Source organism: Acipenser ruthenus, chromosome 15 (assembly GCF_902713425.1).
Source record: "Acipenser ruthenus chromosome 15, fAciRut3.2 maternal haplotype, whole genome shotgun sequence".
Lineage (NCBI taxonomy): Eukaryota > Metazoa > Chordata > Actinopteri > Acipenseriformes > Acipenseridae > Acipenser > Acipenser ruthenus.
This window is the reverse complement of record NC_081203.1, coordinates 32,935,965-32,988,796: the sequence shown is the minus strand read 5'-3', so window position 1 is coordinate 32,988,796 and position 52,832 is coordinate 32,935,965. Positions and strand designations below refer to the sequence as shown.

General features: G+C 38.6%; 1 protein-coding gene across 2 annotated transcripts; it reads left to right on the top strand.

The window, feature by feature from the left end:
* Positions 1 to 11,343: 11,343 nt before the first annotated feature.
* On the top strand, positions 11,344 to 49,449 carry LOC117422415 (protein jagged-2-like). Of its 2 annotated transcripts, XM_058987999.1 has the most exons (26): positions 11,344 to 11,714; positions 12,249 to 12,569; positions 23,172 to 23,226; positions 28,021 to 28,275; positions 28,572 to 28,632; positions 33,431 to 33,561; positions 34,161 to 34,280; positions 34,434 to 34,547; positions 35,583 to 35,696; positions 36,587 to 36,700; positions 37,112 to 37,158; positions 37,353 to 37,526; positions 39,223 to 39,373; positions 39,720 to 39,884; positions 39,973 to 40,086; positions 40,192 to 40,305; positions 40,460 to 40,573; positions 40,806 to 40,922; positions 42,073 to 42,100; positions 42,611 to 42,696; positions 43,455 to 43,568; positions 44,100 to 44,215; positions 45,220 to 45,471; positions 45,603 to 45,734; positions 46,263 to 46,410; positions 47,502 to 49,449. In XM_058987999.1, the coding sequence occupies exons 1-26, from the start codon at positions 11,646 to 11,648 to the stop codon at positions 47,975 to 47,977; spliced, it is 3,702 nt and encodes a 1,233-aa protein (XP_058843982.1). In that variant the 5' UTR covers positions 11,344 to 11,645; the 3' UTR covers positions 47,978 to 49,449. The 2 variants fall into 2 exon arrangements, with proteins under 2 accessions (XP_058843982.1, XP_058843983.1); XM_058988000.1 differs by lacking the exon at positions 36,587 to 36,700.
* The last annotated feature ends 3,383 nt before the right edge of the window (positions 49,450 to 52,832 follow it).

Here is a 52,832-nt window from a genome sequence, read left to right as displayed (position 1 = left end):
TATTTATCCATCCACATTGAAGATGAAATATTTCTAAAGCTAGATCGAATCAATCGCTGCAGCCTCCAGGTCTTGTTTATTTTGTTGTGGAAATGCATTGCCCCATGCTGATCGCAGTCCATGGGAACATCACTGAAGACAGAGTTGGGCCTCACAGTGGAAGAAATTGGGAACCACTGCGCTATTACATGTCAATGCATACGTTTAATCAACTAAGAATGTATAAAGCTTTTCAGATGACGGAATTACTTCAGTTGTTGCTGCACACAGAATATCTGAATCTTGATGAGACTGGTCATTACCAAGGGATTCTTTATTTATTTGTTTTATAACTGCATGCATTAAAATACAGCACTATAGAAAGAACACATCAGAATGTTAATTAAGTTCTGAAGAACGCATGTGGATTTATCAACTAGAATCATAGCAACACTACCTATACTGTACTGCCATCCCTCTTGGGTGCAATTGATGTTTTAGAAATTTATGTATATTTCTATTCTTCGAGGGTTCCTGAATAATTGTTTGAAAAACTACCATAAATATACCAGCAGCCTACAGACAAAGTAGTGCTGTGCTCAAGGAGGAATATGAAACTCTAAACGTTAAAATCCTAGTTATCATGAATACACCAACATGTAAAAAAAAATTGTAAAAATAAACTCTGTAAAAAAACAAAGTATATAACCTAGCACTGAATTACAATTAAATAAAGCAATTACCACTACAATATACCAAATCAACAGATAAAAATACAGAGCCTCTTGGGTCTCTAAAATGTTGCGTCTGCCAGCTTCTAGTGCTTCCTTAACTACCTGTTGCCAAGAAACGGGGGTGAAAGCAGGTCATGTGATACCAACCCCTCTTGTCTACAGACAATGCCCGTCTACTTTTTTCTTGTATAACTGTCGACACAGATATATAACCTGGATTTCAATCCTGATGGATATGCATAAGTGTTTTGTAGGAGCATTTTCCTGTTTTGTCAAATGATAGTAAATCAAAGTGTCCAGAATTTTTTTTTTTTTAAATCAGAATTTCATTTATTCATAAAAACAAAAGAATCGTTCAGTCCACTGTGGACATTTGGAATCAACATATAGCCAGTTTAGTTTGGTGTGATAGTCTCTGTCTAAGATTAACCATGCTGACATACAATATTATATTATGTTGTACCACAGATTAAACTAAGAAAGCCAGACATACTAGGGGAAGCAGAGCTACTAACAGTCTCTATCTCCCAATAGCAATGAGTGGAGCTCTGATAAATACCATTTAGAGATCTACATTGTACTTTAGCTATGGGATATTTGCCTTATATTCCTCTACACTGTTGTAATCTGACAATATTAAAAGCCATTGTTCCTAGAGAATACAGTAAAGGATTTCAATCCCAAACCATTCAGCATCTCATTCTCAAACCTACAAACTCATGTGACATCTTGGTGAATTATTCAATGGAAATTCCTGCAACTACTGTGCTGTTGTATTAAAAAGGGTTCTCTGTTACTGAAGGAATTTCTCTCGCAAATGATTGAGTTACAATGGACTTAAACACCACAGGAGTCCGGTCCACCTAGTGCCCTGTGTTGAATATAAAGAGTAGTGGAATGCAAGCTGTTTTGATAGCAGTATGACGGGACCAATTGTTTGGCTTCAGACGGTTTACTTCAGCAGTCATTAAAGTGAACCTTTCAGACAACGTAAGCCAGGATATTACCATGTACAGTACTGATTAAAAAGAGGGAGGTTACACTAAATAGTTTCTCCCTGCCATTTAACATGTTTTTAAATGCAAAAACAGTTGAAATAGATGTTTCACGCACTGTTACAAATGCTGTTTTTCAAACTGTGCATTTTTATTTTAATTCTAAACTGTGGCTTGTTATGTCATCTATTGATCTATTAAATAACCCCCACAATTGCCAGTCAGATTGCCCCCCCCCCCCCCCCATACCTTAACTCCTTATGATAATATAAATAAATGGTTTTAATACCAGCACTATGAATTTGAAAAGACAGTGTATTGGAACTTCTACGCCCACACAGTCAGTGTTTTTGTTGAGCTCTGATAGTGATCTGTTGTAGTGTGGGATTGACTTTGTGCCACTGCGTGCCACTCTTGGAATGTCTGAGTGATGTTGCCTGGATCTTTCCTGGCTCCGAAGGATAGCCGAGGCTAGGTTTTGTATCGGGGAGGGATTGGGTGATTTAAGATAGGTTCCTTTGTTGTTATGTGCAGTATACAGTAAAAAACATGTCTCACTCCACTTTCTGGCTCCCTTCATCTCTGTGACTCTTTTATCCCACCACTGGGACAATGGTTACATCTCTATTGTGTTTCTCCTGGAACTCAGTGCCCGCCCCCCACATGTCCCCCCATGTATAATCCAAGCAGGTCTACAGTACCCAAGCATTCAGCCAACCTTTTTATATCATGCCGCGCGCGTGATGAGGTCGTAAAAAGCTTTCATGTGTAATATGACACATTCGATAATAATAGTTCCCAATGTTTCTGTTCAGGATAAGCCATCTGTGGCCGTTTCCCTTTTCTCTAATCTCTCCCCATTGCATTCTCGCTCCCATTTTCACAGGTGTGATAGCCTTTTTATGCATGGCAGAGCTATTCAGATACATTGTGCGCACATCTGGAGGTATGACGCTGGACAATGGAAAAAGTTATTCAATATGAGTCCGCTACATAGCAGCACTCTACTGGCCATCTGTATGCAAAGGAGAACGTACACCGGGTAAAGAAATATTAGAAGGCGCCCTGGAATCTTTCCCAAGATGCTTTTTCATATGCCATGTGTAGCATTCAACATTTCTATACGATTGCATTGCATCTGCTATAGGCAGACAAAAAAAGTGGCCATAGTAAACGTATATACACAAAAATGAGATATTATATAGACACTATTATATTAATTTAATCATCATTATTTTTTCTCAGTGTCTAGGATAATGGTATTGTTTGGTTCATCAAGCATCTAGTGTAAATCCTGCCAAATCAGAAGAGAAAACATACAGAATACCAACAATCAGTGCTAATCTGATCTATGAAACCAGCAGTGTGTGTATTAATAAAACCCCAGGCTGCTCCTGGTTCAAGACACATTGCACAACACCTCTATGATAATTATTCTGACTGAACAGATCATTGTTCTGTATACAGTACATAACGGGTGCGCACAACGCTGTGGAGGATTTAAACTGATATGGTGATTTTTAAGGTGCTTAACTAACTTCAAAATGTATTCCTGATGACAGATTTAACTTTCTGAAGACATTTCGCACAACTGTTGCTGAGGTTTGGAAGTACATCTTTTAGAAAAATCTGATCTCTGTTGACAAAACAAAGTGGAGCCAAGCCTGCTGTGGACATCCATTCTCCAGGGTTCATCCATATTACATGCCATAAATGTGTGTAAAATGAACACACCTACATCCCCATCGCTAAGGTGTCCCGTTGCCTTCTCTTTGACGTTTGCAACATAGAAGAAGGTTTTGTGATGCCACTTAAACTGTATTAAAGTCAGGCTATATATAGCCCACATTAGGTAGCCCTAGCACCATTGTGTTTTGCGTCTTTAGTGACATCAGTGCTTAATATAGGCAACGGCATGAGGTCATGTTGTATTGTTGTATTTACAATGTTGAGAATGTGGACGACAGACTGCGACATTGTGTTTTGTCAATTATTCTGGGCACTTCCAGAATTCTACAACACTGAACCTTTACTGTGCAGGTTATCTGTCCCTGTGGAAGTTGCCTTTCCTGTCTCCCGTCATTAAGCTGAACCTGGTCATGGGGCCAGGCATGGAGCAGAGTGTCATGCAGGATCGTTTTCATTATCTACATGTGTAAGCAGAGCAGAGGAAATCTGCATCAGAGAGCTGTGATGGTCAGTTCTAAAACCCATTGCACAGAGATAATTCCAAGCAAGTCTTCCAAGTAAGTTTTAATGTCAAGAGCTTCCTGTTGGCTCTCTTGTACAAACTTAACAAAGTAACCTTTTTTGGCCAAACACAAATACAGGGGAAATTAAAGACTGCCATGGTCACATTAAAAGCAGCTTTTTAGTCAACATACAAATCTATTATTATTTAAGGTAATTTTTCATGTTCTGTAAGTTTCCTCACTCAGGAACTAACTTCTGTGCAGTCATTCATCTTCCTTATAGCATATACTTAAGTCCAATTCAAAGACTTTTCCCCTCAGGTTATCTTCAAACGGAGCAATGGTGTATACTGCTTACCCCAAATTACCATTGGTTCAGACCCAAGCTTCTACAACAGCCATTTTCTGCCGGTTTAGAAAAAAAAAATGTGGAACTGAAATTCAAACAGAAACTGCAGTGCACAGAAATTGATCGTCAATGAAACGGTATATAAGGAAATAAATTATTGCGGCCAAATTTCTTTACATTTGTTTTCTTTGCATGAAGAGAGCATGTGACTTTGTAATACACAGAGCTTTATGATATTGATACAGAACAGTATCAGAGAAGCAGCTGACCATAAAACACACAAGAACTTGTCATGGAATTCCTTTAGAATTTTTATTGGCTTGGAATAGGTCTCCTTCAAAGAGACAGACTTTGTACTTCCAGATAAGATTGGAGTCTTTTAGATACAACTGTGTCTGATACAATCCTGTATCTATTAGACATATCAAAAAGTATCAATAAGTTCCCCTGAGGGGTTTCTCTAACAGCCTTTTTCTATAATCAAATTTTAAATAAACATATTAAAATTCAGCAGTATACCAAAGAAAAGCATGTTTACTAAAATATATTGTCTTGCTTCTTTCTGGCTTTGAATTGCCTGCGTTTCTTGTATGATGAATGGGCATATAGTAAAAGTCCAAATCGAATCATATATACTTGTTATATTGCCTGCACCTGCTACACAGAAGCAAGATCTGCCGATCTGTGACCAAGGCCGACTTCAAAGTTTCACAATTATTGCCTATTTTGACAATTTTCCAAGAGTTTCAGTTCCAGTAGTTTGAGTTCATATGCACAAAAAAATCTAAACCACTGAAGCAATGGTGTGTTCTAATAAATGTGCAGCACACTACTGTATATATTTATCACAAAATGGGTATATTTTGTTGCTTGGTTACATTCAAATCCACCGTAAAATCTAGGGTGTAACTTGTAGACATGCAGAATGGATTTGTAGAGTTCATGTCTATTTTTCTATCTGCCAATGCTGTGTGATTAGACCAGTTTTTCTCCAAAAGTTTGTGTGTTCCCCTTCAATTGCCATTTCCAATAGTGACATCCCATGCCCGGATAGCTGTGTTATCGTGTGAACTGCAAATTGCACGGCGCTTCAATCAGATAAAAGTAATCTGTAGACACTTCCAAACAAATTATGACACTTCACAAACGGTGAAAGGAAATTAGATGGGCATTTGTGTTGGCAACGGGGGGAACTTCTGAAGCACGGTTCCAGGATTGGTTCAATTAATCAAAGGCTTTTTACAGTAAATCAACCATCCATGTGCAAGCTATTAGTCAGACCAGTCTTCCATGCCCATGGCGGGGGAAAGAGATGAAACAGACTTTCAACTGATCAATTGCAATTCAAGTTCTACAGGTATATATCTTTCAGAAAGTTCATTAAAAAGCAAATGCACACTATATTAGAGAGAGAGAGAGAGAGAGAGAGAGAGAGAGAGAGAGAGAGAGAGAGAGAGAGAGAGAGAGAGAGAGAGAGAGAGAGAGAGAGAGAGAGAGAGAGAGAGAGAGAGAGAGAGAGAGAGAGAGAGAGAGAGAGAGAGAGAGAGATACGAGTGTTTTTTCTACTATAGTTTGAAATGCCCATTTGAATGTCACCCCTGTGCTGCAACCCTAACGGGCTGTCTTCATTCAGGTCAAGACAATGGCCAGTAGATGATGTAGCACAGTGAACTGAATTATCCCCAGACAACTGCCACCCCTAAACCATTGCTCAAGATAGGCAACTTGGTGCAACGTGTTTTTCATATCAGCAATCTCACCATCATGTGAGCCTTCCTGCATCTAAAGCGGTGGTGCGTTTACTCTGTTTATCAATCATTTATAATCTTGTGTTGTCATTCAGACATATATCATTACATCTTTCAGCATCCCAATTTCACTCAATGGAGTATTCATGTATTCAGAATTTCTTTTTTCTTTCTCTCTGTTACAATGTTGTGTTCCCAGCTTCCTCCATAACAAAAGTAAAGAGTTAAAAAAAAAATAGCAAACTGAAATGCAGAGAGACAAAGTTAAGCCAAACCACAACTTAAAGAGATTTTTTTAGACAGATGTCCTCATAGCCAAAAATTCAAAAGGATAATGAAAATGCTTGCATTGTGTCATTATAAATCTGGTTTGAATTATCGACTGCACTCACTTCTTTATGATAGCCAGATAGATCCTTAAGTGCTGGTAAGATACAGGTCAATGAAACAGCTGAGGTTAATCATGTTAAAAGCACCCACTAATCTTCCGCTCAGCTAACCTGAATCCTGGTCATGTGAGAAAAGGACTTTCAAGATGTTACTGCTGCCCCTATCTAAACACAATGCGTTTATCCAGTTAAAGGAGTGCCAACCAAGGTTTGAAAAATCAGTTTTCTTACCTTTTATTAGCAGCAGCAATATTATCAGGAGGCTGTGTGGTCCAGTGGTTAAAGACATGGGCTTATAACCAGGAGGTCCCTGGTTCAAATCCCACCTCAGCCATCGACTCAGTGTGTGTCCCTGAGCAAGTCACTTAACTTCCTTGTGCTGTCTTTCGGGTGAGACGTAGTTGTAAGTGACTCTGCAGCTGATGCATAGTTCACACCCCCTAGTCTCTGTAAGTCGCCTTGGATAAAGGCGTCTGCTAAATACACAAATAATAATAATATCACCCATTACCCCTTTTTGTATCTGTGGATTGTGTTTTGGTACTATGCTGCAATATTATCACCCATTCCTCTTTTGTATCTGTGGATTGTGTTTTGGTACTATGCTTATATTTTATACGTTTGGAATGTGCAGGTATTTCAAAGACAACAATACAGATGAAAAGTTGCTACTGCTTCCTTGCACTGTACCTTATCACATCGTGTCTCATAGTTAATAATGATCGATCTGTAATCAGATGACATAACCTACAGCAGCAGCACCGGGACACAGCAGTTGTAGAAACAAAAAACACTGAGCACTAAGTGGTGTTTACCCATCAAGAGCCATTGTCCTCATTTGAGGACAGGCTACTTTGTAATTTTTCGGAGCATTTTTAACTGGCATCTACCTGATATTTAAATGATTTCTTTAACTATATTATTGTGATAACTCATCTTGTTAACGGAAAAAGTTAATTGTAAATATAGCCCTGCAGATGCGTTTATGACACCTGAATATAAAATAAAAAAAACTGAAGCCTAAAAATGATACATTTCTTGGTATCTTCCAACCCACAGTGATGATAAAGCTCAATTTTCTATGTGTTGAGCTTGATAGCAGGCGTGAAATATCATTGGTACTGCAGACTTGTGAGAAAGTACATATAAAGCAATCCAAAACCTTAATAAAGTGTTACAATTCTACAACTGTTCTCTCCTTAGAGATACTTTGCTTATGATGCTTATCGTTTGGAGCTTATCTGGTAAACATTACAGTAGATATGCTTTGAATGAGAAGGATCATGGTGGAGATTATTTTCATACAAGACACTCTGAGACGTTTGTTGCCTGCAGAGGTGGATATATCAAACCAATACAGAGAAAATCCTGTTTTAATGAAATAACCCATACTAGGGTTGGCACCTCTGATGAATTAGCCTAATAAACTAGGTTTCATATCTATGTTTAACCAATGAGGAGCTTATACAATGTATGCAAATCACATAGTCTTGACGTTTTGAGTTACTCTCAGCAACGTCAATTGGGCATGTGTACACGTTATAAAAAGTGAGTGCTCTTATGCTTTTCGAGAAACTCAAAACGACTGTAGTATTTCATAGTACACTATGCATCGAGCAATCTGTAGCCACTTAACGCGGTGATTACTGTAAATAGACATTGTAAAAAATTCAAAAACTCAATGGTACACAAATAAGAATCGAGCATGTCGCATTACTTGAGTTTAGTCTAATTGCCTCTTGGTGTATAAACAAAGAAAGGAAGCTAGAGGTCTATAGATAAAATACAATTGTTTCAGGCACAAGAATCTATGGAAAGCTTATAGGGGAAACACGGTTCTTTTTTTAAAACACTAGTTAATGATTCCATTGTTTTTCCAAGTCTGGTTCATTCTCCATGTGGCGGTCCCTGATTTTCTTTTTGCTTCGGTCACCATGGAAGCTGGTTGTTGTGCCACACACTCAGGCCCTTTGTTTGAAAAGGGCTCCAGTCCTTTTCGTATACCGGTATTTATTTGTGTAATGTTGTAATGAAAGTAATAAGACAACGACGACATGTACAAAAGGTGTGAGGCATAAGACTTGTTTCCTAAAACAGACACCAATGTCTTGTTTCTGCATTTCAAACACTTTATATACCAGGTATGAAGAAAGAAAAGCATTTTAATACTCATCAAATAGAAGATAGGCATTAAAATCTAAGCTGTCATTACTAACATGAGCACAGAGGCATTTTAAAATGGCATTACATTGTAACCTTTACGAACTGCAATACTGACAATGCACATGCCAATGACACAGAATAATATCAGCAGGTTAATATATATCTCTTTGATCTGAATGTGCATATATAGGCCTAGGTCTGTTCCTCCCCTGTTCCTTTCAGAAACACATAACATTTTTCATAATTGTAATTTCCATTATTCGTTGAGAAGGTCCCCAGTGCCTCAATGCAGCACTGCCATGCAAGCGTGGTTCGAATCCTGTTGCTGATCTTGGCTGGGTGACCACAAGGAGCAATGCATTGGCCTAGCTATTTAAAATCGTCTGAGGATGGGTGACCTCATTGCACACCAGCGACCCCTATTGGTCAAGACCCAGCGAGTCCAGGGGAGACTTCCCTGGCTGATTTCTAATATACCGTATAGAACAAGAGCATTTTTTTCATGAACGGGACCATGCTATGAAGTGTTAAAGCAATGCTATTCACTGGTGCGCTCCTGTGCATGTGTGCTGGGAGTGAGCATTTGTCACGCAAATTAAGGAAACCTATCTTCTGCATCAGATGTTCAATGTGCAGATCAACTGTGTCCTTCTGATATATTGCTTTTCATTTTGCTTTCAACTTCTAAATATTTGCCTAAACCACATAATAGACACGACGCCCACGGAATGTTTTAGGCTATGTGCGAACTTTCAGGAAAATCCTGATATTCCATCGATGAAGGCAGGTACAAATAATTCAAAAAATGAAGATCTGCACATTTTCCCCACATTTTGGGGTTCGAAAGAAACTCACATTTTGTAAAATGTGTGTTTTGATCATAATATTTGGAAGCAAAACAAATAAAAAAAATCCTGGTTATTACATTCACTGATGACTTTCACCAACACAAGAGAAAGGCTACAGCACTGTAAAAAAAAAAAAAAAAAAGATTTTTAAAATGATATCACACTGAAACTTTTACAAATTACAATCAACCTATTAACAATGCACATGTCATTAATATGGAGTGATATCTGCAGGTGTGCCCCTCCCATGCTGGCTGCACTGAGACACACCTCCTACTTGTGGAACAGGTAAAGTTGTCACTTGACATGCCAGTGCAATGTGAGAAGAGGTGAGCACGCACCTGCTGGCATACCACTTTCACATTTTTGATTTGCTTCACTGCAGTAGCCAAAGCTTCCATGTCTCACTTTTCAGGCCAGAAACAAGGTCATTATAAAAGGAAAATCAATCATCAAGGCAAATCTTCACAATTGATAAGGATGCCCTATATTGCAAAAAATGTATAACCAGTAATGCAATACAATCATGTTACTTAACCAATAAACATAAAAACACACTCAGCACGGCGCACATGCATCTCACTTTAGTTTGCATTCTACTATTGACTTCTTACTTTAAAAGTAAAAATTAATAAATGTGCCGTACTAAACCATTGATTGTAATGATTGGCGTTTGGAAAACAGCAACGTGCAGTACTTAACGGCACTGAAGGGGGCGCTGTGACACTGGTGTGGATAAACGCCAAATAAAGCCTTCTCTAGTACTGCATTTATAATCCCAGAAAGAAAAATAAAACATATCTTAAGCACATCAGCTTTCCTCTGATTTAAAAAAGGTTATTTTGTATGATTTTGTTCATTATTTTAGTTGTGAATATGTTGTTTGCAGCTTAACTTTTTTGTTTTGTTTTGTTTTATATATGTATATCCAAATTCATATTGGACATCATTTCTATATCCATTTAAAATGACCGGTACTTAAAATATGAGTATATAGAGAATCTCATTTACCAACACATAAGAAACCCTATCATTTATTTCCAATGGTTATTGCATCTATAGTTAGTTTAGTGTCAGAGTTAGATGAATTTTAGTAGTTTCATCAGTGCTAATCTACAGATATAATTTTGCATTGTAAATGAACCGGGTACTGTATTCCAGGTCTAGTTTATTATGCGGTAATGTAATGTGCTACACAAAATGATCACTGTGCCACACCTGCATTGCATTTCGTGTAAGTTATCACAAAGGGGAGGGGGTGAGCCCAACCCGTACACACCCACGTTTCTGTTGGGGTACACGATTTGGTTCAAATGTTTGACATCTGTTGCGGAATTTAAATGAAAAAGAATATGGTTACGGGAACAGCGATGATATAACAGCTAACAACTCTTATTCACCTTTCCAATATAGCCAGGCTGGACAAACTAAATGCACCAATACTTGTTGGTGGCGTGTAGCGGTGTCAATACAAAATATGCCTGCCTGCATTGTTGTTTTTAAAAGTGCATTTTTTAAAATATTCGATTTTTTACAATTTGTTAAATTGACAATATTTTCACCACCTAATGTTATAAAAGTAGACAAACAAATAATGCTTACCGACAAATGTACCCTTACTTTATAAATCAGATTTCCTTTATGATTGGAAACGGATATAAAACAGTGGCTACCTTCTGTTGGGGTCTAATACAACTTCATGTGGGGTTGCGTGCGTGTGCACATTATTAGTAGTGTGAGAGCAATTCACCGTGTAAAATAAAGCAAACGCACGCAGCCCTGATCTCGTGGAATAATTTAGCCCTTCAATTGAACTGCCTTTAATAAAATAACTCAGGTCTTTAACAAAAGACCCGAGGCCGATGCAAGCAGAAACGCCCACGTGTTTTTTGGTTGGCTTATAGATTCTCCTAATTATGTAGGAATACATTAGCCCGTGAATGGCCAATTCAGCTGCCAATCAGCAGCCCCTACACTTCTCTTACTTCGCTGCAAAAAAAATCAGTTGCTGTGGAGCGATTTGACGGAGGGAGTGTGCGTGTGTTGTTAGTCCAAGTCGGATCATCACTGTTACTCGTGGTTTCTACAATTAACATCAGTGTGCCTCAGCCATTTGGAAAGCTATAGTACTAGGAACAGATCGCGTTTGTGAATCTTGCATGCAAGGAGCGGAGGATAGTATCGCCGGTCAACGGCAGTGCTTTGTCATTTCATTTTTTTCCTCATGATCTATTAATTAAACGGAGGCATGTGGGATTTCCTTAGGATTACTAATTGCCTTATAATACTGTGCCTGGTGTTATCGTTGTGGACCCAGGTAAGGACATGCATTTATTTATTTATTAAACGCATGTTAATTGCGTGCAATGCAAACTTGCTGTAATTCATTAAATTAGTGCAATAAAAGTTTGTGTGTGTCTACTAATCGTACTTATCCTTCATTAAAATAAATGTAATTAGGGGAATTGCATTCTTTATTGAATTGTGTAGACGTCGCCTATTTTAACCATGTGATCTTGTAATGCTATCTATCGATTTTAAACGTTAAAGTCAGACTTCCATTTTTCACGAGGTTTTGCAGCGTAACGCAATGCGAAACCGATTCACACTGATTAATTATTTGTTTCAGTTTTGCATTGCAGTTTGCATTCATTTTTTTAACAGATAGTGGTATTTAATATTAGTTATGCTGTAAAAAAAAAAAAACTATTTTACGCTGTCATGCACACTTTGTGAAAGGACTGTCAATTTTTTTACAGCCAATTTTTAAATGGCATTTGTTTTTTATTTATAAACTGGAGGTTATTCATTTAGTTTTGATCATTTTCCCATATTTTAAATGTTTTTTTAGGTGTGCCAGTCCTCGGGCTATTTCGAGCTTCAGTTGGTTTCCGTGCAGAATGTAAACGGTGAATTGTCCAACGGGGACTGCTGTGACGGCACCAGAAACTCAGACCTGCGCTGCACTCGGGATGAATGTGATACTTACTTTAAAATATGTTTGAAGGAATACCAGGCGAAGGTCGCTACCACGGGCTTGTGTACCTTCGGAGCTGGATCTACGAACGTTCTCGGTGGAAATACTTTTTCTTTTACCAGTACTACTAAGAACCAGCAGAACAGACTCGACGAGGGTGGCAAGATGGTGATACCTTTCCAGTTTTCTTGGCCGGTAGGTTTTGTTTTTATCTCATTTAAGTTGCTGTGCGATGTGTGTGTGTTTTTTTTTTTGGCGATGAAGCATTAGCCACAGTTTTTCTAAAATGCATTTAACACAAGCAGTGTGTGAGCTTAGTAATTTAGCAATATATAATGTAGATATATCCAAGGGGTTGAACACACTTGGCGGGGGACATTACTGACACGCAGGGCACTTGCAAGTGTTAACATTACAGTACTTGCAGAAAAAACAGTTGCTTACACGTCGTGCATTGTGTGTTGTCCGAGATCAATTTCAGATTCCAGTTACATTGGTGTAGCCTAACTCTCTCTTCACTTGTGTTAAACAGTCTGAAAACACTCCCATCTTAATACTGCACTAGAATACACTTTGGGTGGTTTGAGTCCACGATTACACTAATCGTGTATTAACTTAAAGTAACATTAGGCAGCTAGAGTCGTGCTAACAGGGATCAGAGTTTTTAAAGGTTACCTGCATTTTGTGATCCATTCGGGATCAGTGGCATACTCAGTCTTGCTTGCTAGATGTTCGTGTCGAATGCACTGTATACTGGTTATAAAATAATATGAATGTCAAATAGACGGGTGCACTTCTGAGTTAGGTTAGTCAAATTATGATCGGCGAATACAGGTTAAGCAAACTTCAAACGTGCGTGCTATTGTGATGCGCTGCAAAGTGGTAGAACGGCGCGTGAAGAGCGCGCGACTGCCCATCTGGGTGGGAGGGGGGTGCGCGTGCTGATGGTGACTGGAGCGCAGCAGCTTTGCGCTGGTTGTAAGTCATGAGGTCACCGGATTTGTAGTCGGTGAGGACAGTTGTCAGTCGTTTATTGTGCGTGTAATTTATACATTTTATATACCCCCAAATATTCCGTGCCTTTAATTTGGTAAAGAATTCTAATGTTGTTAATACCCCAGTTTGTTTATAACGAAAGAAACTAAAATAATTTTACAATAAATCAACGATAATGTTATAACATATACATCCATTACTAAATATCTGTCATTAGAAAAAAACATTTACTTTTTATGGGGGGGGAGGAGAAGTGGAAGAGGAGCTTTACCTTGCAAAACTAGAACGATCAATACCCTTCCAGTGGCAGGGTTTTTGTATCCTATGTTTCTGTTTGAGAGGAAACTGTATAGCCTTGGCTAATGGAAAAAATCTTCTGACAGGAAGAAAAGCAGAAACGGCGAGATGATTTACTGAAGGCTGCATTTAACTAGACTAGACTTGTTCCCAGAAAGTAATGCGCCTTTCTTCCTTAAACTAAACAACTTGGTTGAAAAAACAATCTGAAGGCCAATGCTTTTTAGTTAGGGGTTGGTGGGTTAATGTCTCAGTTCATCATCTTTTAGGCAGCCCCGTTGTCAAAAAAGAACCTGTGTGGGGTGGGGGGGGGTTGAAAAAAAAGGCTCAAAACTCAACTATTTTCTAAGCAAATTCTTAAGAGCTCACTTTAGATTGCTCGGACTGATTTACCAACATCCATCAACACACTAATCCACCGAAATGAACCAAAAATGGACTGAATGTTCTACAAACTGGCAAACTTAAGGCTTGTCTTATCTAGGAGATACAGGTATGACACGTTTTTGTTGTGTGTTCGCGTTTGATTTTTAAGAACCGACTTGGGATATTGTAATATTGTAAGAGAATATTGGTGATCTCAGACCATTAAGGTGCTTTATTGTTCATGTGGTGCATTTGCCTGTTCAGTATATAGAAGTATTTGTTTACAGATCTGGGTTACAGCCTGAGTAAGCAAAGTAAAGGGATATGGCCCCCATAGTGTTCACTGGCGCTCGTTTGGAATTGGTTATTTGAGAGTCTGTTGACAGTTTGTTAAACAATTCTGTTATTGGTAACAAAGCACCATCTTTGGTTCTTGCCTTTGCAAAAGCTGAGCATTAAGTTAATATATAACCAAAGCAGAATCTGTCATTTAATTTGTAGGCAAATTCAGTTTCTATTCTGATTTTACCTTTTTGTTTTATTTTTTTTTATTTTGATTTGCCTTCAATAAATCAATAATAAAGTGGGCTGAGATGACTGCAAACAGATGGGGAGTTGCAGTGTTTTACATTTATTTGCAGAAAATGATCAGTTTTCTTTTGCGTAACATGAAATTAGATTAATTATGAAACAGCGATCAGCCAGCGTTCTCTTTTTTTTTTTTTTTTTATTTCATGAAAGGCTGTATTAAATATTCACAACGGTATGCTCTGCAGTTCAGGGCTTTGTTCCAGAGTTAATGAAATAGCTGCTGGAAAGTTGCCCTTTACTACAATAAACTTGTGAAGCGTGTTCCTTGTAATTTGAATCTAGAGTTTATTGTAAAGAGATGTTGCACCATACAGAGACTAGGGGCCTGCCACCTGTTAACCCCCAGACTGTGCCCTTAGGTCTGCGGTATATAACACATGGCTTGCTTACCAGTGGACCCTGCCTGCCTGTCTGTCTCAGACATGGGATTCTGTTTTTACCGTAACAGGCAAATGCTTTGGAAGCCATTTAATTGTTATATTTATTTTTTAATTTGAATGCCTTTGTTAATTAACTAACATATTGTAATAAACTTTATAACAATCTGAAGTATACGCTGCATGAATGTAATAGAAATCAATTGCTACTTTGTATATCTTTTAGTTTTAGATCTGGTTAAGAGACAGCATAACCTTGGCACTAATCTCATCCCCTGCAGGGTTTTTAGTGGGGGAAAAGTATTTGCACAGATTTTTTTTTTTTTTAAGAACTTGGTATGGACATTCCTTTGCACAAGTTCTTAAGGTGACTTCTGTCTTTCTATGCATGATCTGTATGAAAGGTTGCATGGACCTTTTTTGTGGCACTGACACTTGTAATGTATGTTGGTTGGGAGCATGTGTGTTTCTGCATTCATTGTTTTCCAAAACAAGGTTCAGGCTGTCCAAATAACCCCCCCCCCCCCCCTATAACCCAATAATATACCTGGAGAGAACCTGTAGTTCCAGCCTTTTGGGATTGCGTTAAGTTTTATTCACAAGTTATGCCTACTACTACTATAATTCACTGAACCAACTGCATTTATTGCATAGCTGAACCCGTTTAATCTTCTAAGTCACTCTGCCAGTGAGTTATGACAGAATAAGCTCATGCTAACTAGAATCTTTTTGTTTTAAACAAGTTAACAATCGTCTGCAATCATGCATATTGTAGTGGTGTTGAACAATAAATATGATGTGTTGGGGACGCACAGGGTAACGCACCAAGAGCACATTTTAAAATGCACATCTCTCTCTGGAAGCTAATGTGATTGCCCCTCTTAAACTAAATGTACTGTAGCTAGTTTAATGCAAATTGGGATAATTCAGCACAGCTTCAGTAACCAAGCTTATGAACCTTTCTGTATTGTCTGAAAATGGAAACAAGGCTAAGCTGAGTGTCATCAGTGAGCACTTTATCTGTGGTGAAATTGCCCTGTTTATGGCGGTAATGGCAGTTCGAACCTTCCATTTAGATGGAGCAGGCACAGTACTTCAAGGCTAAATGACAGCTTCAGTCATACTTGATTGGAGACTTGCAGGGGGTTGCTAGGAGACCACTTAATTGCCCTTTAGTAACTAATTATATGCCCCCCTGGACTGGCATTTCAGAAAAAGGCTACTTATTCAGTTTTCACCTGGGGCAGCGTTTCTGGGTGCAGGGTATAATGATCCAATGTATTGATTTTAATGAGTATTGAGAGGAGGGGGGAGGGGGAAAGACAAGTGTCATTGAATTGAATAGTTTTGGTAGCCTTAACACAGCTTTCTTTTGTACAAATATCATTTGTATACAACTATTGTAAAGGAAAGATGCTTTTTCTCATCTTGGGTTTGTTAGGGCAGGTGGCATTAAGTCCTACAGTTGTATTTTCATGTATACAATATGCAAAGAAACGCCCTTCCCCTTTTCAACTGTAAAATGTATTTAATAAATTCTCTAATTTTGTAATACAAATCCGAGGACTGATATCTAATTTCCTTATTTATTTGCGTGCTTATCAGTTTGGTAACAAAACAAACACCATTTTGCATACAATCTGCATTTTCTTACAGAAGAAAGCATTGTTTCTGAGTTCAATAAACTCTTATTTTCTTGGTTCCTTTTTTTTTTTATTCTCAAGGGTTATTTGGGTTTCTGTAACCTCTTCCCATGGACAATAATGAAAGCTCCACTTTATTTTAAAAGACCGCTTTAGTCAAACACTCTGGAGGCATAGATCATGGGGCAGGTATTTTAGGAAGTGTTCTCTACTTGGAGACCTTTATGCTGTAGTTTGTAAATAAGGGGTTTTGTTTTGGTAAGGTTAAATTCTGAATGTGTACTACATAGTGTATTGCCATTTATTGTTGCAGTGTATGCAAATGTATTTAAAAGCATATACAGAAGTGTTGTATCCAGTGACATTCTAAATACAAAGTCAGTGAATATCAAGTCAAAGTGTGGAAAAGGCTGCGTGTACATTTGTCATTTTAATTATCTGTTTTGTCAACAGACACTTCTGTTGGATTCTTCATGTGTTTATAAAGATACAGTGCACTTCTGTAATGACAGAGCGTCTTGTTTTAACTTGCTCGTATCTTCTATAAATGACGCTCCACTGTGCATTTGCTTGGGATTCAAGTCTGGCTCTATTTTTATATTTGCATTTAATGCTGGCTAAATCTTGCCAATATTTATGGTTTTGAAATGTTTTATACACTCGCCATTACCCGTTTCCCGTATTGTGGTAGCTAGCCTGGTGGCAACGAATAAGCACTGATACTCTAAATTATATTCAGACAAATAAAATCTTCAACATATGTTTTTTTACTGGTTTCCAGGAACAGAGCTCCTATTAGGCTTAACGCATTGGATTGCTGCCCTGCAGCTGCGTGGAGATGAATGCAATTGTATTGACTAATTTATAATTGACCCTTATTCCATCTTATGAGAAGTGGGGTGATTGCAGCTGGGACAAGTGCAGCTTGATGCATTTAATAAGGCATAGAAGAGGGGACCAGAATTAACAGGCAAAATGCAGGTTAGCTTTTTTTTGTGTAAAATGGAACTAATATTTTAAAGTTCATATTTAATACATTTTGTTTTGGTTTTCGATGATTTTAATGTTGCTCGTCTGGGCAGTTCATTCATGTTTTGGTATCTCTCAGATTTCAACCAGGCATGCATGTTTTGTTTTTTTATTTTTCCAAGCAGGAATACAATGAAATGCATGCAGGTGTTCAGCTGTTCAGAGAAGTAATTAAAGTGCATTATTACATTGCTTTTGTTTAATTCCCACTTGACTCTTGAACCTCTCTTGAAATTATAACAGAGCACGGAATTAACCACCCAAAGTACACGGCAATATCTAGGCCCAAAGCCTTGTGACGTTCATGGAGGAGCAATATTTCATTTGTTTATTAGGTCTATCCAGCCTGTCTACCAGTAAGTTTGACAGCAATTTTGGCTCTAGTTTCTTGAAATGAAAGGGTAGCAGTTCGTTACTGTTGTCAAAATAATTCTAAACTGTTTATGTAGTTTATAATAATGTACTGTAGGATCCCCTGATGGCTTTTGTGTAAAGACCTTGGTGAGTGCGAGTCTCTGTGTGGGAAAGTGTTGCTCCTCATTCAGTGGCCAGCTGAAAACTTCTCGTCCTGTTTGACCACATCAATCAATCAGCTTGGGAGCAGTTTGTTTGTGTTATGCTAATTTTATTGTTGTCATAGCAGCAGGGTAAAGCATGCATATGACCAACAGAACAAATAAAATGTGTTAAATGAATTAACTGACTGACTGGAGTGTGTAATACCCACCCTAGAACTTGTCCTTGGGTCATTTTAAATGTGTTATTTATTTTTGGTAATATAATGGATTCCGTTGTGGCAGTTTCAAATGATATGCTGACAGGTCACGTGCTCAATCGGTGTCATCTTGATTTTGCCCTCTAACCTGTTGTATAAAGGGTTTTTAACCTTTGACCCGTCATGTTTCTAAGCTATTACAATCAGCACGCTGGTAATTGTTTACTGCAGTTTTTGCCAGTCAACAAATGTCAGTGATCTGTTCTGGCTCTACCATCAAAAAGCTTTCTCCCTAAATATTAAAATGCTGTTTTTACTTGCCATTCGCACTGTCCTCTACACACCCATGTATTGCCAGATGATTATTCCTACTCGCCTTGGTTGCAAAATGAAATCCCTTGAGGAGATTAGCCATATCTCTTCAGAGCAAGCAGTTTAAATATAGATGTTGCAGAAATATGATCCTGCATTGCATAGTGCTGCTCCTGTAGGTTTTACAGGAGTACATTTGAAAGGTTTCTCTGGTATTCTGAAGCTGCACGATCCTAGGCCGTGTTTGTTGGCCGAACCATTTGGCCTGTGGAGCGTGAAAGCTTGTCAACCCTCCTAACTCCTTTGTCAGGGTGCCTTTCAAAACAATGACTTGCAATGCTATTGTCTGTTTTGCATGGCAAGAAAGAAATGCAATGGAGTTGAACATAAATTTAAAAAAAATAATAATAATTCAGTCATACACTGCATGTCTATGTATGATTGAGAGGAACACACTTATTGTTACATTGATCATCTCTTAAAAACATTTATAGATTTGTGTGAGTGTAAATTCTGTTTCTAGGAAGAACAAAGGTTCTGATCTATCTGAGCCTGCTGAAGGCTAATAAAGTAACAAGGATGTTCTTTGGTAAAAGGAGATCCAGCTAATCCTGACACCACTCATACACTTACCCTTACAGTAAGCACTCCTCTACCACTGTTGTCACATAGATGGAAACACTACATTTGTTAGATTTCCTAGTCAATTTAACATAAAGCTACTGTGTTTGTAGCTTGCCTAGCAGACTCCAAGCCCTTAATGGCTCTAAACCAGGGATTATATACTGTGCAGCATCTTTAGAGTTGGCTTTTGCTTGAAATAAACTCCTTACTCACATAAAAGTACCCTGCATAAATAGTTTTTCAGACTTTGAAGTGTATCTGTTTTGGGAAGAGAAATACAATTTTAAAATTGTGTTGGTTAATACCCTGGTGTTCATACATATAGTTTTGGTAAGGTTTACAGTAGCAGGTGTAATGACTGACAATGGTTTTTTGAGGAAGAAAAAGGAAATCTGGTAGAAGTAATAAAGCTTTTTGATGTCTTACGGCTCCTGTCGAAGCGATTCTTAGGATTAGGTGGGTGTAAAGAGACGCTGCCCGTTCAGCACCCAAGTCAAGGCCTTTAATACAGTGGGTGTAAAACGGCCATCACAGTTGCTTGATTGATCTTTGAGAACCATTCTTCTACCTTTCAAAAGATATGGCCTCTACCCAGGAGGGTCATCTTTCCATATGCTGCATGTCCCGAGACCAAGTCTAGACTTGCCTGTCTTTTTTTTTAAACATGGCTGAGCTGGTTGACTGGCGAGCTGGTATTGGGATTCTCTCTGTTCTTGTGTCTGCTGGGGGGGGGGGGGGGGGCATTAAAATGAGGCTTGTGCAAATTATGCTGTTCCCATGTGGAGAGACGGGAAGGTCAACCTTATCTGCATTTTAAATTTGCCACCCTTTTGTTCATTCTCTTGCAGGCATTCTTGCATATACAGATGCAGAGATATGTTTAAATGTTTTTAAACAAATACAAAAATCCTGCAAGATTTGACGACAGTTCATTGTGGAAAGGATCAGATAATAGAAGACCATTGCATGGGTTTTTTTGTTTTATTTCCCTTTGCTGTGTCAATCTTTACAGCATCTCTCTTTGCTGTGAATCCTATAGTACACAAAGTTTAGATTTTATTTTTATTGAATCAGTTTAAAAAAAAAAAAAAAAGTTCTATGCAACTTGGAAGAATGAGGGGAAACCAGGTATTGCCTAGTGATGGCTGATCATTGCCAGTAGTACTAATGTTTTTGCTGCATCTTTTGTTTTGTCTCACTGGCCAGCCTTTCGTGTATACAAACCCCAGAGAGATCCCACTGCCACTCTGCATAGTGTAATCAAACTGTGTCAGGATGTTTAAAATAAACTGAAAGGCATGCAAGTACAACTGTCTCTCCTACATGCATGGCTGTCTGGAGAGAGCGGAATAGGCAGAATCGTTATTGTGTACAAATGGATGACTAGCAATCCCTGAAAAGCATCCTGTGCCTAATAAGGACGTTTTATTTTAGACCACTTATTTATTTTTTTAGCAACTTCTCTAGATCCGCATGTAGATGCATTGTGTCCTGTTGGAGGAAATGGACAGTATAGTGCAGTCATGGTAACAGTTAACTGAACAGATACATTTAATTAGAAATAAAATGAACCGTTAACTCCTTGAATGGGCAGACATTAGCATAGGCCTAAAGCGTAATAATTTCCATGAGTACTTAGATTTGGAGTTGCACAAATCCTAAGTGTGGATTATTCAACACCATTTTAAGTGACTGTGACCCTGTCTTGAGAGACAGCCCTGTCTCGAGTTGCTGTCTGCTTTACATTCACACTGATAGTAGCAACCCTGCTTTATCGGAAGTGATGGTGAGAAGCTTGTCCTCCTTCTGATAAGTTCAATGACCTCTGGTGATTTCTGATGAATTAGAGCAGTGTGAAGTATTGGGGACCTGACATGAGTTCATCAGCGGGGAGGGGGAGTAAAGAAAAGGCTGTGTGCAACATCTGCAAGACTGCAACATTAAAGCCTCTTTCTGTGGCTTGCAGGGGATAAGTCCTGTTATTTGATACTGGTGGGAGCTAGCCTGCACAGGAGGCTGCATGCTGCCAAAAACGTAGCACAGAAAAATTGAATAAGGGAGAGTAATGATGGTTTAACCTTGGGAAAGGAAGATGACAGGGACTATGGATCATGATGTAATAAGTCACAACAGGGAGATGCATCACCTTTCCTTCCTATGCCGAGATTGTTACCCCTGGCATCATTACAAGCAATGGAAGTGTTTTAAAAATAAGCAAATTAATATTCAACAATTAAACGCTACCATTTCTGAAGGGGGAGGGGGGACTGTCTGTATTGCCATGGCTTGGTCAGTGTTGCTGTGTCCTAGATTAGAAAAGGAACAGTTATAGGTGAGGGTACAGTCTAATGATATCTGTGAGTCTGCATTTTCAACTCGCAGCCTGGTAAGTTTCCCCGGGGGCAGTCTTCAAAGTTTGCAGCGCTGGTTAACAGCCTTACCAAGCTCCAGCTAATGGGTGCACTCAACTTTGTAATCCTTATTAAGTTCACACTGCAGAAAATTGCACTTGTTGCAGGCTGTTTTCCCATGGTACAGTTCAACTGCTTTGCTTGAGTGTTTTTTGGTGGCTTTAAGATATTCTATTACCCTTCCCACCCTCTGGAAGTCATCGGCCATCATTTTATAAACACAGCTTACGTGTTGCTAGGCTATGATTGTGGCATTCGTTTATTTAGTGTTTTGTTGCAGATATTTGGAACACCCTTTGCAGATCTTGCATTTACAGAATTTCCAGTGGAACTTTTTTCTTTCCTTCCAAATTTCTGTGTGGTCTGTGGGTGTTTGGGCAGCTGTCACTTAAATTAATCCAACTAATCAATGCCTGATTGTGTCTGTAGAGACTTAAGGCATGGGAACATCATTGTTATCCAGTCTCCACGGTCACATCAGTCAGGGTGGGTGGGGGGGGTGACAAAGCTGACTCCTTTGGGTGGGTGGTAGGGGCAATATATTACCCATTTATTTATTTTATTTTCACTGTTTTTAGGAGTGTGTTTAACAGCCTAGTTAGAAGTCCCACCTCTACCCAATACAAGTACAGTTACGCACTTTGTATGCACAGTCCATGTCTTCAATGTGATATCTTAATGAATTGCTTTTGTAATTTATTTTTGCTTCCAAATTATTCTGTGCTTTATTGAAATGTGAAAAACTACAGTAGATTTGTTTTTCCAGTGTACTGTATCTGTGGAGTCAGACAGTAAATTGTTGGTTCTAATGACGAGATTTAATTGTCTAAGCATCTGGTTCAGCATCCTAGAAAACAGCAGCAGCTAGTTTGTTCATTTTGTTATGCATCTCAATAAGTAAGACTAAAGTTGTATCAACATTAGCATCAAATTGCTAATATATTGGCCCTTTCCTAGCACCAGAATTCATGACTAAATAGGATGATCAAGCTTGTAGTGTCTGATTTTCTTTGTCATGTTTCAGACAGACAAGGAAAGAGTGGGGTCAGTAAATGTAATCGGAGCTCCAACAGACTTTTTGTCATTGGTTTTATTGGGTATTTCTCACTTTGATACTTTGACTTTGTCACTGGCGAGATTGCTAAAGACCTTTGTTGAAATGCCATGTCAATCGCTCTTACTATAGGGGCGAGGGTGGGGGGTGGGGGGGTACCTACCATTAGGGGTAGAGTGACAAAGATGATGAGCAGTATCCGTTGAATGTTAGGTCAGGGGTACTGTAGGTGTGGTTTCTCACACTTTAAAAATATATTGAGGTCATTGTCTAAATGAAGACCTGCTAGATTCAGGATGAACAAAATGTCTGATTTTGAATACTTCTCTAGTGAAACAAACTTAAGTTAATTCACTTTTTTTTTTTTTTTTCTTTTTTGCAGCGGGCATACACATTGATTGTTGAAGCTTGGGATTGGGACAACACTTCAAGCAGCAGTAAGTAACCATTTTGACCTGTTCATTAATTTAATAGTGTGACTGCTGCATCCGTGCTGCATTTTTACTAAACCTTATTGGGGGAAAATATGCATCATTTAAAAGGCTTAAATATCCTGGAAGTTGAAGGAGCCTCTGCCTGAACAGAGAAGTGATTTTTGAAGAGGTGATAAGTACAAGGAAGACATGCCGGCGTGATCATATTGGACCTGGTTTATTGGCTGAGCTTTTGAAAACAAAGAGAGACAGAGAGGAGTCCAGACTTTGAGTATATAAATTCCATTCAGCCCACAGATAGAGCAGTGAAATATTTAGTCGTACAGTGTTTCGACACAGACCTGCCTAAAGGTGTTTAATGGACTAAAAAAGAGAGCACCCGCTGCCAAAAGTCATAACTACAGATTTAAAAACGAACAGATTACACAGTGTATCTGCAAAGTGTGTGTGTGTTGAGTTAAGTGCATTTAAGATCCTTTCGTTCAGAGGTGTACCACTCTTGAAATCTCATTAGTGACTCAATGAATACCATACCCCTACAGATTCGGGTGCGATTTATGCATGCAGTGATAGGTGTTGTCATTTCTGAGCATATTTACCAAATTATTTCAATTGCAAACATTTGAGTCCGTGCCAAGCCTTCTCTGGGAATGGGCCACTTCAGGCCTATTCAGTTCACTGCCAGAGCGTCTGATCACTTTTGGGCATCAGCGTATCCTTTGGTGTTTAGTGAGCATGTGTTGATATCCCCATGCATGCAGCAAGGCTGTAACCTGATCTTGTCTTGGTGGTGGGATTAGTGTCAGGATCTCTTATTCTCACAGCATGGGGCTGTGTTCCCAAAGAGGGAGGTCTACATTGAGGCACAATTGTCATTGTCTTATCCCCTTTCCTTCCTCGGGTTGCATATAGCCAGGCCAAGTCTTTTAGATGTTGGGTCAATGCTGTTATGATGCCTCCTTTTTTTCTGATAAGATCACCAGTTACTATGCCAAAAAAAGAGGATATTGACAGTGTGCCTATGTCTACAGTATATTAAATATCTATCACTATCTGTATCCTTTCGTCTCCAAATCCAACCCTCTTTTAAAGATCTTGAAAATGACTGTTCTGGTTCAAATGTACAATATTGGATTTTGAGTGTATTATATAAAATTTGAGAAAAAAAACTAACCGAAAAAACATCTAATGCTATTTGGAATATCATGTTGCAGCACTTCTGCTAATGTGGAGATGCCAGTCAGAAAATCTCATACATGCTTGTATGGTAAGAACTTAAGAAAGAATGAACTAGAATTGGCTTCTTAGGCCATGTAAAAAAAACTAATGCAGGAAGCAAGAGCCCTTAAAAACATGCAGCATAACTATAGATTGTGCTGTGGGAGAAACAAAGGGATTGAGGATTAGAGTAGAGGTTTAGCATGCAAGCCTAAAATAGCCTCGAAGCAGGTATCTTCAAATGAAATTACCAAGGTGTTTTCTAAGCGGCAACTGGTCAGTAATCGAGTAGTTCTTCTGAAAGGTCACAGCAATTCTGATCAATGCCTCTCTGTCCTGTTTCTAGTGATCTCTTTAAACTCTGTAGTAAAAGTTGTGATTTTAGTGCTCAAGTTTAGCCCAGCTTGTGCCAAGTTACTACATTAGTAGCTGTGATGCAGGTTCCGGTTAAGAGGAGTCTATTCGTACCTACAGTATGCACTCTTTGTGCCTGAGTTATCTAGTTTGAGGATTCACCAGAAACAAAAACAAATCCTAATGTGAGTAATGTGCTACTAGCTGTTTCTCTAAGCCACTGCACTCCTTGATCTTTTTGTATACAAGACTCTGTATACTACAGAAATATTCTTTCCCAAAAGAACCATACTGTAGTGGAAGTGAGTTTTTTTTTTTTTTTTTAGTTTTTTCAAATGATGTGTGTGTGTTTTTGGTGTTTAATGAATTTCAATGTAAACCGCAGTTGATCAAACAGCAGATCACACACTGTGTTCTGTTTATTTTAAGCAGTACTCCTTTGTGGATTGTTTCTTGTAAGCAAAAGTATTTTAAGGGTGATTATTTTTGCTTCCTTTACGTATTACTTCAGCGTTGGATTGAGATAACTTTGCAGTTCTTTAATCTGTTGCACTGTGTTTAAATTAAAATAATCTGAGATGCCCTCCCCTGTCATCCCTCCCCACACACGCACACAATTGCATTGCTTAAGGATAGGAAATATCAGTCATATAAGATTTAGAAAAGCTCACAGCTGTAACCACCAGTGATTTCCATATTCCTGAACAGTATAACCAAAAGCTGGTAGTATTTTCTGACATTCTGAGGACAGTGTAGATCATTTCTAGATTTTCATGAAGTTTGGGACCATGCGTTTAAGTGATTTGTTGGATAAGCATGGAGTCCAGTGATATGATGGCAGCTTGTAAGCTGTTGGGAGGTAGTGGAGTCAGCGACCCTAGGCTGACTCCGCTGGAGGGTCAATGGAATTAAAGTGCAGACTGGTGGAAATGACATAAGGACCTCGCAGACACTGCTGCCCAACCCACTGGATCGCTAGGTGCAGTTTTACTGCTCTCGCAGGCCATTGGGATGATGGGTATAAAACGGATTACAGCAGAAAAGGATAACATGGAGACCTTAATCCGAACAAATGTGAAATCCATATTCCGGAACACTGATTTTGCTAGCCTCTGCCTATTTTAACCTGATCAGTTGCATTAGACTTGGGCTAGTGTGGTATTAAGAGTAGTTGTATTGGAGGACAAGGCTTTGTAGATTTTTCAGAAACTCCAGCAAGGCAGGTGCAGTGCTAAAATGGCTTGTATTCTACAGGTCTGTAAGAAAAGAGTTCTCTACTTAAGTTCAGGGTGGTGTGGAATTACTAATCTCATGAAGTGCAAATACTTTTATTACAGTATGTGACCCCTCGAACACTGGCAATTAGGAGGTCAGAGCACAGCTTGGTCACCTAGTTGGAATGTGTGCTTTTGGTTAGGTGTGAAGTTTTGGGTTTTAATTATTTTTAGCTACTGTCGGGGCTGGATCTCTCCTGTGTTAAACATTCGGCAATGGATTGAGAGACAAGAGAGGGGCACTGGGATGCGAGTTTGCTGCACTACGGCATAGAGCATGTAGATGTGCTGATACAGATTGAGTCAGTGAACCTCCTTGTGAGGTCACTGGTGCTCACCAGGCCTTGCACAACCTTGAGCTGGAGTGAAACCTGGCCACAATGTTTGCCCTGTAGGACATGTTATTAAACTACTGAATAATTACACAAAGCCATGGTCTACCTTGGCTGCAGCACACCTTCAGACATACATTTTAAACCACGAATGCAGTTGTTAATTTGACACGGTGCGCAACAGCATTCACTTTTTAGAGCAGCATAGCCATGTACTATCTAGTTTAGCTACAATATCACGTGTGTTTTCGTTACTGAATTTCTGTCTTCGCGTTGGTGAATGTAGTGTTCTGTATGTATTGGATCTGTAGGGGATTGTGTTTATGGCTAGTTTACACTACAGTACATGGACCGTGCTGGTGGGAACACGCTCACAGAGCAGGAAGAAGCCTGTTATTTTATGTTTACTCTGCAGGAAGGGGAGCGCTGGCCCCTCTGTGTTTAGATACAATAAAGAATTTAAGTGTGACTTGGAGTATTGTTCTTTATCAGGGATGCCAGAGCTATTTCTGTTACCCTTCTGTTCCTTAATTTGTCTGACGTTGTAAGGCAAGCCCTGAAAAACTAAAAGATGCCACACAATGTCTCTTTCTTTTAACAGTACTTTACAATGCATCCAAAATGGTAAACAGCGGGATTTCTCATTTTATTATTGTATTCTGTTTAATCTGTCTGCATACCCCTTCTTTGTTAAATCACGTCTCACTTGTATGCTTTTAGGATATTATGCTTTTGAATTATTAGGACAACATGAGTTATTGATTTGACTGTGCTGAAATGTGTATTCACATGGTGATAAATCACTCAGCTGTGGTTTTTATAAGGTAATCTGTATATCATATTTAAAGGGGGTGTATCCTTTGTGTTCTCATTCTCCAAGAGCAATAACCCTAACCCTGACTTACGAGAGTGGGGAGAAACCCATAAAGAAGTCTTTGACAGCCAGACTAAGCAGCCCACAAAGTTAGCTTGTGACCGACCTTTCTCTCGTGTAACTATAAACAAGCGCAGCTTCTTTGGGAGAGCCTCCCTCTTTTGTTGCAGCTTCTAAGGGGAATAGGAGGTTAACCAAAGACAGCATAGCAAGTACAAGTGCAGCCCTTTTTAAATAAGAGCGATTTGTTTAAGTCTTGAATGGTGATCGGCTCCTACAACGTACCACCAGGGTGGTCTGCTTTAGTCATCCTTGTTTTGCCATGTTTTATAGAATGGATGACTGTACAGTTCGTCCATCCTTGAAGCCGGGGCTGAAGCATTTCGGGCTGCTTCTGTTTCTGTCTTGGTTTGTGGGTGTGGTGGGATGTGCTGCCTTGAATAGAAAAGGCTCTTCCGATTTTGGTTTGCTCCAATTTCTTATTTCCTCTTTGGCCCCCCAAATTTTTATTTATTTTTTAAGCTGGACTTCCTGCGAAGTTATGCACAAAGCAGGGAAACTTAGTTTAGTTATCAAATGCGTGCAGTTCTGAGCTACTCCCTTTATTTTTGTAATGGGTCTGTTTTTTTTCCAGATCTTAAGTAGGAGACTGTGTCCGTTTGCATAATGTCTAGTTTGACTGGGGATGGAGGGAGTAGATAAATGGGACTGCGATATCATGTTTGTTTCTGCTTTGTGCCTTTAGATCCCGAGTTGCTGATCGAACGTCACGTCCACACCGGGATGATCAACCCTGGAGAAGACAGCCAGACATTTCAGCACAATGGAGCCGCCGCAAGCTTCCAGTACAAAATCCGTGTGAAATGCGGCGAGAATGACTATGGCTCGATGTGTAACAAGCACTGCAGACCCAGAGATGACTATTTTGGTCACTTTGTTTGTGATCAGAATGGGAACAAGGCCTGTATGGAAGGTTGGATGGGGGAAGACTGTGTGCAAGGTAACTGCCATACAGTCCATGCAATAAGATAGAGACATTTCAGCTACAGAGATTCCCAGCTCAAACTTCTGTCTGAAGATAACTAGCATTTATGACCCAGATACCCTTAAATACTTTTTGTAGTGCCTAAATTCACCCTTTTTTAATAAATCGATGTATTAATTATATAGTACAGACTTGTTTATGTGTTTTTTTTATTAATTTATTTTTGCATTTCTATTGGCTGTTGTGTCTTTTTGTGGAGTTGGTTAACTGATGTACAAATTGTAATCGGCAGCTTCTATTTCGTTTCACAGCTATTTGCAAACAAGGCTGCAACCTGCTGCATGGATCCTGTGCTCAACCTGGCGAATGCAAGTAAGTGTGTCAAGTCCTCCCCTGCTTGCTGTTGCTTTGTTTGTAAAGCTATTAAAACCTGTCGGTTAAGGGGGGGGTGGTTCCAGCTAGCTGCCTCCATGCTGGAAATGCACTTGGATTGGATATTAACCGATGCAGTTGTTCTTGCAGACTAGGTTAAGCCAAGCATAAAGTAATTTTTACAAGTTATTAGTCGCATGGTATGGGATCTTGAAACCATACTGGTGGTCATCATGGGGTCATTAGGGACATGTGTAAATCACTTCTAGTACAACAGAGCACAGACCATGCTTTGAATAATGAATACATTAGTATCCTAGTTAAATTCTGTGTGACTTTGAGTGACTTTTTGCCACTAGTTTTAGAATCTAATTTTAAAGGCAACCTGCAGGAGACTGTGTTGCACCGGAGTATGACTTTAATATATTCATTTTAAAAGTGTTTTTTTGGGAGGAGGGGGAGATTTCTTGGAGCTTTTTGAGTAAGTATAAACTCATTAAGTAATGCCATTGTTAAATACAACTCGTGTTCTTGGCCACTTTTCGCTTACCCGGTACAAACAAGACGGCTTCCTTAAGTAGCAGAATGGGAGGAAAGCTGATGGGTGTGAGACTGCAGGCCTGTTGGTGCCAGGAGTCTGGGCTAGGAGTCTAGTAATCGAGCGTCAATTAAACCCTATGTTAAAAGCTGCTCTGTATTTTGTAAACAAAGCAATACAATTTCAAACTCCACAGTAATTCTTATTCACCAAGACATCTGCATGGGGTATTTTATGAAAGCAATGATTCACTCAATATTCTGCAGCTATTCATGTACAGGCTGTTAAATTTTGAAGAACAATTACATGGGTCCCTGCATGCTCTAAGTGTGTGTGTAATTATATAATAAATATATAAAGTAAGTAATAAACAAAGCTAGAGAAAGCTTGTCTGTAGTATTTAGGTTCTGGTAACTTGTGCAAAAATGAATGTGTTACAGTTACACTTGAACTGTACTGTAGACAACTACATACATGCTATTTACTGACTGAGTTCTGGGCAAAAAATAGCTCCCGGAATGCTTTCATGTAGGAATGAGATTAAGGTGAGAGATGGGCTATTGGAGGAAATAGATGGAGATGTTTCCATTGCATTCTTTTGAGAGCTCCTTTCTCACAATGGTTGGAAATGCACTGTCGTTGGATTTAATGAGCCAGAGATTCAGTGACAAGGACAACGTTGACTGGTACATGCTTTGACAGGTGATCTGCCAAGCTGTAACATTATTTTTATTTGTACCCTGTCACTTGCTTCCTCTCTCCCGCATAGCTGTCTTTGCTGCTAGAGTGGGTAAACGCTGTTTTGAGAGGAAGAGCTTGTGAACCTGGTGACTTGTTGATACAGACATAACCCTTTACAGTATAGCACCAATTAGGATGTGGTTTTGTCGCAAGTATGAAAACATTAGTATTACAAAAATGCTGTGATTTGTGTTTTTTTTTTTGTTTTTTTTTTACAGTAGTAACTGCCTTTGCTCCACTGACTTAGCAGTTGCCTCTCAACTGTAACACTGTTTGTGTGTGAAGGACTTTCAGTTTAAGAAGCTGAATACAAACTATTCCTATATTTGGTATTGGATGAGGAACGAGGAAGTAAACTCTAGCATTCATGTAAACTTTAATGTTCCCTTGAGTGGCAAACCGGATGTTGCTTCCTGTATTCCACGATATTTGTCAGTTTGAATTTCAAACCAGAGGATATCCTTGTGCGCAGATATTTACAGTTGCAGGGTGATTTCATACAGCAGGTCTCAAATCCTTCTGCTGGATGATGAAGCATAAATTGAAAATTAGGGATGCAGAGTTTTTTCTGTTTTAATATAAATCCCATAATGTTGGAGGATATAAGTGTCACGTCGTCAAATTCATTGTCTGCCAAATGAAACCGGTGTAAATCTCCATACCCCCTCCCCCCCCCTGCTGAACTAAGCTGACAGACACTGATTGGAGACCTATTGTTCTGTGATGTTTGACACCATCCTGTTCACTTCCACACAAACTGTTGCCTGTTTTTTCATTGAGCTGAGTTCCCCCACCCCTCCTAGTGATGAATTTAGCCCCCGCCACAGACTTCAGTGCCTCTGATTTCACTGTCTTTTGGCTGTCAATTTGGACATGTCAGGTGGAGGATTCTCTTTAATTGTGATAGGAAGGTCTGTAAGATTTGCAAACAGTCATGAAGTGCACTATTGACAGCATCCTTGTCTCTGTATTTATTTATTTACTTATTTTTATTTTTTATTTGTATGATATTTCAGCATGTAACCCATGGCTAGAGTCTCAATTCCCAGGCTTCATATACTGCACAATAAAGAACTAAATACAAAAGTGTGTTTGGTCTTCACATTCTGAATAAAACTGTTTTTAAAGTGCATCAAAGTACAGCACTGGGATAATCTGATATCTAACTACTGTGCACTGAACGGGTTCTCGACTTTTCCTTTAGAGAGGTCAGATTATCACGAGCAGGAAGTGTAATGATGGAGCTGCTCATTAAAAATTAAAGGAGGAGTGAATGTAAAGTGACACAGTAAAATACGCAGCACCCTGAGAAATCGTGTGATCTGTACTAGAATTCTTAACATGTTGAATTAGGAATCCTAGCCTGAAAGTTTCACCAAATAGATGTTGGTATCCGGTTAAAGTCTATCTATGCTGTTGGCTGAATTGTATTATGTTAAATGCACATAATGCTTTTGTTTTTGTTTTTTCATTAGGAAATGGAAACGGTTATGTTTAGTACCTGTTCAAATCAAGGATGCAACAAGACTTCCTGTTGCACAGGAAGGCACAAATTGCTCTTCCGTACAATCCCTAGAATTGCATAAGCATCCCACGCAGTGACCTGTTTTGACTTGTAAACAGGGGTTTTAAACTGAAAACACACTGCTTGGAGGAAGAATTTTCCTGGGAATAATCAGGCAATGCTGACATGTGGTCAGGAAGTCGCTAATACTGTCGTACAAGCCTATTCTGTAAGGAACTGGTAACTTCTTTCGGAGGTACAGCAAGACCTTTGCTTGAATTTCTGTATGCAATAAAGTTGCTCAGAAAAAGCAGTTGATCACAAAACCATGTCAGTTGTTTTTAACTTCATATCTTGACTGAGCCCGATTCTGTTTCACTTAATTTTTGTTTCAAACAGATGTGACCAGATTACTTTAATTGCTCATCGCTGAGCCTAATCGCATTTCATTCTTTTCAGCATAAAATACCCAGTACAGAGTGTACACTGATAGCAAGTCCATTGTTTCAAATGTCCTTGATTTTGTAGCAAAGAAAAAAACATCTTGCACCCAGTCGTTTTAATTAGTAGTTTTTAGGATGCAGAGACAGCTTAACTACTAATTAACATTTAATGGGAAGTAGAGATTTGGAAAATTTGGAAAAGCCCTACTCCTACTAGAGCATTTTCTGTACATGGTAGGATTAAAATTGCATACTTTATTTAAAGATGAGATATTTTAATTTGTAAATCTTGATCTCCTAGAAAAATGTAAAGTTCATAGCCAAAAATTCTAATACATAATCCTTTTCAGTATTTGAATGTACATGCTGAATAGTATTTGTTTTTTTTACCATGTGGTGATGAATACATTTCCCAGCTGGTTGGGAAAGACCAGCAGAATACTACATTAGGATTAGCCTTGGGATGTGACCAATTGCTTACAGCATTCAGGTTACTTCAACACCAGTGATTTACCTGGGCACTTCACGCCACAGTTTATTAAACATTCATTTGGGCGTGGGTGGGATAAATTTCTCCTTGTTATAAAACTCTCTAGTCACAGGGTATTATTACTACTCCGTAACTGATCTGCAACGGAATATTTTTAGCTGCAGCACTAGACATTGTACACGCAGCTTTACTATTAAAGTAGTTGCAGAGCTGTTGTGGTTGGTTAGTTTCAGCTCGGTGTAATTCTGCAGATGTGAAAAGACCTTTTTATAAAGATATGGAGCACTTGGTTTCAAAAAGTTATTTTGGACGTATCACTCAAGTTATTTAAGGATTGGCAGAACGCCTTGCATGCTGTGTGCTGGAAGCCAGGGCATTGCTATAAGTCAAATACAGTATCACAATATCCATCTCCCCTCAAGTTGTGTTTTTGCAATCTGAATATTTTGTTTTCCTTTCAAATATTCAGTTCTTTTTTAAATGATCGTGAATTCGGTGCCTATGAAAGGGAAGGATGAATAGCAGTGGTCCCAGTCGTGCATTTGGAAAATGTTTTCGACAGTTTTGAAGCTTGCGTTTCAATCAACAGCTGGAGCATAATGGGCTACTTCTGTGGGAAAGGTGGCTTAAAATAACACAGAGAATTGACAAGACAGCTGTGACTTTGAGCACTCGTGGCCTTGGAATAACAGTCTGCTGCCCTACAACAACAGATCTGCTAACCCCGAAGTGTCTACCTTCCCAATAACATTTTAACTAGAACTGCTGCAAAATATTTGAAACCTCCTTTTGGGATGAGGGGGCGGGAAAGGCGGTGAAGCAGGAGAGCATGTTCTTAAATGGCAATCTAATTCTATTATCCAAAATCCTATTCCAAGAAACAAAGATCCTTGTGTCTTCTGGTTCAGTAGGATGAAGTAAACGATTGCTTTTGAAGTGTATTGATTTTGGGGGTGAGGGGCGGGGGCGGGCAGTTCATGACGACACTTTTTATTCAAGTCAAAAGATGCCAGTTGTTCACTGGTTTGAGATGTGCTTCTATGTTCTTTGCTAATGATTCCATCCATGCATTCTCCTTTCAGGTGCCAGTATGGGTGGCAAGGCCAATTCTGTGACGATTGTCTCCCGTACCCTGGCTGTGTCCATGGAACCTGTGTCAAGCCCTGGCAATGTACCTGTGAGAAGAACTGGGGTGGCTTGTTGTGCAACAAAGGTATGCATTTTTGTAACACGTGGCACGCTTGCATGGGTTTGAGGGTTTTATTCCTTGACCTAGGCACACCTTTGACTGTTAACCAACCTTTTTAAGTGGCTTTTGGATGCTGAACTATACATCTCTGTTTGCTTGTGGCCTATCCCATTAAATGTTGGCTAATTTTATATGCAGGTGCATTGAAATTTTGAATCCTACTGGCCACACCAAAACACAGTGCTTCCCAGTATGAAGTTCAGATAAACTACTTTTTGTTGTGGACTGTTTTCTTCCCTGTGCAATCAAATAGTCTTCACATGATGTCTTTTTTTGTTTTTTAAATCCACTCTACTGTAGGAATATTTGCCAATTCGCAAGCTAGTGTATTGCAGGTCGCCCCTTGCTGTGTGTGTGTGTGTGTGTGTGTGTGTTTTATGCTTTCTCGACCCCTGAGAGCAATGTGATGACAGGCTGTGCAAAGATTGACTGCTTTTAATGAGGAGTCTCGGCACTGATCTGCTTTAGACTCTAAACTGAAATAGTACGTTTGGTTTTGTATTACTGCTCCTGCCTATACTGTATTTTAAAGGTCACTTTTTTTCTGTCTTCTAATTTTATAGATCTTAACTACTGTGGTACACATCACCCCTGCATTAATGGAGGGACCTGCATGAACACAGAACCTGACGAATACCAGTGTGTCTGTCCAGATGGTTATTCTGGCAAGAACTGTGAAATTGGTAAGCAGGAAGAAAAGCTATAAGTAAATAAGAGTTCTCTTGATGACATAAGCAGGCTTGTATCTGTATTTAAAGTTCTGCTTTTATTCATTTTTAATTTATTTATTTTCCTTATGTGCAAATTGTTGTTATATATTCATATTTTATTTACAGCTGAACATGCTTGTGTCTCAAATCCTTGTGCAAATGGTGGCACTTGTCACGAAATCCCATCTGGCTTTGAATGTCATTGTCCCCCAGGGTGGAACGGTCCAACCTGTGCCAACGGTAAGGGTTTTACCTTCAAACTTTTAGCTACTGATCAGTGACTAGCTGAACTAAGTGTGTGTGTGTGTGTGTGTGTGTATGAGAATTATTTGTTTAGTTAGCAGACACCTTTTATCCAAGGTGACTTGGAGACTAGGGTGTGTGAACTGTGCCTCAGCTGTAGAGTCACTTATAACAACATCTCACCCGAAAGACAGAGCACAAGGAGGTTAAGTGACTTGCTCAGGGTCACACAATGAGACAGTATCTGAGCCGCGATTTTGAACCGGGGGCCCTCCTGGTTACAAGCCCTTTTCTTTAACCACTGGACCACAGTCTCCTAAAATGTTGACCTAATTTATTAGAAGTCTCAAAATGAACTCCCACCCTCGCCTCACTGTGAAACGACCCTCCAGCTTGGTGTGTCTGGAGGAAAAAACTAACTGCCTTGGCATGGCAAGTTTAAATCTACTGCATGGAGATGTAAAGAGAAAATAAATATTGGTGTGAAGTGGACTTCTCTGTATTGTGTGTTTTATCTAGGACATTTATTCAGAATCTGTAAGTGTAAAGATTTATTTGATAGCATTAACCTGTAGCCCCCGGATTATGTAGAGAGTAATCATGTTGCAGTGTGAAGTCAGCAACATGTTCTCACAATACTATAAGACTCTTAGCTGGACCTCTGCCAGTTGGTTTGTGTTCTAGTCGTGGATGCTCTTGTTTGGGTGTGGCCCTTGAAATACGATTTACAGTCATTTTAAATATATTGGATAAACCTAATTTATTATAACATCTGGAATGGACTATAATTCCTTAATGTCGGACTAACTAAGGAAACAATAGTAATACAATGCTCGCTGTTTAAATATCAACGTTGGAAAATATCTCTACACCATAAATCTATAGAATCCATGCCTACACATGGCATTCACTAGTCTTCCTGAAACTTTCTATCTTTTTTTTTTTCTCCCAGTTTTTGATCCGCACAAACACATGGCACTTGTTGAGGGATGTACTGTAATAACAATGTGTTTATTGAATTTTATTTTCCAGACATTGATGAATGTGCCTCTAATCCCTGCGCTCGAGGGGGTACATGCATTGACAGAGTAAATGGGTTTGAATGCATCTGTCCATCTCAGTGGGTTGGCAGGACCTGCCAGATAGGTAAGGGTTTCTGCTATTATAACAAGGGGTCAAACATGGAGCAGAAAGATGACTATTTCTGTTTTGAAGCTGTAGTTTGTTGCATGTTTTTTTTACCCCCAGAATTGTGAAAGCAATCTTATGGTATACTTAATTTTAATTGGTTTAGTAGCGAAAGCAGGCTATTTGAAATATGATCCAGGTGACATCCAGATTAAAGCTATAAATAATACATTTGCTGGCAACTGCTAGCCTTGGGACTCAATTTGTATAAATGGGTTATCTTTGGGGCCAGATCGAATAGTGCATTTCTCAAATTGTTCATGGCTAGAGTTTGTTCAGGAAACGGATTCCGAAAGGAAATGGTTTATAATCTGTAAACAAGATTCAGTACGAGTTAAGTTGTCGGGTTTTATTTTACGTCTTTAAATTATACATCCATCTCTTGACGCTGCGTTTTTGCCAGTGCCCAAGCATGAAGATTGGGTTTCGTAGACGGGCAGCTGCAATCCAGAGAAATTGTTTGCAAATTGATAAGACCTACTGAATAATGCAAAGTAAAAACGCAAACTCCTTTTGCTTGGCTTTTTTTTGTTTTGGGTGGCATTTGGTTTATATCTGATTTGGATTTTGTGCAAAATGATGTGGTGTTTAAAGTGACAGTGTGATAGATTCTGACCTGATCTCCCATTCAAAATAAGCAGTTTGTAGGTTCCACTCTGAGTGAAGAATGTAAGGCATCCTTCAGTCTGTCCTGGGAAGAGGAGCAGGAAGCCAGAATACCCTGTGTTGTGAATCTATAAACTGTCTCTTTCAAGACTACTAATGCATGACCTGTATCTGTTTGGTGGTTGGAAACTGTTTCTTACTATCTTCCTTCCCCCTTCCCGTTTTCCTCTTTACTTTTACAGATGCTAATGAATGTGTGGGGAAGCCTTGCCTTAATGCTTACTCTTGCAAAAACTTAATTGGTGGATATTATTGTGACTGCTTTCAAGGATGGGATGGCCAAAACTGTGACTTCAGTTAGTATTGATCATTGTTTGCTGCTGCTCTGTTGGTTTTTTTTTTAACAAGCTATTTTTATATAGCAATATTTTATTTTTAGTTTAACAAGCATATATATATATATATATATATATATATATATAATTTTATAGTATTTTCATGCAGCGGGACCTGTCTGACTATCAAAGCTCTGGTCTTTTAATTTTCTTTTATGAATAGTACACTGGAAAAGGGTGTCCTGGAGACATGTACTCTATATGATGCTGGTAGTTTTAATTGAGTTTCCATAACATCTTTAGGCTTAGTTGTCTGAAGTATTTAAATTCCTGAAGTTTTTTATAGTGTGTCAAAAGGATGATTTTATGTTTCATATGCCTTTTCCATATTGTAAATTTAAAACAACTTTTTTATTTATTTTTTGTCTGTAGATATCAATGACTGCAATGGGCAATGTCAACATGGAGGAACGTGTAAGGTGAGTGATTAATTCTAAATGAATTAACATGGGTATAATCCTCCTTCCTTGCTTCTGCAGAAGCCTTGTACAGCACCAGTGCTGGAGATATTATTCTAAAAGCTTGGTTGTGTGGTTGTTTCAGAAATGGCTTATTTGTTTTTTACATCCTGAGGTGTGGTGTGTTTTTTTTTTTTGTTTTTTTTCTACAACAGGATGAGGTGAATGGGTATCACTGCCTCTGTCATCCAGGATTTGTTGGCAAACATTGTGAAATCCAGATAAACAAATGCTCGAGCAGCCCCTGTATGAATGGGGGGCGATGCCAGGACCTGATAGATGGCTTCCTCTGTCAGTGCCAGCAGGGTTTCTCTGGTATTTTCTGTGAGGTGAGCAGTAAGCAAACAGTCATACCATTTTTGTAAATGGGCAGCCATTATGAAACATTTTCCATTAAACAGGGATGTCGCCCGATATGTTCGGAGTAACAAGCAAATAAGTCACAAGTGCAGCCTGAAGCTACGCAATCTGCCTTCCTTACTACTTCTATTATTCAGATATTGTGGTGACATGTATTGTACTCCTTAAATACTTGGAGTAATTGAAAGCTGAGACATGAAGAATAGTCTCAGCTACAGTGTTCTTTTTACATTCAGAATGTTATATTGCTGTGAGTTATTGTTTTAAGATGCAGAGGTAACTTCTGCATACACCTATTGGCAGACTTAGTTTGGACACGATGAAGATTGAATTATAAAATTCCAGCGCACTTAAGTAACCAGGCGTTAACAGAATTGAACAAGTATAGGGGTAATGACTGCACTTTGAATGTTTGGTAATGATTGGACCCTGACGATTTTTAGCACAAGCCTCCTTACTGATCAGATGCTGACTGCAGCTCAAGCAGCAGCTTGCTCTTGCTTTTAATGGGATTACTGAAAGGGTACTGTTGTCTCGCAACAAGAAACCATACGAAAACAGGGTGTAGCAGATCAAAACACTTTTTTGATAGTGAGAGCTGACCAGCTTTACTCAAGCATAGCAGGGAACTCGTGCCACACTTTAGACATAAAAACTGTCGGCTAAACTTGTGATTGGTGTTTGGTTTTTTTTTACCAGTAAAGGATTTTCCATTTGGGTGGGTGTGTGTGTTCCAAATTCAATTGTATAGTAATAACATACTTTCGTAGTGTGTGTCTGAAATTATATATATATATATATATATATATATATATATATATATATATATATATATATATATATATATATATATATATATATATATATGCATATATGCATGCCTTAATTTATAATTAATAAAATAATCAGGTGAAAAAGCAATACCTTTACTAAGTAATCGCATTGCCTTTTGTGTGGTGTTTCCACTGGCATTTGTAAAACAATCGTACGACTGAGCTTAGAGTACCCATCTGCTTTCATTTCCCATCGTCTGCATTCATGAGTACAAGAAACCAGACAGCATTGACTTTGTTTAAAAAGAACAAAGGCGTGAGCGAACACTTAACTATAGACTCCATCCTATCACAGGACTCGAGCAAACCTACAAGTCCAGCTCGATGGTTAATTTAATCAACTGGGCTACGTGAAAGACTATTGAGGTTCAGTATTTCCATAAAAGGCAATAGTGGTAATGATGGTTTACAAGCTTTAAAGTTTTGTTTAAGGTTGAGATTTTTTTTCCTAACGTGTGACTTACAAAAACATTAACTGTGAAATATGACCGCATCTGCATGATTTAATGCTTTTGTCCTTACTTTTTTCCCTCTTAGTTTAAAAAAAAAAATATATATATATTGAAAACTGCTTTAGCTTCAAGTCATGTGCTAAATAGGGCTTTATGTAATCTATGAGCTAGCTGCCTCTGGTAACCTTCTTAACAAGATTAGTCCTGTTGAGGACGCTAAGATGTTTACAGTAAAAGATCTCAGGCTTGAAGATGCATCATCTTTTTAATAAGATTACAGGATGACTGCTTGGGTTTACCCTTTCCATTTTCATCTGTGTATTCAAAGGGTTTCGCACTACCAGTGACTCTAATGTTTCAATAATGTTTTCTTGTTTCAGGTTAAAAGTAATCCCTGTAACCCCAACCCTTGCCAGAATCAAGCTTCATGTTATAATGTTGGAGGAGATTACTACTGTGCCTGTTCTGAAGACTATGAGGGAAAAAACTGCTCCGCCTTCAAAGATCATTGCAAAAACACCCCTTGCGAAGGTACCCGCATTCTATCACCAGCATGATTGATTGATTGATTGATTATTTTTTTTCTTCTATTCTACTTTCTTGATTTTACAAGTAACGCTATAAAATTAAGTTTCAGAAATACCCAAATAAGGATCTATGTACTTGGATGCCAATACCATATTTGAAACATGCAGAAAACCTCTTTCTAGTAGTTCTGTTGGTACTGGTATGGGGAATCACATTTTGATTTCCGGTCATTGCATCATTAAACTGCAGTTTCTTCATATTATGGTGTAGCCAATAGACTATCAATGAACCTGAGCATCGCGGATTAAAATATAATTTGCCTTCTCACTTTTTTTTTTTTTTTTTTAAGTAATCGACAGTTGCACCATAGCAGTTGCAACCAACACCACCCAGGAAGGTTTGCGGTATATTTCCTCCAATGTGTGCGGACCACATGGGCAATGCATTAGCCAACCAGGAGGAAACTTTACTTGTGCTTGTGAAAAAGGATTTACTGGGATATACTGTCATGAAAGTAAGCGAGGAATTTTAAACCTATTGCTTTTGGTGTTTGCGTGCTTGGGTGGACCATATCTGATTTTCTTTTTCTAATTTAATTTTAGATGTTAATGACTGCATTACCAATCCCTGCAAAAATGGAGGAACATGCATCGATGGAATAAATTCATTTCAGTGCTTCTGTCATGATGGCTGGGAGGGGAATTTATGTGAGATTAGTAAGTGTATTTTCTATTAGACAACTTGTGTCCTATTTTAATTGCTCTGCTGTCTTTTTTTTTTTTTTTTTTTTTTTTATACTGATGCGTGTTTCGTTTCCTCAGATGTAGATGACTGTCGTCACAACCTTTGCAAAAATGGTGGCAAATGTGTGGACTTGGTAAATGATTTCTACTGTGAATGCCAGAATAGTTGGAAAGGCAAAACCTGTCATTCACGTAAGCATTTTTTGTTTTCTTCCTCCTGATTTGGTTTGATTTTGTTGGTTGTCTTTACACTGTCTTTGTAAAGACTCAATGAGACAGCAGTGTGTCATAGCTTATCTGCTTTAGCTTTATTTAGAGTTTAACAGGCATGCTGTTTTCTTTTCAGGTGAAAACCAGTGTGATGCAAACACGTGCAGCAACGGTGGGACCTGCTATGATGTTGGAGATGCTTTTCGATGTGCCTGCCCTCCTGAATGGGGTGGCAGTACATGTAATACTGGTGAGCTTCTTGCCTTTTGCTTCTATATAATTGTTGCAATAAACAGTAGTTCATGAGGTTAAGCCTGTCCTGGGACTTGGCCAGGAAGTAATGATTTCTAATAGTTTGTTAAAATGGCTAAACAGTGTATTTTACACCAGTGCAGTAACTGCTGTTGCTTTTCATAAATGATCTTCAAGAATCTTCGAGTTGAAGCTAAATTGATTTAATTTATTTATTTTTTAATTTGCAGCAAAGAACAGCAGTTGTACTCCAATCCCTTGTCAGAATGGTGGAACGTGTGTTGGAGGAGGCGATACCTTTACATGCATCTGCAAGGAAGGTTGGGAAGGAGCCACCTGCACACAGAGTAAGAATTTTTTTTGTGTGTGTCAAAGCGAAAATCTTTGCAAGAGTATGCATGCATTTTAAATAGCTTTTGGGCAGGGAATGTATTGGCATGGAAAGAGCTCATTTTGCTTTTTGTTCTGGGTTTAAGTGGGTGGTTTGTTATCCTTGAAGGATAACCTTTTCAGTTTTGTAGGAACATACCAACATTTAAGGTGGGGTTAGATATTTCAAGACTTAACTTGCACAAAATATTGAACATTGCACAAGTATGCATCTCTCAGTCAACCAGATTGATCCTTTTCTTTTATTCAGACAAAAGCTGCATTTAAAATTAAAATAAAAATAAATGATTATATATATATATATATATATATATATATATATATATATATATATATATATATATATATATTTTCTTTTTTTTTTATTTTTTTTTATTTATTTATTTTTTTTTCAAATCTGTAGATTTGGGGGGGGGGATTACATTTGCATAATGATTCTAAATATTATGACTTTGTTAGATGTTGTGGTGGAAAGAACACAACTGCAAATGTAATTAAGTACTAGAAAAGACAGCTTGGATCTGTTGAATGTAAAAACTAAAACAATGACACAGTAGCTGTCAACCCCCCCCCCCCCCCCCCCCCCCCCCCCCGAAACAGTCCAGCCCAGCATTTCAGCTGGTCCCCCACCAGCTACTTGGACTGTAATGTCATACTTTCTCCTGCTGGGAAAGGGGTTCACAGGTTAATATATACAATAGTTTTTATTTCACACTTTTGCATGTGTCCTTAAAAGGCAAAAGGCAGGCAGAATTTAACAGTGAAGCCGCTAGAACATAGTGTTGTAGTTCAAAATTACCTTTTGCCGCATTCATTTTTTTTATTGCTCTCTTGTATCTACATGTAGTAAGGAATCATAGAGCATCTGTGCAAATGTTACAATGATTTCAATAATAAAGTTGCCAATAGTATAAAGTTATTGAAGCAGTTATATGAGAATACCCTTGGATTGTAAACCATATTACATTATATAAATATCCCACATGTCATCGGAACTGGAAAGGAATTAGTTTTATTTACGTAAATCGTTTTATTCTGGATGACTATTTCCCTTTTTAAATCAGGATTGATTTATAATGTTAATTTTCCTTTTTTTTTTTTATGTAGATACCAATGACTGCAATCCTCACCCTTGGTAAGTTACTCTACAATATCTTGAATATTCTTTAGTATAATTTTATGCAACACCACAAAAATGCATTTTGGTCAAGTAACAACAGCTATGAATAGAGAATCTTCAGTATATTCTGTTCACCTTACCACATTTTGGCTTGGCTGTTAATAAATTGAATGATCTGAAACTGTCTTCTGATTTAACTGTCAAAATTGACTTGGTCCTTTTGTGAATTTTTTACCTTCTGTTACAGATTAACAAAAAAAGAAATTGAAGTGCCTCTTTGGTTTTTGCGTTCTGCAATTTAATTAAACAAGCCTGGATAATTTCGGGGAAAAGAGAATAAATTCCATCACTCTGCGTATCTTCATTGTTAAAGCAAAAGAGAAAAAAAAGATCTCAGCATGACAGTTGGGGATTTGCATTTGATGGCCATACATTGCTTGCCTTTGTGAAGCCCCACGCTCTCGTCTGGGCTTGTGATGGTTCCGTGAGAGGATTTCACTCTAATAGGAGGGTTTGTTTTTACAGCTACAATGGCGGTATCTGTGTGGACGGCGTCAATTGGTTTCGATGTGAATGTGCACCAGGTTTCGCTGGACCAGACTGCAGAATCAGTAAGTGCCTGTAATGTGATGGAGGAGGGAGGGGGAGGGCTGGCTGTTGGGCTGTCATTGTGACCCAGCTCCCTGGTTACTCCTCAGCCTTCGACCTTTCGTGTTGTGTTGAGGTCAGCTGTACCCCCAAATAATGAAGCAAGCGCTAACCGGAATAATTCATTGACATGGAAACTCTTCTCACCTCTGAGACAATAGGGTCCTTTGTGAAATTGGTGATGTCTTCTGTTTTTTTTTTTTGTTTGTTTTTTTGTTTTTTTTATATTCTGACATGCTTCTGGCAGAGTTGGCATAAGAAATCGAGGAGGAGGGGATGAAGGGGATGGGGGGTGGGGAGAGAAGCTGGATTTACATTTTGCTTACATGCAGTTTCCATTGAGCTTTGGGTGTAAACATGAGGAATCCCTTGTGGCATCACATGATCCCCAAGCTCCCAGATGGTAAACAATTCATACCAATGCCTGTTAACAGGATTTAATGGGAGGTTTATGTTAATTCTATGAACTTAATGAGTACATTTTCTTCCTACACTTAAGTCCTGTTTATCATGCTTTTATTTTTATTTTTAAGTCAGCCAATTATGAAGCCTTAATTGCCTCAAGTGAACAATTTATTTAATGTAGTAACTTGGTAAAAGGGATGACTCTAAAGCCAAGCAATTGTGGTGCCTGATTGCACACTATGAGATAATGGAAAACCTTCAATGCTCTGCATTTAGTAGTTTTTGCTGATTTTTCATTTGCTGTTTTTCTAAACAGACATAGATGAATGCCAGTCATCCCCTTGTGCGTATGGTGCCACTTGCGTTGATGAAATATATGGGTACAGGTGCACCTGCCCTCCTGGCAGAGCCGGCCCCAGATGCCAGGAAGGTAATAATGATTTTAGATTTGCTTGTAAAGCTACTTGCTCAAGCTTGTGCCTCCCTGGGGTAAAGGAGGGGACACTGGTGATTTTACTGTTTTAACAATAAGTTAGGTACGGATCGAGAGAGAGTTAACTGTCGAAGCTGTGTATAAATAAAATAAATTGGGAGGGAGAGGTGGGATTCCTTGGTAACGATAATATGTAAATGTATACAGAGTTAACTGTACAATTATTCATTGTTTCAAGTGTTTTGGATGCAGACATCTGCTTTTTAATGTGCATGTGTGTTACGGATGGTAATAAATAAAGGCTGGGATAAGTGCCACAAATTAGTTGTAGCATACCAGAATATATACACTCGTCCATTTTCCACAACTAGTGTGGAAGCATTTTGTGAAACTTGTTTATCTGTTAAAGCAGGAAGCCAGTAACTTGTAAACTCACATTCTGTTTATACAGCACAGGTCATTTATTAATTAACAAGGTTTGAAGTGATTGACTTACAAGTGTGTGTTTTTTGTTCCATGATCTCCTAGTTATTGGCATTGGAAAGCCATGCAGGTATGCTGGTCTTCAATTCCCCCATGGAAGCAGATGGGAGCAGGAATGCAATACTTGTCAATGTTTCGCTGGAAACATCGCTTGTACCAAGGTACATTCTTTTATTTTTTTTCTTGTATTTTTCTGTATTTGATTCCCAAAGTTACATAGAGAGCCAATAGTTACCAAAATGTTTAAACTGGATTCTTATACTGGTATGGTTGTTGAACTGCTTCTTCAACTGGATGTTTTAAACACTCAAGGTTTTGAGCAGAGCAGCCCAATGTGAAGTTTTGTGAGGTTGGGCAGAAAGACAAACGGTGAGATTCTATTTGCCTTCATAACACCTCCACAGGCCTTTTTTGAAGAGATTTCTCAGCCATCTTGGCTTAATGTTTTACAGCGTCCTGCCTCCGCCCAGTTGATTAAAGCTCAATTAAGTTTAGTTTTTGTTTGCTTTTAATCGGCAAATATAAATGTTAAGTAAACTAACGTTATCTTGAATTAGTTTGTTTTTTTCCCCTTGTAATGCTTTTGTTTTCAATTTATGGCTCTTAACATTTGGCTATTTAAATAGTCATTTTCTGTGCTATAGTGTTCCTGTCTTTAAAATAACTACAAAAGTGAATGCATTTACAATAAAAAAAAACATGTTTGTCATGTTCCATAAACAAGAATTGACCTCAAGGATATACTGTAGATACCAGTCTTGAAATTTCATTTTTGCAATGCTTTCTTCCAAAGGGACAAGTAGATGAATGATTGCTATTTTGTTGTAACAGTTCATTCTGATATGGCAGAAAAAGCACAGACTTTTTTTTTTTTTTTTTTTTTGTGATTCATAGAGCTAGTGATCTGGACAGAATTTTACTCAAGCTTTCAAGACCACACAGGTCTCTCTTCCAAACTGTTTTAAACTCGGTGAACTCTCCATCATTTATCATGTGATTTAAGGGGCCTGTGTGGTCACTACACTTGTATAATATTCTGTCAGACAACTTATCACTTGCTCTTCAGATTCTTTATGAAAGCCAGACGATGACGAGGAACTGTTCTTTATTAAAAGTTCCTAAGACACAACTTCACTTCTTGTTTTTATTCCCCTTGCATGTGCAGGTTTTGTGCGGTAGAAAGCCTTGCCTTTTACAGAAGCGTCCCGGACAAGAGAACCACCATTGCCCTGCAGGTCAAAAATGTCAGGAACACAATTTCTTCACCTGTTTTTCACCACCTTGCCACGAATGGGGTGTCTGCAGTGCCCCGGAGCCTCCTGTGCCCATTAACACCGAATGCCAGCCGCATACGGGCTACTTGGATAACAGCTGTGCGCGGATCACGCTCATTTTTAACAAAGACAAAGTACCACAGGTGAGTCCAGTCATCAAATAAAAATAAATCCTGTGTGAAACCACAGATTCAAACTCATTTTGCTGGCCTGAGACCAGTGGTGATACTGTCAAATGCAAATAGCTTACATTTCTGCTGTGTGTTTTAAACAGGGCACCACTGTGGAAAACATCTGCACTGAACTGAAGTATCTCCCAGGAACAAGGATGCTTGCCAAGGAGAGATCTCTGCTGGTGCTTTGTGACCTCTCCTACTCCAATGAAAATGCTATTGAAGTGGCTATAGTAAGTACTCCTGTTTTAGATGTACACCACCAGAAAACTGTGGGGGGGGGGGGGGGAATGTATAAATCCCATAAAACATAATTTCATCTTATAGCATGCAGTTTGTTTCCATGCTACAAAGAACAAAGAGAGAGAGGGTTTGAGTGATTTTTAGTTACTTTAAAATGTGGAACCGGTTAAAATATAAGTTGTGATGCAAAGGTATTGTATAATAAGAAATGTAAATGACTTCAGGTCTAGTGCTTTGGAATGGTTACAGTAAGTACAGTGGTAATTTAGAGATAGCAAGGACACATTGAAGACAATTTCAGTGTAGTGAAGATTCAGATAAAAGTGCAAACACTGGCTGGAACAGATTCCTACACTAGCTCTGGAATAAGGACTCTGGTTTACGCAGAAATACTTTGCTGTCTAAAGGATCTGATCTTGGATGGCTAAATATATGCTGCCAATAACTTCATCACATTTGCAAAAACACTTTTTTTCTTTTTTTTTTTTTTTTTAAATGTATTGTTCTTTCTTTCTTAGTCGTTTGTGGATGACGAGCAGGACCACGGCCTTATCCAGGATGCTGCCAGTACAATCATCAACACGCTCTCCAAAAGACAGAACAGCACCCTCATGCTGGCTGTAGTAGAAGTCAAAGTGGAAACCCAAGTCATGGGGAAATCAACGGGTGAGTGGAGCTGGTAATAATGGCCATATATGGACACTCCCACTGAGTCCCACTGATCAGTGTTTGCTTTGGAGAGACTTGCTGCTTGTCTGGGGCTATCAATCTTTTATTGCGCATGGATAACATCAGCTCTGCCTGCAAAGTTGCTTTTAAAATGTGTTTTGATCATGTTTTTGGTCATACATACATACATAGGTTTTTTACAGTGTGTTTTTAAAATGTAATATATCTGTTTTTTTTGTTTTGTTTTGTTTTTCCAGACATGGTTTGTCTTGCTAGGTATTTTAGTATGGTGGGCTTGATTTTACTTTGGTCAGTTCTACTGTACTTCCTAATGTCTGGTGCCTTTACAGAATCATTGGTCTGGACTATTCAATTTCAAGTGCTTTGTTGGCATGACTGGTTATTACAAGTATTGCCAAAGCAATGATGGGTAAATTCCATCTTTACAATTGACATTTAAAACATATGTAAATGTTACATTAAGTAAATAAAACAAACCCAGTATACGTAAAACAAATCGCAACAATGATAATGATATATGTATTCTATAACTATTTATTTTATTTAATTCTTCTCCTCCTCCCTGTGTGAGGAGCCTCGGTGTCACTCCCTGTCCCTCAGGCTGACACAGGCGCTTGTGAATTGGCCTGCCTCTTTTAATGCAGCTGGTTTCCTCTCCCAAGAGGATGGGGAGTTTTTCATGGTCTTGCAGGTCTGGGAATTGTTTGCAGAGATTTTCTATTTTTTAGAAGAAGGTTTCTCTTAATGATTATATTTGGAGCACTGCACTAGAAAGCGTAACACTGACTATTAGCTTCACTTCTACCAATCTCAGTCAAGGTGTGACACACTTGCTAGTTCAGTTTGACCTGGGATGATGAGCTGAGATGATTGTTGAATATTTTATACCTATCTACATAATTTTAGATCCTTTGTTAGCATCGGTGCCAGGGGCTGTCCCTCTTTTGTATAGAGTTTGGGCACACTGTCTTCTGCCACTTGAACGGGAGCACGTTGAGAACGCATCTTGTATGAACTCCTCAATCAAAATAAGACTGACCTAGATTTTGTTTTTCTCCTCTACGTAGATTACCTGGTTCCTGTTCTGTGTGTGGTGTTCACCCTTCTCTGTGTTTTCTGCATCGCCATCTGTATCTGGTGGACCAGGAAGAGGAGAAAAGAGAGGGAAAGAAGCCGTCCATCCATAGAGGAGAATGTTAACAATCAGTGGGAACCGCTGAATCCTATTAGGAATCCTATAGATAAGCCATGCAGTAACAGAGACATGCAGTATGAATGCAAAAAATTAATGTCTCCTCCAAACAGAACTTGCGAGGGAGAGGAAGAGGAGGAGCAGGAGCAGGAGAGGGCCAGCATGGAAGTAGACAAGTGCCCTTCCCACAAATGCACAAAAACTTTATTGCATGGGAAAGGGGATGTTGTCAGCACAGCAAACAGCACTCCGGTGAAGCAACCACACCGAACGGCCTACAGCTCAAAGGACAATAGATGTAAAAATGTAAATGCAGCTCTCAGCAAAGACGCGAGAGACAATTGCGTATGAAAAAAATAAATAAATCCTCCGTGCCTACTTAAGCATGTATGTAAAAATGAATGCACGTAGTCGTCTTCATCATGGACTTCAAACCATCTTAACCATTTAAAAATATAAATAAATTCCAGTGGTTCTATTTTACGTAACATTTCTCCAGTATTTTTTTTTTTCTGTTTAAGTTATTTGTGGTTCAGTGACAAGGCTGATAGGTTTCTTTTGAGAGTTGATATATATTATGTGCATATATATATATTTTTTGTACAGTTAATTATCTTACTCTATGTACCAGAGGAGGAAGGTGCCTCCAATTTGAAATGTACTGTTTAAGAAAGAGGGGGGGAAAAAAATGTATAAAGACAAATTTTGTAATTGTTTACAGTTTTTTTTTTTTTGCTACTTTGTGTAGTTTTATAGGACAGAAGGGGTGAGACTTTTGTGAACATTAAAACAATATTCAGTATATCAATGAATGGCAGCTCACAGCACTTGTTACAGTTGTTTCTACTGTCAGTCATTCTTTGTTTTTTCAACAGAATTTTCCTTATACAATACAAAACAGCGTAGTGACTTTGCAGTTGAATCAAGTGGCCTTTTTGTCTTAACTTCTAGGATTGCAGTATTTATGCTTGTAGCAGGTGCCTTGTGATTTCAGTTTGTATTGCAGCTGTCAGACTGCCCTACCAGTTTAACAATAAAACAAAGGGAAGATCTCATTCAGAAGACTTTGTTTGTTTTGTTTGTTTTGTATTTGATCAAAACAATTTTGTACATATGTATATAGTAAAGGAATCGCTATGTATATTTGAATTTAGTAACAAGACAATTCACACTTTTTTTTTAAATGCCATTCCTTTTTATTTGTTTGAAGAAAAAGATGTTTTATGATGGTTTAAATGTTTATACAAAGTGTAACTATACATTAAGAACATAATTATTGTCAAATATAATCACTGGTTATGTGTAAATGTATACAGACGTTTGTTTGCTTTACAGAATGATTATTTCTCTCCCCCCACCCTCCCCGCCCGTTACTGCTTCAGTTTAAGATACATTTGTTTGTACCATACTTAAGTTTTAATTTGTGAATGTCAAACATGTGATACTATTTGTGAAACAGATGTCTGCTTTGGATACAGACCTAATGAAGGGAACAATTTAAAAAATATATATACTGGAATATAAAAATGGATTACCTCTTAAGTGGTAGTGACTATAGATATTTTTTATTTTTATTTTTTTTTTATAATCACCATTTTTAGGGAATAACATTGAATTAAGGAAGCCACCCACAAAAAAATTAAACTGATAGATACTGTTTGGGGGTGGGGGGGATTTAAGTGTAAGCATAGCTTAAATTTGTAATGATTTTGTACAAAAGAACAGTTGCTTTGCAAAGTCATTGGTTCGTTGGTGCATTTTGTTTGACATGTTCTTTAGAAATAACTTAAATATATTTATTAAAGCATTTTATAACCATGTAATCCATATGCCTTTTTATGTTTTTTTTTTTGTTTTTTTTTGTTTCAAATCAGAAAACAAAACCTGGTAGGAATTTCTTCATGGCTTTTTTGTGAACATTCAATGTATACAGTTATGTTTCTCTCTTGAACCAATGAACTTTTTCTCTCTTTCCCCTGCCCCCCTCCCCGACCAATGTAAACAGAGGTAATGCATGTGTGAAAGATGCCATCATAAGTTCAAATTAGTATATGTAATACCTTCACAGATGAGCCGTTCCATGAAAAATGTAACGTTTATCTGCAAATCCATTCAGTTTTGATGTCCCCGTGTGTGTGTTTGGAAGGACCCATCATCACAAACCTATTGGGCTAGCCAAAATTAACATTTTCATGTTTCCCATTTTTTGACTAGTGTTTTTCTCTGACCTTTTGCATGTTCTGGACTAGAAACTACCTCTTGGGTCAGGGATATAATGTTGAGTGTGAAAATCTACCAACTACCTTCTACTTATAAAATGCTGAACTTGATGGAAACTGCATGTTGCCTCAGCTTACAGATAAGGCTCAATAAGAAAGCTGCATTTTAATTTAAGTTACGTAGTAGTGTTAGATACTTGTAAATGTGACCAAATATGGGACTTAGACATTTTGTCACTTCTGTGCCGAACCAAAAGTATTCTCCCCCCCCCCCCCCCCCCCCCCCATATGTACACTTCCGTTCCAACTTGTTAATGGTAACGTTCTACTTTAAGAATACAATACTACAGCCTGCTGGCATATCGTCATTGTTTCAAAGCACTGGATCAATAAAACTGTTTCATAAGGATTTTTTTTAATTTGTTTTATTTTTTATATTTCGCCTATGACTCTCGTTGCATGGTCTGGTCTGACATCAGTCAGCCAATGAAATTGTTTCCTCCTCCTTGTTTCGTTCCCCATAAATATTTCATTAAGAAAAGTTTAGACTTATTTATAATCCTTGGCCTGCTGGGGATTTTGTCAGACTAATGACTGCACTTTGCTGAGAAGCACAGGATTTCTTTACAGCTTGGGTCTTGTGGTAAAAGCACTTAGTGTTTCTCTATATGCTGTACAGACACTGTAACCCTGTGCTGGTCTCGGGCTACTAAATAGATGCCTCCTCTCCTTGCAACTAGATTTAATTTTCTTGTCATTTTTCATATAGGTGGTCATATTCGCATGATAGTCTGGACTGTTTCAAAATTGAAAATCAAACCACACATCTTTGAAGACTAATCCTACATTTAAATATAATACTACACTGGAATGACACCCTCACTTGTGTTCCAATACGTGTAGAGAAAGGTATGTAGCGCTACTGAGATTTATCTTCGGTCTTGATGCTTGTAACTGACTAGCTTTAAGGTGATGATTTGCTTCGTGAACCCTTAGAAAAAGCAGATCCAATGCTCTTGTCTGGAGGTGTTCCTGTTCTGTGTGCATTCTTGTTTCCATGCTGAAGTCTGGGGGTGGAGAATGGCAGGAGGTGGCGATACCCACTTCTCTGGGAAATCTGATGGTATCTTTGACTTCCACGAGACAGACAAGCCATCAGTTTTCTGTCACACCTTTAGGACAGCCCCATTCAACAGCACAGCCCCCTATAATCTGTGCTGGCGTGTTTACAGTTGAAACCCGGCCAACTGAGGCAGAATGTCGAGGCGAGACTTTTATTCCCATAGGCAAATAATTTTCTACTCACGAAACAGCCAACACCCTTCCCAACCACCCTCTTCCCCCCCGGAGTTTGCTCCTAAAAGAACAGGTAAGAAGTTGTATTGTACATACATGTAGGATGTAGGTTGATAAAATAAAAGGCTGTGTGTGTGAATCATTTAAGAACTTATTCACATTTTCCAGAATGAATGCCCTTCAGAAAACCTTCATTTATCCATTGCTAACCTTTTTAAGTGGCACAATAAACCTTACAGGTATTGCGGAAGTCTTCAGTTTGTGATGAGCTCTAAGTGATTTTGCATTGTGTGGGTATGGTAACAGAAAGGGTTAGTACAGTATGTAGATGAAAGCTAATACCACATTCTCAGAGTTTATGACCTCTGACTAATGTGCAACTGCATATAGACCTTACCCACACTGTTGAAGCTTGTACCATAGAGTATTTTATGTTATTGTTGCATTTAGAGTCTTATTATATTTCAGTTGTGAATGTTACACTACTTTTTAATTTTTAAGGCAGTTATGTGTGATTAAAGTTCTTCTAGCTAACAGAATAGTTCCATACATCTTCTCTGTTGTGCATGTCCATTCATAATATAGGTCTCAAATGTGCAGTTTTGAAAGAAATGCATGTGTGTTATATTCTAAAGCATGAGATCAGCCACTACATTTAATCTGGAGGGTGATATTTTTCCCATCCTTTCAACATCTTCTTTTCTGTCATTAACCAACCAGCGTCTATCAGCCAGTAGCATGTTTTAACACAAGGACACTGCTGAGGTGGAGTGTTTATCAACGTTGTTTACTCCAGGACTTCATTTGTACTAGGTTCTTAGTTTACTTCTTAACTCTTGCTTTTGTTTTTTGGCTGTTTCCCAGCATCGGCCCATTCTTTTGAGCTCATTGTGTTTGCGTTGTGCCTCTTGAAGCTGTAACTTTGTGAGTCCAAACAGACCGGGCAGACCTGGGCAATCTGATTTGGCAGCCCGTTCCACCCTCCTTCCCTGGAATGTGCTCTGCTTACTGGACAGAGCAGTTCATAAAGAACTGTTCCACATTAAGAATACTTCAGTCTTCCAGCACAACCCTGGTGTTCTGCTCTAGTGATTGTCTAGTTTGAATTTGTTTCCAGTGTATTTCTGTTTTTTTTGTTTTTTTTTTAATCCATTTTACAGTTTGGGTCATGGGTAAGGTGACCATGTGGCTTAGTGTTCAGCGGGACAGTTTGGGACTGTTCAGGCTTTTCAACTCACAACCCAGTGCATTCTGGTAAGCGTAGTCCTGTTTCTCTTAAAGGAAAGAGTGGTACCAGAATGCAAACTGTCCCGCTGAACACGGAGCCATCCGGTCACCTTAGTCGTGGCTCTCTCATTCTTTACCTCTCCCCAGTACTTTAAATAGAGCGTTTGGTAAGAAACAACAATATGGAACCTATTGTGTTTCCACACACACGCGAAGAGCCTATTCATACAGTATATGTCTTTTTGGAGAAGCTTACTTCAGCTACAGTATAGACCCAAAAGACAGCATCGATGGACACCAGCTCAGCGTGTCGAGTAGTCCAGCCAGAGCCTTCAGGAACCCTGACCTGCTGGCTACTATGGGTACAAAATCATCAGAAAACATCAAGAGTTTACCTCCCTCCTCCGTGCTTTAGGCATATTCAGTTCTGTATCTCTAGCTGCGGCTTTAGTAGAGAATAACTA

Coding starts and splice junctions, on each gene's coding strand:
- LOC117422415 (XM_058987999.1), top strand. CDS start 11,646: ATGTGGGATTTCCTTAGGATTACTAATTGCCTTATAATACTGTGCCTG. Junction 34,548..35,582: donor CGGTCCAACCTGTGCCAACG/GTAAGGGTTTTA, acceptor TTTATTTTCCAG/ACATTGATGAATGTGCCTCT. Junction 45,472..45,602: donor ACAAAGACAAAGTACCACAG/GTGAGTCCAGTC, acceptor TGTTTTAAACAG/GGCACCACTGTGGAAAACAT.